Source organism: Jaculus jaculus, chromosome 8 (genome assembly GCF_020740685.1).
Source record: "Jaculus jaculus isolate mJacJac1 chromosome 8, mJacJac1.mat.Y.cur, whole genome shotgun sequence".
In the NCBI taxonomy this organism is placed as follows: domain Eukaryota; kingdom Metazoa; phylum Chordata; class Mammalia; order Rodentia; family Dipodidae; genus Jaculus; species Jaculus jaculus.
This window is the reverse complement of record NC_059109.1, coordinates 84,059,716-84,131,804: the sequence shown is the minus strand read 5'-3', so window position 1 is coordinate 84,131,804 and position 72,089 is coordinate 84,059,716. Positions and strand designations below refer to the sequence as shown.

The 72,089-nt window shown below is 41.6% G+C and overlaps 1 pseudogene; it reads left to right on the top strand.

Moving 5' to 3' along the window:
- The first annotated feature begins 43,449 nt into the window (after window positions 1-43,449).
- LOC101615846 lies at window positions 43,450-48,845 on the top strand (annotated as a pseudogene).
- Window positions 48,846-72,089: the final 23,244 nt, after the last annotated feature.

Below are 72,089 nucleotides of genomic sequence, written 5' to 3'. Positions count from 1 at the left end.
TGTTATTTAACCATGAAAATGGATAAAATTCTGTCCTTTGCAACAACATAGATAAGCTGGTGGGTATTATTTATTTTTCAAAATCTATGGGGTTTTTTGGAGACAGGCTGGTCTTGAATTCACTCTGTAGCCCAGACTAGTCTGGAACATTAGGTGGTTCTCCTGCCTCAGCCTCTTGAGTGCTAGGATTGCGGCATGTGCCACCACTCCTGACTCACTATGACTTTATTTTACATTTCTCTAATGCTTAGTAATGTCGAATATCTTTCCATGTGCTTACTTGCCATCTGTGTATCTTCAGTAAAATGTTTGCTCATGTCTTCTGACCATTTTCTAAGTTGACTGCTGTTTTTTTTTTTTTAATTTTTTTTTTGTTCATTTTTTATTTATTTATTTGAGAGCGACAGACATAGAGAGAAAGACAGATAGAGGGAGAGAGAGAATGGGCGCGCCAGGGCTTCCAGCCACTGCAAACGAACTCCAGATGCGTGCGCCCCCTTGTGCATCTGGCTAACGTGGGACCTGGGGAACCGAGCCTTGAACCGGGGTCCTTAGGCTTCACAGGCAAGCGCTTAACCGCTAAGCCATCTCTCCAGCCCTGTTTTTGTTTTTTTCCAGGTAGAGTCTCACTCTAGTCCAGGCTGACCTGGAATTTACTATGTAGTCTTAGACTGCCTCAAACTCACAGTGATCCTCTTACCTCTGCTTCCTGAGTGCTAAAATTAAAGCTCTTTGCTTTTCTAACTGCTGAGTACATATCTTTGTCAGATATGTAGTTTTTTAAGACTTTTCTCTCTTTTCTTCCATTTTATAGAACTTTCAAACTTTGAGGTCTAATTTACCATTTTTTCTTTTTTAAAAATATTTTTCATTTATTTATTTGCAAGCAGAGAGAGATAGAAGAGAGACAGACAGAATGGGCATACTTGGGCCTCCAGCTACTGTAAATGAACTCCAGAAACATGTGTCACATTGTGCATCAGGATCCACATGATTACTGGGGAATTGAACTTGGCTTTGCAGGCAAGTGCCTTCAGTACTGAGCCATCTCTCCAGCCCCCCATTTTTCTCTTATGGGTCATACTGTTGGTATCAAGTTCAAAAACGATTTATTTGGTTCTATACTGCAAAGATTTTTGTCTTGTTTCTTTCTAGAAGATTTGTGTATTTGTATGGTGCATTTAAGTCTATGACCCCTTTTTGTACATGTTGTAAAGTACAGGTTAAGGGTGAATTTTATGTTTTAGCTCTAAGTGCCATAATATATTTTGAACTGTGCTCTGTTTTAACTTTTTTAAGGTTTGCACATTATCATCCTATGTATTGAAATTAGAAATAACTTGAACAATTTTTACTTCAAAACTTTAGAGAGCTGAAACCACACATAATGCAAACACTGTTTTACTTACTAATCATGACTTACCCCATTAGGATAATTGCATTGAAATTTTCATAAAAAATGAACAATATGAGTCATGCACGGGCTCTATAGAAACCAATTTCTTTCCAATTACTACCTTAAAGTTTTTTTGAGATAAGGTCTCATAAAGCCCAGGCTATAATCAAACTCACCATGTAGCCAAGACTTGATCTAATCCTTACTGATAAGTGCTGGGATTACAGGTGTTCACTATCATGCCCAGTTAAGAAAACAACTTCATATTCTTGGTTGACTCTTCCCTTCCTCCCTCCCTTCCTTCCTTTCTTCCTTCCTTCCTTTATTTTTTAAATGACAGGGTTTTACTATGTACTCTTGGCTGGTCTATAACTCTCCAGCATCTTGCCTTAGTGCTTGGATTACAGGTGTGTACTATCACGCCCTGAAGAAACAATTTCTTTACACAGTACTGACCAATTGTTAACTTATTACCCCAGTAAGGAGAATTTTCCTTTAAAGATACATTTAGAAAATTTAAAAAATATAAATGGTAAAACAGAAAGAAAATGAACATGTATAGTATAAATAGCTTATTCACAGTTTTACTGATCATATCAAACTTCTCTTTAGGAAAAGGGTAAGTGTATCCACTATTCAATTGAATCAATATACAAATTATTTTCTGTGGTAACAGATTTTCAAACTGCAGCTTTAAAAAGTACATTTAACTACAAAAGATTAAATATGTACTTATAAGATACATTTACCCTGAAATAGTTATACATAGTGTTGACACCCATATCAACAGTACATTATGTATTGCACATATTATTTAAAGGTCATTTCTTTCCATTAATAGCGTATATCAAAACCACAATATTCATTGCTTATGTTAGGTGCAGGTTAAAATCCAGATAGCCTCCAAAATCCAAGTCTGTGTTAATGGATTTCTCAATATTGGTAAAGTAAAATATTATGCTTGAAACATATGAATACAGTTGCCAAAAGCACCAGTTTTTAAACAAACACGTCTGTCTTTATTTTGGAGCTGAGTACAGTTTGGGTCTCAGAGGAACCTGCAATGAAGAGTCCTGGGATGTTGGGCTTTTGACTGCAGATATCCCTTATCTGCTTGGTGTCAAGTCTACCCATCTATTTGGGGGGGCATTTGCTGCTAACAGACAAATCCTTGAGGTTAATGCAGCACTGTCAGCCACTAGTGCAGAAACTTGCTGGGTAAAACTGTTTCTTTTTAAATTTTATTTATTTATTTATTTGAGAGCGACAGACAGAGAGAGAAAGACAGATAGAGGGAGAGAGAGAGAATGGGCACGCCAGGGCTTCCAGCCTCTGCAAACGAACTCTAGATGCGTGCGCCCCCTTGTGCATCTGGCTAACGTGGGACCTGGGGAACCGAGCCTCGGACCGGGGTCCTCAGGCTTCACAGGCAAGCATTTAACCGCTAAGCCATCTCTCCAGCCCAATTGTTTCTTTATATGATAGTTTGCTGAAAAAAACAGTGTCCAGCCAACCAAAGTACCAACCATAGTGACTGACACAAATCCCATCTTAGTGAGAATAGGTTGCCAATATAGTCACCTTTTTCTCTTTTTCGTTTGGTTTCATTAGGCCTCTGTTTAATCTGCTGTACCTACTGAGCCACAGAAGCCTTTCTGTCCTCCCAAATAGAACAAATAGAAAAAATATATATATAACGAGTGAGAGATAATTGGCATGCCAAGGCCTCAGCCAAATCAAACTCCAGGCACTTGTGCACCTAGTGTGACCTCGTACTTGCCTCATTTTTGGGCATCTGGCTTGAGGATTCTGGAGAGAGATCAAATATTGGTCCTTAGGCTTCACAGGCAAGTGCCTTAACCTCCAAGTCATCCCTCCAGCCCGAACTTTTTTCTTAATAAGACTGACAGTGGGCCTTACATCCTTCATTCCTTCTGACTTGCACCTCAGATATATGCTCAAAATTTGGTTTAAATTTGATCTCTGGATCCCCCAAAAGAAGTTTTTTCTTTTTTTGTACATTCCTAAATCAGAAATGCTGGCTCTAGTGAATGCTGAACTTCAGCACTATCCTACAACCGGACTTCTGTTATCACAATTAAAGAAAGGACCCTGAGGTTCCTTTTGTCTAGGCTTTGCTGGCTTTGTCACAGGACCTCCGCTGTGGGAAGGGGTCTCCAGTACTAGAAGGGTCTTGGCTGACTTCCACTGGGTGGGCATAGAGGGCACAATCAGGAATCTGTGATTCCTACATGCTCTATAGCATAGCCAGGGTGCTAAAGCAGGCACAGGTCTCCCAGGCTGGGGCAGACTGGTGCCTGACTAACTCCCACTTGAGCCGGCGTTTTACTGCTGGCAGGGCAGGGCAGGCTGGTGACCAGCCTTCCTTCACACTCTGTCCTCTCAGATAGGGGACTGATCCACAGAGCCAGTGGCACACACTGGGGTAGGACAAGTCTGACACACACATGCAGTGTGGGAACTCGGGTTCCCCAAGGCTAGTGCTCGTGCTTGCAGTCACACTTGCATAGTCACCAGAGCAGTTTCAGGGCAATCCTCACAACCTGCACAGCTGGGATACAGTGGAGAGCTGGACAACCAATCATGCTGTGGAGACGCTTCTGAGCTCCACAAGTGTGGCACTGCTGCGAATGCATGTGGAAGGGTCTTTTGACCTCCAGGGGGTCTGGTGGGGAGGCACAGGGTTGTAGAAGTGTTGGTGTATGCCCACCACGATGGTACCAGGGCTGGAATATAGAGCAAGAGCTGGGGCAAGTGCATGCTGCAAGGTAGCTTCTGAACTCCACAGACCTGCATTGCTGTGACTCCAACAAAAGTCCTCAGACCTCCAACATGGACACCTGTGCTTTCATACCATCCATCAGCCCAGAACTGCTGGAATACTGTTGATCTCCACAACCTGCACCCCTGCTGATATAATGCCATCATATTCCAATCTGGTGCAGACCCCAAAGAATGCCCACTGAAGATCCTACAAGAGCCACTATTTGCATCCTAAACAAAATAAGACATCTACTCTAAAGTGGACAAACCTTAATGCAAAAAAAAAAAAAAAAAGACAAATTGAGAGATCTTCACCAAGAATTCCCAGCCTCACAACAGAAGTATACAATGAAAACATAGAAAAGACACAAGGAATAGAATCCCCAAAGAAAAACATGATAAGCTTATTATGCAAACTTAATGAGACCATAAGCAAGTGAATAGATGAACTAGAAGCAAATCATCAAAAACCCAGCTACTGCATAAGTGAAAGGCAACAGAATTATCTATGACAACAAACAACCTTTATCACTCAGCTTAACATAATTGAAGAAAACCCAAGAGATCTTAAAGTAGAGATAAACAAATTGAAGGTGAGCCAACAATCAGAGGATCTCAATAATCAGGTGGTTAAGCTCAATTAAGACATGATCAAGTGTAAGAATGAATTCTAAGAAACATCAAGAAAATCAAACCTCAACCTGATATTGGAACTCAATAAAGGGATGAATATGTTGTAGAAAAGTGCAACAGAAAACAAAAATCAAATAGAGCTTTAAAAGCCACTCTAGAAACTCTCATAGAGTAGATCGTATAGCAGACAGAAATACCTGAGCTGGAAGACAATACAGAAGAAATTGATTGGGGGTCTAAAAACTTTGATAAGTTCAAAAATACATATGAACAGAATATGGGGGAATTGTGGGATCCTCTAAAATGACCAAATATCTAGGTCATGGGTTTACCAGAAGGGGAAGAAATACAGGTCAAAGGCATACAGATCGCATTCAACAAAATTATTAAAGAAAAATTTCTGAGTCTGGCAAAAAAGAGACCAATTCAGACACAATAGCTCACAGAACACCAGACAGGAGTAAAGAAGAACCTCTTCATGACATGCCATAGTTAAAAATCTAAACAATGAAAACAAAGAGTGCTAAAAGCAGCAACAGAGAAACAACTTATTATACACATAGGCAATCCCGTCAGAATTACCCCTGATTTTTCAGTGGAAACAGTGAAAGCCAAAAGGACTTGGAAGGGAGTACTTCAAAGTCTAAAAATCTATGACTTTCAACCCAAACTACTGTACCCAGTGAAAGCATCCCTCATAATAGAAAGAGAAAGGAAAATTTTCCATGAAAAAAGCTAGCTCTATGAATATATAAACAGAAAGCCAAACCTAAAAAGAATATTTTAGAGAATCATCCACCCAAAAGATTTGAGCAACAAATCTCAAGAGCTTACAAGTGGGAGGACACAAGAACTAAAACTAGAGCAGGCACAAAAACATTCAAAACCAAGAAAGTACCAAATCCCATTAAGCCTTCAGCATGGCAGGGATTAAATAAAATATCACAGTTATAACTTTTAAATATTAATGGTTTCAAGTCACTGATCAAAAGCAACATGCTAACAGGGTGGATCAGAAAAATAGATCCTTCCATCTTCTATCTTCAAGAAATCCACCTCACCTTTAAGAATAGACCACACTCTGGGTAACAGGATGGAAAATGATTTTCCAAGCAAATAAGAAACAAGTGGGTATGACTATATTAATATATGACAAACAAACTTCAAACCAAAAATAACCATAAAGGATAAAGAAAGACACTTTTTACTAATCAAGGAAATGACCCAAAAGAGTATATCATAATCATAAATACATCTATGCCAAACAGATATGCAACACATTTTATAAAGCAAAACTTACTTGACAACAAGACAGAAATAAATCCCAATACTATTATAGTAGAGGACTTTAATACCCCACTATCATGAATAGACAGATCACCCAATCAGAAAAACAGATCTATTATTTCCCATTAAGGTTGGAAAAAAAGACAAGGGTTCCCATTCTCACCACTACTCTTCAACATAGTACTGGAAGTCATAGACCAAACAATAAATCAAGAGAAAGATATAAAAGGGATTAGAAAGGAGTAAGCTAGCCCCATTTGCAGATGACATGATCCTACATATAAGTGACATGAAAGACTCTAAAAAAACTTCTAAAGTTGACAAATTCCTTCAACAAAGTGGCAGCATAGAAAATCAACACACAAAAATCAGTAGCCTTCATATGTGCCAAAGACAAATATATGGAGAAATAAATCACTGAGTCTGTTCGGTTTTCAATAGCTACAAAAAATTAAGTACCTTGGAAATATCACTAACCAAGGAAGTGAAAGACTTATGCAACAGAAACACAACAACACTCAAAAAAGAATCTGAGTAGGAAACAATAAGATGGAAAGACCTTCTGTTTTATGGCAGATTTCCTCTGCATTGAAAGGTACAAACAAGTATTTCCACCTTTATCAACAGCCCCTGGGTCAACTCACCCCCAGCAAGTCCTCACCCCCAAGGCTGAGGGATGAGCATCCATGGGGGCAATCCTAGTATATTGAACCCCACTGAAGGGCTCTGTGGTCTCATATTCCTGGACAGGGTCAAGGAGCATCTAGAAGTGGCCACAGAGAAGTTGTCACTCAGGGTAGAATGAGACTTCTCTGTGCAGCAGCTGCTCTGGGATCCCAATGCTCTATAAGTAAGCCCTCATCCTGAAGCTGAAGGAGGAGCATCCAAGGAGTAATTTTGACACAGAAATCTCCATCAAGCTGGCTGCCTTAGGGGTCCCATGTTTCTATAAGTAATCTCTTTATGCTCTCTAAGTGTCCCCCACCAATGAACTCATTGGTCCACTGAACTAGTGTAAGTGTAATCACACTTTGGTTTGCCATCTGAGCCCTTTTTGGGGTGAAGACATGTGTCCATGTCTCCCCAGAGGAAAAGTCTTCTGTGACATTAGGTGCCCCTGAAGCCAGTCAAACCCAGGAGGTGGGAAGAGTGAGCCCAGAGGGCAAGGATCCCAGCAGGCTGCAGACAAACCTCACTCTGCTTTGGCCCTGGACAGGGTGAAACAACTTGAATGGACCACTCTGAGCACTTCAGGAATAGGGAGATCCAGGGAAGTGACATGGAAATACTCTAGGATGGTGTTGCAGTCAGGTTTGCATTGCTGGCTGAAATCACCCAACCAAGAGCAGCTTTTGAGAACAAAGGATTTATTTTGGCTTACAGACTTGAGGGGAAGCTCCATGATGGCAAGGGAAATGATGGCATGAGCAGAGGGTGGATATCACCCCTTAGTCAACATCAAGTGGACAATAGCAACAGGAGAGTGTGCCAAACACTGACAAGGGGAACCTGGCTATAAGACCCATAAGCCAGCCTCTAGTAATACACCACCTTCAGGAGGCTTTAGTTTCCAATTGCCATCAGCTGGGGAGACTAGCATTCAGAATATCTAAGTTTATGGGGGACACCTGAATCAAACCACCACAGGTGAGAAAGGAGAGTTCACAGAAAATGTCTGTAGTTTGTGGAAAGCTAGGTGCTTTAAAACTGTGCTTTAAAAGAAACAGGTGATACAGGCAATGGAATCTCTTCATGATATGGTGGACCTTGCTAATATTCTCCTATAGTATCCACTTAGGTACTAATTCCTGAGACCAACTGGTACCTTCTTAGAAATGGATAACTGGGGGCCCTCATAGTTCCTGCCTACCCTCTCTAAAAAGCTTTGTTGCATGTCATACTGCTAACCTCTGAGTATTCTACATGCTTGATAAAGTAAAGTATTTGAAAAAGGGCACTCCTAAAAGCCATGAGGCTGTTGGATAAAGAGCATAGTGCTAGGGATGGGCTACCTACCTACGAGTTGTTGAGGATGTCAAAAATGTAAAAAAAAAGAAAAGGTTATTTCCATGAGTCCATGAGTTATTAGTTGTATTCCAGAATAAAATGATAGCCCTATTGCTGATGAAATGTCATGATTTGGTTGTAGGATGTGGAGAAATCCGGCAGGGACTGAGCTGGAAGCCCCCTCCCTGCTGCTGGCTTTCACAGTGCTGGAAGGTGCTGTGCAGGCTGCTGGGGAGAATGGTCACTGGCAATCCTGCCCAGCTTTGAACCATGTGTGCTGCAATACCAACATGCCAGGCAAGATGTGCCTGCCAGGGTGATAGTGGCATGACTGTTGTGGGCACAGCCAACAGCTTTCTGATTGGATTCAAGATGCACTCCACAGGAGGAAGTTCATGTCTGGAACTGTCAAAATCCATGGCTGGGGAGGTTACAGGCCCCGGTGGGGAAGTCACTGTTACTGTTCTGTTGGATGGATGGTCCTGTCAAGTCCCTGCTAAATATCTGTGCTTGTGCCCGCAGAGAATCACTGATATTACTACTGCTGTCAGCTTTGGTCAGAGAACTTCTTGTGGTCAACAGCTGGTGCTGATGGAGAGAAACAACTGGCCAAGATCCTGAGACTAGTGACTGTTGCTGAGGTGTAGTGCTCCAGTGCTTAGTGTGCCAATGCTTAGCCATTGGACATATGTCTCGCCCTCTAGGAGGCTCAGAGAAAAGCATGAAAAAGGGGATGGAAAGAATGCAAGAGCCAGAGGAGGGGGTGAAGGGTTATATGGCAAATTTCCTCTACGTTGAAAGATGTAAATAACTATTGCCAGCATTAAAAGCAGCTGGGTCAACTCACCAGAGAATGTTTGGGGCGGGTCATCAGACCCCCACCTGAGATTTAGACACACCCCTGCACCAGTTGTATAGCGCCAGCTGTATACAGTTACACACAAGCTCTCATGACCTGAGGCAGGTGGTAGAGTATAGAGAGAGGAAAAGATCTAGGAACAATGAGCTCCACTGAGGTGGTATCTCTGGAGTTCCCATGCTCTGTAAGCAAGCCGTCACCCAAGTCTGAGGGAAGAGCATCCATGGGGGTAGTCCTGATACAATAAGTTCCATATAGTGGTTTCTTTAGTGTCTCTGTAAGTAAAACCTCACCCCAAGACTGGGGGAGTAGCATCTAATGAGTAATTTTAACACAGGAATCCATCAAAGTGACTACTAAGTGACCCCCCCCATAAGCCCATTGAGTCACTAAACTAATATTAGTGTAATTTTACTTTTGTCTGCCATCTGAGCCTTATCTGGGGTGAAGGACCAGGGAAAAAGTTTTCCATGACACTTTCCATGCTCATGGATAGGCAGAATTAACATTGTGGCAATGGCCATTCTACCAAAAGCAATATGCAGATTTAATGCAATACTAATAAAAATAATCCCAGCATCATTCTTCACAGAGATAGAAAAAATAAACCTAAAATTTATATGGAACTGCAAAAGGCCTTGGATATCCAAAAATATTCTCATTCCTCTGGAGGGATCATCATAACCAATTTAAAGTTATACTACATACAAAGCCATAGTAATAAAAACAGCATGGTACTGGCATAAAAACAGGCATTGAGAGCAATGGAACAGAAGATCCATCTCTTGGTTCAAACAACTACAGCTACCTGATCTTTGACAAAGGAGCCGATAACATACACTGGAGAAAAGATAGCATTTTCAACAAATGGTGCTGGAGAAATTGGATAGCCACATGCAGAAAAATGGAATTAGACACTCTCCTCTCACCATGCACAAAAATTAACTCCAAATGGATTAAAGACCTCAATATAAGACCTGAAACTCTCAAACAACTGATTGTATGAAAAAACAGGAAGAATTTTCCATGATGACATAAGAGTGGGGAAAGACTTCCTGAATAAGACCCCAGTAGCTCGGGAAATTAAACAATCACCAGTGGGATCTCATGAAATTCAAAAGCTATTAAACAGACAGGCATACCATAAACAGAGACAACAGACTACCTACAGAATGGGAGAAAACTTTCACCAGCTATACCACTGACAGAGGCCTAATATTTATAATCAACAAAGAACTCAAAAAGTTAATTCAATAAAAAATGAAATAATCCACTCAAAAAATGAGGCAGAGATCTGAATAGAGAATTCTCAAAGGAAGAAATTCAAATGGCCAGTACTCACTTAAAAACGTGTTCAATGTCCTTAGCATCAGAGAAATGAAAATTAAAACTACTAGGATCTACCTTATTCCAGTTAGGATGGCTATCATGAAAAACTCAAATGACAATAAATGTTGGTGAGGATGTGGGGACTGGTAGGAGTACAAACTTGTACAACCACTATGGAAATCAGCATGGAGACTTCTGAGAAGACGAAAATAGATCTACCATCTGGCCCAGCTATTGCTCTACTGGGCGTCTACTCTAAAGGCTCCATTGTTCATTTTGGACATACTTGCTCAACTATGTTTATAGCTGCTGTATTCACAATAGCTAAGAATTGGAATCAACACAGATGCCCTTCATCTGATAAGTGAATAATGAAGATGTGGTACATATACACAATGGAATTCTACTCAGCAGTAAGGAAAAATGATATAGTGAAATTTTCAGGGAAAGGGATGGACTTAGAACAGGTCATAGTAAGCAAACTCACACAAGCACAGAAAGACAAACGCTGAATGTTCTCCCTCATATATGGTTCCTAATCTGGAACAGCTTGAGTTGTAGGCACACCTGACAGGCAATTTGAGGGGCAGATAATAGGGATGGAAGATTTTCGGGGAGGGAAATGAGAAAATGGGGGGGGGGAGGCTACACAAAACTAAAGGCAAAATGAATTAGTACCATAGAAACCTTTCTCCTGGATTACAGACTAAAAATATGGGGCGGGGGAACTTATCTGGACAGCAGGTGCCTGGGAGGGTAGGATTAAGCCTAGTCCTAAAACAACTGGCTGTGGCTTGTAACTCCCAGTGCCAGAAATTAGTTACACCCCATGTTGAACTGTTGGTTGGAAAGACCTATGAAGTCCTTAAAACAAGACAGCTTTCTGTCAAAGCAGTTGATTACTCACCTGAGGTAAAAGGTCAGACTATTATTGAAGACTTCACAAGCTGCTGCAACAGAACATCGTGAGCTCATGCTAGAATCTGAAGGAAACCAGTTTCCTGATGGCTAGCATGTATAATACTGGAAAGTGCTACATGAGCTGCTGGGAGGAATAGCCACCAATGCTGTGAACAAGCAGGGGACCCTGGTATACGAAACCAATATGCCAGACAAGAGGCACACACCTGTGCAATAGTGGCACCCAGTCTGTGTGGTTAACAAATGGTTCTCATTGGCCAAGAGACCTGCTCATAGGTGGTGCTGGGATCCAATGGGAACTCCAGTGAGAAGCTCCCACTAGTCTTTAGCCAAAAGGGAGGCTATACCCATCAAAATCTGTCTTAATTAACTATGTTATCCCATTTAACCTATGCTGTTCTTACTCTCTGTTGGAGAATCTATTTTTCTTTTATAGAAAGCAGCAAAAACTGGGGACAACGAAAATCCATCTACAAGACAATAAGGGCCCTCAGTGGGATGGGAGGGAGGAGAGGAATGGTACCAATACATCATTTGTTCATACACAGTTTCTACTTAATAATTTTTTTAAAAAGGGAAAGAAAGAGATAAGGACAAAATCAATTCATATAAGCATGCCACAGGTTTGTAAAGATGAAATTTAAAGCTGATACATGTATAAGGGTATTAAAAGGAAGGTCAAAATTCAGTACAGTAATATAAAATTAAAATCTAGTGCTCCATTTAAAGCAATAAGGTTTTCTTAAGATACTGGTCTTCTAATGGTCACATTTACAGGAACTGGATTGAAGAACAAAGTTTTATCAAGATAATTACTAATAAATTTGTCAGACTTTCAAATAACTTAAAAAGTTAATTTTTATTATTATTTGTTAGATAGGGTCTCATGTGCCCCAGGTTGGCCTCAAACTCATGTAGCTGTGGATGACCCAGACCTCCTGATATCCTCCTACTTCTATCCCCCAGATGCTGGGATTACAGGCAAGTGCCCTGATGCCAGCTTATGAAAACAAACAAACAAACAAAAACTATATTTACAAAATCAGGGCTTATTTAAAATATGTTTTCATCTGAGCTTTGTCTAAATGTGACGCAAAAGTTAAAATCTATCACTTCCTCTTAAAGCCTGACGAAACCAGTGTAAACAAAAGGGAATTAGAGGACTGCCAACACATTGGTCCTTGTCTTCTAAGGTCACCCAAGGGATGGCAGGACCACTTTCAAAGGGCTCTACAACTCTGCTAAGTCACTCTCCCTTGATCAGAGGGGTCATGAGGACCCTAGATCCTGACCAGTGAACATTCTACAAGGATGAAAATTAGAAAAAATATCCCTTATACTTCCAAAACAGAATTAAAAGAGCCAAAAGTGACTCCGACCTCGTTTTAACACACCTTAACAGTAAGAAAAATATCAAATTAAAATAATTAGTAATGTTACAAAATAAAATATGACCAGATTCTGCCAAAATCCACATATTGATCTGGATTAGCCAGGAGACCTGATGTTCCTAAGGCTCTATCAAGACAGTCATTCAAGTGACCATCTTCATGCCATAGGCCAACTTCAGATAAGTAAAGTTAAAGACCCTTGATCATAGCTTCTGATTTTAGAATTATCCAAAATAGGAGGCATCTTGGTAATATTTATGCCGAGGCCTACCTGTACCCTATCAGGCAAATCATTTCCTGAGTAACAGAAAAAAATATCTTTCTAAAATGTTTTATTTTGTAAAAACTAATTTGCCTGGCTCTGAGTAAATAAAAATCCAATTTTATTTGGCAGCTTTGCTATTGTCACTAGAAAAACACCACACCATAGCTGGACTGCCACAGTCATCCTGAGGCTCAACTAATGCTGCCTGTGGCATAGCCCTGTCTTCAAAATGTGCCCTTAACACCCCACAGATACCCTCGTGGGGCATGACCCACCAACAGGCACACACTCATTAATCATGTGTTTATTTTTTTTAAAATATATTCTTTATTTGCAAGAAGGGAGAGAGACAGAAAGGAGGGGGGACATGGGCACACAAGGCCTCTGGTTTCTGCACACAAATTCTAGACACACGCTCCACTTTGTGCATCTGGCTTCATGTGGGTACTGGGGAATTGAACACAGACTGGCAGGCTTTGCAAGCAAGTGTCTTTAACCACTGAGCAATTTACCCTAGCCATGTTTGGGTGCTGTGGATGAAACTCAGGGTGAGGCAGGCCCCCTCAAGCCTTTATACTTGTACCCACTGAGCCATCTCCCCAGCCCAGGTAGTAGTTTAGTAAAGGAGAGAAATAAATGAGCCTAATGCTAGGCCACTTAAGTTTGATGTATAGGTTCTGATCTGCTTTTATGAGCATTTGTAACAGAGGCAGCTTAGTTTTCTGGGCCCCTGGTTTTTCCTGTTTTGTTTTTGTGTTGTTGCAGGGGCTCCTAGTCGTCTTTTTCTGGTTCTGCTGGCGGGATGGGAAGCGCATCTGTGGAACAGCAGGGAACGGGAAGGCACAGAGCCCAGCCGCTGCTCACCCTGCTCACCCATCAGATTGAGGCAGGCAGAAAGACAGGGAAAGTGTGGGGACATGGAAGGTTAAAGGAGCTCCTCACTTGGATGTCCAAAGCCCCTCACCAGCTCAAAATCAAGTGTTCCAGCACAATTAACATTGGAAATGCAGATTGTCAACATATAGACAATATTTATATACAGGTATTTCCAGTAAGAATGTTAAAATAGCAAAAAATTAGGCTTAAGATCTGAACGGATATTACTTCAGGTGAGGTCTTACTCCTATCCTGAGTATTTTCTGGGAATGTCTTCAACAAAACTGCTTTTTGTTTGTTTGTTTGTTTTTTGTTCACAGAGAAGCTATTCTAACGTCCTGCATCCTGTGACCTAGAGTTTTGTATTATCAAGTGTACTCCTGTCTGGCACACCTCAGGAACCACCTTGTGATCTCATTTAAATTTTCTATTAACCTTTTAAAGACTACAGACATGAGCCACCACGTGCAGCAGGGCTTTGGGAGGCAGGAATAAAATCCTGGTGCTGGTTGGCCTTTCATCTCATGGAATGAGCTCCTTGTGTCCCGCCAGCCCAGAGCAGCAGGGGCCCGGGGGCCTGTTCCGAGGACAGCGTGCCACAGTCTTCAGCTTCGCGCTCCTCGGCGAAACTTAACCGCACACACCGCATCTTGAACGCCCCGCCCCGCCTGGGCCCCGAAGCCTGGAAGGTGGAAGAGGGGGGCTGGTCTGCAGCGGCCTGACGCCGGAGTATCCATGGAGGCCGCTCGGCCAAGGACGACCTGAAGTCTCAGCGGTCCCTTCACGGTGATTAAGCAAAGGCACTGCAGTCTGCTTCGTGCTACCAGAGCAGGTGGTACCCGCAGGAACTGGTCGTGGTGCCTGGGCCACCCTTGTGCACCTCTCTTTCGAACAGCATGACGGACTTCCGGATGGAGGGTGAGGGCACCGGTTCAGATAAAGCGCTCAGCACGCGCCCTCTGGTGGCTGTTTGAAAATTTATTCTTTGACGTCCGCTTGCACATATACTTACGGGGTGCAGGGTCCAGTGGGAACCACAAGAACGAAAGAAACTGCTGCCACCAGGGGAGGCTCTGCTGTTCCCAAATGACAACTACTATTTATACGTCCCCAAAGAGTCTCGGCTTTTTTTTCTGGGAGTTGGTATGTGAAAATCTGAACAGCTGCTGCCTCTGCCTCGGGGCCCAGCTCTGCCATGCCACACCCCCTTCCCACTGGGCATCTTTGTCAAGAACCCCCCCCCCCCAATTTGCAGAAGTATGAGATTTGGGGGCTTTGGATAATAATATTCTACTTACTGCTGCTTGGGGGTGGAGTCTAACATAAGTCAACTTGAGTGTTGTCACAAGAGGGGTTGAAATCTCAACGAAGGCATTTTAGGCCCCGGTTAAATAATTTTGTTAGCACTCTCCTGGACGTGAGAGGCACCCACACAAGGTGACCGCCCTCACCACCAGGGACACATGCTAACCAGCACCAGCACGCTACCACCCCGATTCTTCTGATGGTGCCACTTGCCCAAGTATAAAATCCTGACGGTAGCCATGCTTTCGAGCCTGCCCACTCCCTCTCACCTCTCCAGAAGAGACCCAAACCTAACTTTCCAACTATCTTTTATTTTAAAATCCATACTGCTTTCTCTGAAGTTATGGGAGACAAGAATTTCCAGGTGCAAAAGACTTTCCACTTTCATGTCCCTGCATAAGCACTCGACACTCTCTCCTGCTCCCCCAAAGGTGTCCCTGCCTGGCTTCCTGCCCCTTTACTCTCTGTGGGGTCGCCTCTACCTGAGTCTTTGTCTGGCCTCCGGCTCCTCCTGCTCCACCAGGGTCTGCAGGATCCCCTGTACCCACCTCTTTGTCTGGCTCCTTATCTGCCTTTGGTTCAAGTTAGGATTTTACAAGGATTGTTACTACCCCAGCTCCCATGCCTCAGCTGTGCCCTGGTGCCAGGCATTGGAAACAGGACATTACAAACACAACCTGATTTAATTCTCATGATTGTCACCTGTGGGAAGTTCTGTTAGAGTCCCCAGTTTACAGATTGGGAAACAGAGGAACAGAGACTCAGTAACCTACCTAACATCACAGTCTGGTGGTAGTAGGGCTTGTATTTGGATCTAACATGTAGCTGATAGTTCAGTATTACACAGGAAACTGTTTTCTTGTTTTTTTGCCTATTCCCCTGTAATATTTACTTTTCTTGTTGCTGTGACCAAATACCTGACAAGAAGCAACTTAAGGAAGGAAGGATATACCTGGGCTCATAGTTTGAGGTTGGCAGGAGGGTGAGGCACCTGGACACATGTCCACCTGCAGTCAGAAAGCAGACAGTGATGAATGGTGGGACTCAGCTGCCTCCCTGCCTGTCATACAGTCCAAGTTCCCCAACCATAGAATGGTGCTGTTCATTATTAGGGTGGGTTTTCTCACTCCAGTTTACCTGAAAACCCCTCACAGACATGCCCAGAAGTTTGTTCCCATGGTTCTTCTAAATCCTGTCCAGTTGACAACTGAGATTAACCAGAATACTCCCTCTGTCTTCTCCTTGACCTTTCTTCTGACTTCCCATCTTCTTTCCACTTGCCCCTCTTTCTCTCTTGGAGACCTTCCTGGAACTTGGAGCAATTGCTCCCTTGCCTGAGTGTTCTCCCCTCAAAGCTCAGAATTCAGCTTCCCCTTGTTCTTCAGCTCTAAACATGGCTTACGCTGTAGCTTCTTCCCTATAGTCTTCCCCATGAGCCCAGCAGGACTCCAGGGAGCCCCTCACTGCTTCCATCTTTGCTCCTCTTGAAAGCCAGCTGCACATCCCTTCTCCTGATCTCTTACCTCAGTCTCCTCTCTCCCTTGCTTCCTTTTCCTTCTTTTCCCAGTGCACACTATCCACCTGTGGCTCTGGTGTTACCCTTTCTCTCCCTCATCTATGTTGACCATACCAGGCTTGGTCACTGCTGTTTTCATCTCTATAGCGGCTCTTGGCTTCAGAACCCATTTAATCTTCCACCTATTTTTCTAACCTTTCATAGTGATGCCAGGTCATGAGACAGAACTCAGACTGCATGCAGAAGAGTTGACTGTTACATGACACTAAATCCTAATGGATTTATGCCCATTTAGGCCTCACAGCACCCTTACAGGTGGCTACTATTATTTTCCAAATGTTGCAGGTGATAAAATGAAGCTCAGGTATACTTGTCACCTTAAACTAGTAGGTGACAGCACCAGTAAATCAGAGTCGGTTCATAACCACTGTTCTGCACTGTCACACATCACACTCCTCATCAAGAATGCCTGGCGACTCTATCACCTCACACAAATCGCCTCACTGGTTCCTGTAAGTTTGCCTCAACTTGCCCACCTAACAGCCCTTTCTCCAACCCTTTCTGCTTCCAAACTTCAAGCAAAATGCCATATTTGCTCCCCAGAGCACTCCCTCATGAGAGTTTCCTGCCTTTGGCTTTTGTTGACCTTGACCCTATGACATGGATGCTCATCTCCTCACTGCAGGCAAGCCTGGCTCATATTTCGAGGCCTGTCTCAAGTGTCTCTGCCTCTGTCCTGCTCATGTTGCTGGTCCTCCTGGTTGATCCCTAATGGGTGTTGAGATGCATCTGAGAATCCTCTTCGGCACCTGCCCGGGCTGTCTGTGCACCTGGAACTCAAGCAGCAGCGTCCAGTGGATGAGCCACTGACTCAGCAGAGCTGTTGTTAACAATGCTGGAACTCTGTGCTCTGTTTCTGGGAATGTAAACAGCAGAGCATCTCTGGAAACAAGGCACTTCACCTAAACATCAAACATACTTCATGAGCCAGGAATTGTCCCAACTTGGGGTATACATGCAAAAGAGTTGAAAGCAAGGACTTAGGAGGATATTTATAAAGCTATGTTCAATATCAGCATTAGTCATAATAATCAAAGATGAAAGTAACCCAAGTGTCTATCAATGTATGAATATAATAACAAAATGTGACATATAGATACACATTTATATATACCTATCATCTATCTATGTATCTACCCATTCACACAATGGAATATTAGTTAGCCTTAATGGATAAAGACAATTCTAACCCATGCTACAGTATGAAGCTGAGGACATTATGCTGAGTGCAATGAGCCTGTCACAGCACATATGTTGTATGATTCCATTCATACAAGGTGCCCGAAGGAGACACATGTAGAGAGGTACAGAAAGCAAAGATGGCCAGCATGCTCAGTGGACAGGACTACAGTGAGCTGTATAATGAGTATGGATTCAATTTTGGAGAATGGGAAAGCGCTGGAGATGGACAGTGTGACAGCAATGCATTGCTGAGCTGGGCTCTCAGATATGGTTGAGGTGGTAACTTTCACCTTATGTGTACTTTACCACAATTAGAAAAGAAAGAGAATGTTGTAAGGGAGGATAGCAGAAGAGAGGCCACCTGAGGACACGAAGTCATTGAAAACATCACAAAGTAGTTATGGAGGAGCTGGCCACACCTGTAGGTTAGGAATGGAGGTTATAGCTGGACAGATGGGTTTGGAATCTGATTTTTTCATTTGGTAGCTTTGGAACTGTGGGCAAATTTACTCATTCTATACTAGAGGGTCTCTGAAACCAGCTCCTAGCTCCCAGAAAGGGCTTGATAACTGGCATCTCTCACCCACTCAGCACCTCCTGTGCCATGGAGCTCCAGGAGTGGTTAGTAGACCACCTGCACCAGCAACACCTGGGGACTTGTTGGAACTGGAGGCTCAGGAGTTCTGCTCAGAACCCACTGAGCCAGCAATCTGTATGGGCAACTCGAGGGTGTGTGTGGTACCAAGTCTCCCTGGTGCAAGCAGGAGGAGCACTGAGCTGGTAGCATAGCTGCTGTGACAAACGTCGCTCAGCTAAAGGAAAATGAGCTGAGCCTAGTTGTGCCAATAGCTGCTTGAGTTAGACTAGTCCTCAGAGGCCAGAAGGCAGCACAGGGAGGCCATGGTCTTCCAGTCATGTGTTTGGCAGCTTCTCTGAGCAGTGGCGGCAGAGGACCAACTCACAGAGCACATTGTGCATTGATGGCAGGGACAGAGAAGTTCTTGCAATCTGACAAGTGGTCAAGTGAACCGATTGTCTCCCTGTGGGGCCTGTTCCCAGGATGGATAGCAAGGGAGGCAGGGAAAGAGATAAGGTGTCCATTCCACATTTATCTGAGATTAGTGGAGCTGAGATATGGTCTCCTCACATGGCTGAGAAGGACAGAAAGAGCAATGTGACAACCCTGTCCACAGCCAACTCAGGGAAAGATGCCACCAGAGTGCATTCTACTTTTTTTAAATTTATTTTTATTTTTTTTGTTCATTTTTATTTATTTATTTGAGAGTGACACAGAGAGAAAGAGGCAGATAGGTAAAGAGAGAGAGAGACAGAGAATGGGCGCGCCAGGGCTTCCAGCCACTGCAAACAAACTCCAGATGCATGCGCCCCCTTGTGCATCTGGCTAACGTGGGTCCTGGAGAATTGAGCCTCGAACCGGGATCCTTCGGCTTCACAGGCAATCGCTTAACCGCTAAGCCATCTCTCCAGCCCTGCATTCTACTTTTTGCGCATGTTCCCAATGAGCACCCTGTCCTCAGACCTTCCTGGAAGAATGATAGAGCCCAATAACAAATCTATCAGTTTCACACAGAAGCCTCCACATTTCACATAACATGAAACTAACTACTTTAACATGGCTTTTAGTACAGTCACTATATTGTAGAGAACCCTCCTATCAGTGGTTTTGAGACCAGCTGAGGGCAGAAGCAGGCACAGGACCAGCTGCCAAAGGAAGAGTGAGTTGTTGCCAAGTGCATGGAGGCAGGCCTCAGGGGATGGGGCAAGTAGGGCAAGGTCTAGGTTCGGAGCAGGGGGGAGGGCGGAGGAAGCACAGGTTTGGGGACGGGGGAGTTACCACCCTGCATATGAGAGATTACTGAGTGAATGGACAACCAGGGAAAGTAAAGATACTCCAGACAGAGGCCCAGAGTTCCTCACTTTTACAGGGACAAAATGGGTGGAAGTAGGAGGACGACAAACTTCCATGCAAAGCCAAAGGAAGATTGCTTTGAGATCAGGCCTTCCCTTTGTGTTGGCCTGAGAAGCAGGGCTTGGGGCTGCTAGTGCATACCTATGACTTTTTAAGGGAGGCTTCTGAGCTTTCTTGGGGAATGACATAAAACTGTCGCTGAACAGTGATTCATTTTGTGAACCCAATAGAATATGATCCTAGTGGCCCTATAGGCAGAGGAGAGGCACCTGGCTGAGGCCAGGGCTACGGAGGCTCCCCTTGGTCCTCTACTAACCACGCCCTCTGCATAGAGGAGGTGAACCAGCTCGGAGCCATCTGTGATAGATTATACCCCTTCTCTACCACCATGCTCTGGGTACCCAGAATGCTGGAGTCCTACCTCCACCACCCTAAGCTTGCTTTCAGCTGACCGCATGAAGTGCAATCCTCTCATGCACAAGCCTGGAGCTGAGGAGCCAAGGGGCATCTTTTATGGTAGAGTGTGGCTAGAGCTCACCTGTGCAGATCCCAGTGTTCGTGTCCTTCAGTTAAATGTGCTAGGGAGGCTGGACGGGGAAGAGGCCGCTAGGTGCTTCGGTTCCTGTGCTGGGGTGGAGTTCTGGCAGTGCAGCCCTCTCTCCTTACATATAGGCCATTATGCGGGTACATTTGTTAACTGAGTAAAGTAGAAGGATGTTTAAACTTAATTAGCTAGCTTGTTTTGTAGAATTCTTAAAAAGTTATTTGCAAGCAAAGAGAGAAAAAGAGAGAGAGCGAGAGACAGAGAGAGTATGGGCACACAGGGCTTCTTGTCACGGCAAACAAATTTCAGACACATGTGCCACTGTGTGCCTCTGGCTTACATTAGCACTGGGGCATCAAATCTACACCATTAGGCTTTGCAATATCTCCAGCCCCTCTTTTTGAATTAGTATCCAAAGCAATAGGTTTTACTATGGCATTTTCATACACTGTTTTGTTGATTCTCTTCCCTAATTCCTCTTCCTACCTTGTACCCATTTCACATATATTCTACTACCTTTTGTTTTATCCCTCCTGAAGTATTTATTTTTAATGATCTCCTAGCTCTGTTTATCATTTTAAAGATATAAATACATAGCAAGCAGCTCTTCCTGACTGTACTGTCTTGGGCCCTGTACATGTCAGGAACAGGCTGCCTGCAGCCTCCTCCCTAGACTGTGCTGATGGTGGACGCATGGGCTTGGATGTTGTCTTCTCCTCCATCCTGAAATGTGATGGGGAGTGCTTTTCTAGGATCAATTAATCTGGATGATGAACTCGATAAGCAACAACTGGATATACCTTTCCAGCTTTCCACATCACTCCTATCAGAGGGACAGAAGTGTAGACTTCTGTATGTGCACATTGTACATTTGTGTGCATACGACCAGTTCTCTTTACCAGCTTAGGAGCTGAGTGCTCATATCACATGCTGACAAGCACTTTCTCAGAGGTTGAGGCCTCTAGAACCTTCTAGAAACCTTCTGCTGGTCTCAGGTTTATATTCCACCTTCCAAGAAGACCTTAACCAAGCATAACATAGTAAATATCATGACAATTGCTACATCCTCTCCATCTCCACCACTGATACCTGTCCCTCACCTCCATTGCCCCTATGTCACCCATTACCACCCCCACTGCCACAGCCACCTCCAACATTACCACCCTCACCACCTCCAAAACCTCCCTCCTGGCCTCTCCCCTCCATATCATCCTTTCAAATTCCTTTCCACCAGCACTGTGCCCATGTAACCAACAAACGATTACTGTGCAGCTGTTGTGCCAGACACTATCTGTGGAGGTTTGATTCAGGTGTCCCCCATACACTTAGGTGTTCTGAATGCGAGGCTCATAGCTGATGGTGATTTAGGAAATAATGTTTCTTGGAGGCAGTGCATTGTTGAGGGCAGGCTTATGGGTATTATAGCCAGTGTCCCCTTGCCAGTGTTTGGCACACTCTCCTGTTGCTATTGTCCACCTGATGTTGGCCAGGGGATGATATCTGCCCTCTGATCATGCCATCGTTTTCCCCTGCCATGATGGAGCTTCCCCTCAAGTCTGTAAGCTAAAATAAACCATTCTTTCCCACAAACTGATCTTGGTCAAGTGATTTCTGCCGGCAATTGGAACCTGTCTGCAACACAATCCTAAGCACTTGGTGAGCATCACTGAATAAACAATGTCCTGTGCCATGTAGAGCCTACATTAAGGAGAAGACCCAACAAGCCAATGTAATAAAAATTATTTATCAATTTAGAATTTGATGCATGCTATGGATGGGAAGCAGAGTGGTAAGGAGGCTGGGAAAGGTGAGGATGGGCAAGCTGCGTTTCATATAGCAGAGTCAAGACAGGAAATGAGGGAGTTAGAGGTGTTCACTCATTTAACCTAACTGACTGCCTCTTATGTGCTTTTTATACACACAGTCCTTAATAAAAAGAACTCGGAGAGAGACTGAAATGGCAAGGAATAACTCCTTCAAGAGTGTTTTAATCTAGGCTGTGATCAGATTGACATTGCATGATGCTATGGAGAAAACCCTGCCAGGTCTCTTTTGCAATGCTGTCCTCTAGTGTTGAATCGAAGTAGTGAAGGGTTAGAAATTGAACTCACCACGGATCAGAATTACCCACCCACCCTTAGATATTAGCATACTAAATTCTCCAAAATATAGAAAAAATATTGTGATACAAACACGTTTTAGCTTTAAAAGTTAGAGGTAGCATATAATTATATACCTAGGAAATCAAATGAAAATATATTACAGATAAGACAATCAGTAAGTGGCAGGTTTAAAATAAACATTAAGACTAGAATAGCCTCTATCTACTTAGCAACAAGGTGGAAGATACAGTAGAAGAAGAATCCTTCCTCAGCATGTCAGTTAGAAAACAAAAGCTAGAGGCTTAACTTAGTCATGAAATGCAGATTAGATCCTTAGGTAAGAAAACTCAAAATCATAAAAAAACCACCAAGTAAATTTAAAATAGCTATAAGAAAAAAAAAAAGAACTTTTGGGGAAGGAAATTAGATTCATTTATTCTAAATAGCATGTAAAAAATAAATATTTTGGACTAGATTAATGATGCACGAGGTTAATAATTATGTATTTTTGTGCACATATGTGTATGCGTGTGCCCCAAAGTGTGAGTGGAAGTCAAAGGACAGCCTTGGAGAATTGTTCTTCTCTTTTTGCTTATTGGAGACAGTATCTCTCTTGTCTTGTCATTGTGGAGGCCTGACTACCTGGCCTGGGCACTTTGGGATTCTCCTGCCTCTACCTCGCATTGCTGTAGGCATGTTGGGGACATCTGACTGCCCATGGGTACCGAGGACCCAATTCTTGTTGTCAGACTTGCCAGTGAATGCTGCCAACCACTTAGCCACCTCTCCAACCCCAATAGTTATGTAGTGTATGTTTCAAAGTTACTAAGAAAGTCAATTTCAAATATTCTCACCATGAAAGTAAGCAGTGAATAGGTGACTGTATTAACTAGATTTGCTCATCCTTCAGTGCATAGGAACACTAGAGTCCACTGGCAGGGAATGATGGCTCATGCTTATAATCTCAGCATGTGGGGGAACTGAAGCAGGAAGATCATGAGTTTGATGCCAGCTCAATTACTTAGTATGGTTGTCTCAAAAACAAAAATGAAAGTCACATTGTGCCTTATAAATATGTTTAATTATAATTAAAAAGAATATCTAGGAAGTTTCTGCTAGGGAAATAATGAGAGATGATAATTTTGCATATATTAAAATATAGTATAAACTAATTAAACTGATTAGACAGATCAGCAGGATGTATTTGGAGGTGAGAATTCAGCCACTGAACCACTATGCTTTCTGGAATGTATTTGGAAAGGAAATTCAAGAAACAGACTTAAATGTGTATGGACATTGCCTATTTTATAAAGATGGAGTTTCAAGTCTGTGGAGAAAATACAGATCACTGAGCAATTTGGAAGCCTGGAAGATTATCTGGGAAAAATGAAAAGGAAATGTAGCACTTATCTTATACCAAAATAAATCTAGATGGATCAGAGTTAATAGTACCAATAACTGTGGGCTAACTCCATAGTGCATGATCCATTTACATCAACAAGGAGGAGCCATTGGGAAGGGGTAGGCCATGGATGAGCCTAAACAATGGTACCAAACTGCCTGTATTTGCTGAAAAGAAAACTAATGAATTAAATTTCAAAAAAAGACAAAAAAATATAAAAAGGAATCTACAAGGTAACCCCATATATGTGCTACAACCAAGAGAATGCTTTCATAACTTCAAAGAGACCAATGCATTTTGAAGTCTAACACAAAAACAAGGGGGGCATAAAAAATGCCTGCCAGGCAAGGTGTGCTGGCATATGTCTATAATCCCAGTACTTTGGAGGCTAAGTCAGGAGAATAGTGGATTTAAGGTAGTCCGAGCTACAGAGAGACCCCATCTCAGAAAAAAAAGAAGTCTGACAAATTCCAATTGCCACCACTGAGAAGGAAAATGGGGACTAATTATTAAAATATGAGAAAAATGTAGAAGATGACGTCACCATTCAGATTTGTGGTATCTGAACCAATTTCATATGATGCAAGGACTAGGACAAGAGAGGACCACCTCAATTGTAGGCAGAAATTGCTAGAAGGAAACTTATTAATCGCTTGTATAGGGTTGATTTATCCAAATATATTTGGTAAGGGAAGATGTGTTTGGCACCAACAAATGCATTCTTCTAGTTGGCAAATATCAGCCAGTGTTTGGTAACCAATGCCCTGTGCTACTTATTATTATAAAAGAAAACAGCCAAAGAAGAGAAACAAACTAAGTTGTTATTGAAAATCCAAGATAGGGCTGGAGAGATGGCTTAGTGGTTAAGTGATTGCCTGTCAGGCCTAAGGACCCCCATTCAAGGCTTGATTACCCAGGACCCACATTAGCCAGATGCACAAGAGGCGCACACGTCTGGAGTTCCTTTGCAGTGGCTAGAGGCCCTGGCGTGCCCATTCTCTATCCGTCTATCTGCCTGTTTCTCTCTCTGTCTGTCGCTCTCAAATAACTAAATAAATAAAAAACAATTTTTTTAAAAAAAATCCAAGATAACAAGAAGCTGTTGTCCAGAGCATTAACACAAGCAGGGATTGCAGAAAACAGAAGGCCACCAGAATACTACATCAACACACTTGCATTTAAGAGTGGCAATAAAGTGAATTACAGAACACTTTGAATAATTAAGATAGTAAGCTGTAAATGTAGATGCAGGAGAGGGTCAGAAGCCACTGAGTTTTAATTAATTTTCTCTTCCCAGGCTTTTCAAACTAAGATGAGATACCAAGGCCATTACTTGCTGGGCTTAACCAGGGAAGACTGGGCCCCAATCACTATTACCGGCCTGTCTTGTTGAGAAAGGCAGCTTAAGAAACACTGGGGATGATGACAGGGCATACATGAGGGTTGAAAGTAAATTAGGTGGTGTCTGAACCTCTATTTCTGAGTCTCTTTTACACACACACACACACACACACACACACACACACACACACACACCTCTCATCATGGAGTCCACATTGGCCTTAAACACAAGATCTTCCTGATGCAGCCTCTCTAGCACTGGGATTATTGGCATGCACCACTACACTCAGCTTTGTTTTGCCTTTCTTAAAGTTTGTTAGGTCAGCAAGAATATTCTTTCTTCATGCAAGCTTATTGAATTAGGTACCTGTCTTGTGGAACCAAGAATTCCTGATTAACAATTTGTTCACAGTGTGGTACCATAGGCTTAAGGCTTGAAGTCACTTGTGATGAAATGATTTCCATCCCTGTTCAGTGATCCTTTGTTGTTTCTGAGAAAGACTTGTGCACACTGCCGAGAGGGCTCCCAAGGCACTGTGAGGAATATAGACTTCTGCAATATCAACCTTGAGAAATCTCATGGACCAGACACAACAAAGCCAAGAGAAGACTTCCACATTGTGAGGAGACATAGTTTCCCCTCAAAGAAAACACATCCTCATTGTCCTTAGATGTCACCAAATCCAAAAGATGGACAGCAATGCTAATATCAGATCAAATGGAGTTCTAGGAGCATAGTTGCACAAAAGAGAAATGGGGAATATTTCATTCTAAAATAGTGCACCAAGAAGATTCAATACATGAGCCTGTATGCTCCTGCAAATATGGTCTCAGAAGGTGGATAAATATAGAATACCATTGCAGAAACAAATAGACAGAGCTAGAATTAAAGATTTTGGACCACGTCTCTGAGAATAGATGAAAACAATAGGTTAAATAGTTTGAAAACATGTGGAAAGCATAAGAAGTACAATCAGGATTAACAATGAATAAATGCATGGATAAACAAATGAATAAGAAAATCAAGATTAATATACCTAATTAAAGATAGGGGCGTGTAGTAGAAAGAGGGACAAGAAGAAGAAAGTGAAGAAAGAGGAGAGAGACCTTTTACTTTACAGAGAATGCACTTCTTTCCAAACAGACAAAGAACATTTCTGATGCCTCTCATAACTGACCATTTACAGAAAAATTCAACTTATCCCAAATAATGATGTTACAGATTGCATTTTTGTTTGACTTTGTTTATGTATATAAATGTTTGTGTGTGTGTGTGTGTTCATATTTGTGGGGTGCACATGTGCATGAGCATGCATGTGGAGGCTAGAGGTCGATGTCAGGGGTCATTCTCAATCGCTCTCTTCCTTAATCTTTGAGACAGGATCTCTTGCTGAAACCAGATCTCACTGATTGGGCTGGACCAGCTAAAGAATGAGCCCATGGATTCCCTATCTCCACTTCCCCAGTGCTGAGATCACAGGCATGCAGAACCATACAACTCAGGTCCTTTACTTAACAAGTTATTTCCACAGCCACTGGATATATTTTTGGCCACAACAAAATAAAATTATAATAAATCAACTATTAACAAGGGAAACAGAAATCTGAAAAACTGAGAATTAAGAAACAATCTAAGCTTTACTTGTCAAAATATGCAAGATTGAAACAAAGTGGTCCTTAGAGGTAAATTTTAATTTTGAAATGAACTTTTCAGGGATATGAAGATAGCTCAAGCTCAATGGGTAATGTGCTTGCATAATCAGGAGGTCTGAGTTCAGCAAAAGAGCCTGTCTCAAAAATTAAGGTGGAGAGTGACTGAGGAAGATACCTGATATTGACCACTGGCCTCCACATGCACCTGCACACACATGTGCACCCACACATGTATGAACACACATATATACACATAGCACACACATATGCAAGCAAAAATAAATAATAAAATAAACTTGTTAGAAAAAAGCATAAAAATTAAATCACTTCTTGGAAACTAACAAAATACAAAATAAATACTTTATGAATGAGAAAAAAGCACTCTAAACCTGTAAAAACATTTCTTAAAAATAATATTTTCAAAGTAAAAGATGTGACTCACTTAGTAGAATACTTGCCTAGTATGCACAAAGCCTTGGGTTCGATTCCCAGTACTGTATAAATTTGATAAGGTAGCACAAACCTGTAATCCCAGGACTCAGAAGATATGACAGGAGGATCAGGAATTCAAGGTCATCCTCTACTACATAATGAGTTCAAGACCAGTCTGGGATACATGAGATCCTGTCTCGAAACAGAAAAATAATTGTAAAAATAACAGAAACAGTATTTTTATTATTGACACATGTCAGTTGGAGATAAAATGATGCCTAAGGATACATTAATAGCCCAGTATGCTTTTGAAAGGAAACAATCTAAATCTGGTAACAAGAAAACAATTATAGAGCACATTTCAGCTTACCTTGAGATGACTCATACTTATGTATGAAGATGTTCATAGAACACTTAGGGGCAAAAAGTAGACTAACTCAAATGTCCACCCACAGGAGAGGGAAGGATAAATAGGCTATGGTATTGTATTAGTCAGGGTTCTCTAGAGGAACAGAATTACTAGAATGAATTATTTTGAAAAGGGAATTTATTGGATTAGTTTACAGTAGTCCAATAGCAGTTGCAGGCCCAAGAATCACCGAACCTGGTAGCTGTTCAGTCCATGTGGCTGGATGCCTCAGCAGTCCCGACCCGGCACTGCAGATGGCGCCGGAAAGCCTGGAGGCTTCCTGAGGAGCTGCTGGGTTTCGATCCACATGGGTCTTCAGTTGATGCTGGTCTTTAGTCCGTACTGGTCTTCCATCCATGCTAGAAGGTAGGGAGCAGCTCTGGCAGCCAAGTGGAAGGAAGGAAGGAAAAAAGGGAACTCTTCTACCCAGAGCTTCCTTATATCAAGTCCCTCTCTGAGCGGGGCCACCCACTCTGGGGGAAGGGCTCACCCTGGGAGAAAGACCTCCTCCTTTAGTTGATCCTTCCTAGAAGCAGCCTGTGGATTACTAAACAGATCAAGTTGACAACACCTTAACTATCACAGGTATCTTCCCATGATGGGAGCTGACCAGTGTAGAGGAGGGATGACCCCCAGGTAACCACACAGAATCCCCTCACAAACACCATGTCAGCAGAAAGCCAAGTTGTAGAAAATTTCATGTAGCATAATGTGCTCATTTCTTTAAAATTTCAGTTCAAGTAAGAACTGATCACATCATAGCAAATGTTTATATAAGTGTATGTGAATTGGACTGTGTCGCTTTTGCCATATATTATAGCATCCTTAGTGGGCTTTGATGAATTCCAGGCAGGTATTTATGTGCCCTATGTTTTAATCAGCACCAGGCGGCACATATAATGGTGGTCCCTTAAGATGTCCCCAGTGATGTCATAGTTGTTCTAATTTAAATACATACTATGAGGTTCCCACAACCCGAAAGTCACTTAACAAAGCACATTTCCAGAGCACATTCTCATGGTCAAGGAAGGCATGACTATACGTTCTATTGACCCTGATACCTAGAACTCCCACGGAGGGGTGTCTGTGTAGGAAGGATTCAGAAGTCTGGAACAGTGATTAACAAATAAAAGAAGGTGCTGTCTGTACCCACAGAGAAAACACAGTGCGAAAGCACAGGAAAGCAGAAACACTGGAGCAGCGTTCAGGGGCAGGTGTCTGCTACATATAGTGACTCATGACTCCCCACGGGGACACAGCAGCATGCAGGGGCAGGTGCCTGTTACACATAGTGACTCATGACTCCCCACGGGGACACAGCAGCATGCAGGGGCAGGTGCCTGTTACACATAGTGACTCATGACTCCACACGGGGACACAGCAGTGTGCAGGGGCAGGTGCCTGTTACACATAGTGACTCATGACTCCCCACGGGGACACAGCAGCATGCAGGGGCAGGTGCCTGTTACACATAGTGACTCATGACTCCACACGGGGACACAGCAGCATGCAGGGGCAGGTGCCTGTTACACATAGTGACTCATGACTCCACACGGGGACACAGCAGCATGCAGGGGCAGGTGCCTGTTACACACAGTGACTCATGACTCCACACGGGGACACAGCAGCATGCAGGGGCAGGTGCCTGTTACACATAGTGACTCATGACTCCACACGGGGACACAGCAGCATGCAGGGGCAGGTGCCTGTTACACATAGTGACTCATGACTCCACACGGGGACACAGCAGTGTGCAGGGGCAGGTGCCTGTTACACATAGTGACTCATGAATCCACACGGGGACACAGCAGTGTGCAGGGGCAGGTGCCTGTTACACATAGTGACTCATGACTCCCCACGGGGACACAGCAGCATGCAGGGGCAGGTGCCTGTTACACATAGTGACTCATGACTCCACACGGGGACACAGCAGTGTGCAGGTACAGTGCCTGTTACGCATAATCACTGATGACACCACACGTGGACAGAGCTGCGTGCAGAGGCAGGTGCCTGTTACACATAGTGACTCATGACACCACATGTGGACACAACAGCATACAGGGGTAGGTGTCAGCTGAACACATTGACCCATGACACCACACGTGGAGACAGCAGCGTGCTGGGACAGGTGTCAGCTACACATAGTGACTCACGACACCACTCGTGGACACAGCAGCATGCATTGGCAGGTGTCTGCTACACATAGTGACCTATGACACCACACGTGGACAGGACACAGCAGTGTTCAGGGGCAGATTTCTGCTACACATAGTGATTCATGACACCACACATGGACACGGCAGCCTGCAGGGACAGGTGCAGGCTACACATAGTGACTCATGTCACCACACGTGGACACAGCAGAGTGCAGGGGCAGGTGTCTGCTGCCCATAGTGATTCATGACACCACACATGGACCCGGCAGCATGCAGGGGCAGGTGCCTGTTACATATAGTGTCTCATGACTCCACACGTGTAGGGACAGGTGTCTGCTTCACATAGTGACTGCTGACACCACTTGAAGATGCAGCAGCATGCAGGGACAGGTTCCTGTTTCACATAGTGACTCAGGACACCACACGTGTACACAGCATTATGAAGTGGCAGTTTCCTGTTACACATAGTGATTCATGACATCCCACGTGGACACAGCAGTGTACAGGGGCAGGTGCCTGTTATGCATAGTGCCTCATGACAATACATGGGGACACACCACCATGCATGGGTAGGTGTCTGCTACACATCGTGACTCATGACACCACACGTGGACACAGCAGCGTGCAGGGACAGGTGTCTGCTATACATAGTGACTCATGTCACCATACTTGGACACAGCAGCGTGCAGGGACAGGTGTCTGCTACACATCGTGACTCATGTCACCACACGTGGACACAGCAGCGTGCAGGGACAGGTGTCTGCTACACATCGTGACTCATGACACCACACGTGGACACAGCAGTGTGCAGGGACAGGTGTCTGCTATACATAGTGACTCATGTCACCATACTTGGACACAGCAGCGTGCAGGGACAGGTGTCTGCTACACATCGTGACTCATGTCACCACACATGGACACAGCAGTGTGCAGGGACAGGTGTCTGCTATACATAGTGACTCATGTCACCATACTTGGACACAGCAGCGTGCAGGGACAGGTGTCTGCTATACATAGTGACTCATGTCACCATACTTGGAAACAGCGGTGTGCCAGGGCAGGTATCAGCTAAACATAGTGACCCAGGACACCACACTTGGACACAGCAGCATGCAGGGACAGGTGCCTGATACACATAGTGACTCATTTAAACCACACATGGGATGTAAGTGTATAATTATCTTGGTTCATAGAGGAGGAAACAAGTACCAGGTAAGTAATCCTGAAAGTCACCTCTGCCTCTGAACATTGAATTGGAAGGAAGGTGTGAAATCTCTCGTACAGATTCAAAGTGTAGGTATCACTTACATGCTCTGATTCTGACTTAATACAACATCAACAATGGCTGAGGTCCCAAAGAAGGCATAGCTGAATGCTGGTTATAGAGGATGAATACTTGGAAAGAAGATGGGGCATGTGACCCCTCAGTCACTGTCCATGCCTCTCTTTTTGCAGTGTGGTCTGCAGGAAGATTGCTGTCGGGACACCCTCGGCGGATAGTGTTTATCAGGATCAGGCTATTGCGTGGGAATGAGTTACAGGTCCATCCAAGACTCTCAGGGCTTGGATGGAGCAGAGCCAGGTGCAGTCACTAGAGGGCGCGCCAGCCTCGGCTACCAACTGTATCGCATAATACAGAGCAGGAAACCCGGTGACCTGAAGGTTCCCTTCATGAATTATAGGACGGTCTGGAGGCGGTCTTTCAGAGCCTGCCAGCATGGCCTGTTCCCCCCAGGAGCTACGTAGCCTTCCACCCCCACCCTTCGCCGTCCCCTTTCCAAGTGGTTAGATTTAGATCATATCTCTCATATAGAACAGAATGTCCCTTTCATGCCCTACTCCTGACCTCCGCATTCCAGCGTAAAATTTGACCCAGCACTTGACCTTATTGGGACTCTGAAAATATGCAAATGTGGATAAGTGAACTAAATGTGAGTGCAACTGGCATTTACATCTAGGCTTTTCTGCTGGGTTGGGTTGAGTGCCTCAACCAGGGGGTTGAGACAAAAAGTCACATTAACCACAAGGTTTGTGGAGCACTCTGTCCGTGCAACATCTGGCTCCTTCTGTGTGCAAGTACTCCTCCCCTCGATTGTCTAAAGCAAGCCCACCCTCTGATGACCTCTTCCAGGAAGATCCTGTTCACACGAGGAGTCTCTGCACCTCGGCAGACATGGTTCTTCCTGTCTGCCAACAGACTTTGCCCTGGGAGCACGTGTTGCAGGAACCACAGACCCTGACATGTGCCATCTGTGATGGTTCATCCCCTGACTTGCACTGTAAATTGGAGCCCACCAAGGCCTAAATTCAGGTCAGAGTTGGCTACAATTGAATGTGTGCAATGGTATGTAGGGAGGGCTTAGAACTGCATAGGTAGTGGAGGAAAGAATGAAAGAGTTGTATATCAGTAAGACATTAAATATGTTATGCATTACAACCATAGAAACAGGAAATGCAGGTCAATTCAGGAGATCCAGACAGAATCCATTAGAGTCAAGCCATAGATACTGAAAAGGAACTCATGGTGAACCAGGAAGGAACAGAGTGACACTCTCCAAGGCATAAGTAATGTGAAGTGTTAAGGTGATTTACCCTCTCATTTTAAACTCAGCATTTGCCATTGATTTTTCTGATTTGTAGTTCCTAGTATCAAATCATAACATTTCTTTAAAAAAATTTTTAAGGTGGCTAACGCCTTTTTGTACACTGAAACAATAAAAGCATTGCTTTAGTCCATTTGGACAGCTATAACAAAATACCACAGAGTAGCTTATAATTAACAGAAGTGCTTGCTCTTTGTACTGGTGGCTGGGAAGTGCAGGCTCCAGGGAATAGTAGCTTCAGAGTCTGGTGAGGAGGGATGGCTTCCTCTCACTTTGTTGTCACATGGTGCAAGGGCAATGATGGCTCTCTAGAGTCTTCTTTATAAGGCACTAATCCAATTCATGAGGGATCTACCCCAAAGCCCCGCTTCTTCATAAGTGTTTAGAATTTTAATACTAAATTTAGTTTTTTTAACATCTAAATTTACACACATATCTGTGTCATGTAGGAGTGGAAACTCCTGCTTTTCTTGGGACCTTCACTCTCTTATTTAGTCTCCACCTATGGAGAGGCTTGCTTTTCTCACATACTTAACTTGAGTTATACTAACAGATTGAGAACTTTATTTTATCCATCACGTTCTTGAACTCGATGATCAGGAATCCTTTCAGCAGACCTCAGTGATCCTCTGATGCCACTCCCCGAAGTAGAGATAAAGTGCTTGTAATGGCCATCAGGACCCTGCCAGATCTGTTATCTCTGCATTGGGGATTAGACTTTTCTTCATTATGAAATAAAGCTCTTTGCCCTATTTAATGCCTTGAATTCTTCGTAGCTGGAAATGAATTTTGTTATCTTGGATCTGTTTGTATTTGCCTGATAATCCCAGGTCTTCTTTTTATTTTTTTAATGTTTATTTTTAACTTTTCAATATCATTTTGTTTTAGGGTTGTCTCTTGAAAGCGCCATATAATTAAAGCTTCTATTTTAACCATATAATTTGAAAGTCCTTCTCTAAAAACCTGTTTATTCTGTTTTCCTTGTTGCCTGTGTGCAAGTTTTCTATTGAAAACTCAGATAAGCAAAGAGAACAGAAATCACTCTGTTTCCCCTACTATTTTCTGGCCCTGGCTTTGCAGCTTTCTTTTTTATTTTGTCACCTCCCCTTTACTTCCCAGTGCATTTTGCTTCTTCCTAAATTACAGATTCCGTTCTTGCTCCCCACCCTGGATGCCCCTCACATACTTATCCTTTAGGTTCTGAGGTGTAATGAGTGTAATGAGTGGGGTTTAGAAAGGCTAGGAAGGGCAGCTTGAGTAGCTCTGCTCCAGGTCCCTTTGGAACCTCTGTGTGCACATTGGTTCCCACTTCCTAGGGCTCACCCGTTCCACAGACTGAAAGAGCAGCAGGGCCAACATTAGGGCGAGAACCTAGAGAACAGATCAAGGAGGGAGCTGTGGGGATTTTACTATATGCCCATAAGTTCTTTGACAATCCTGTCTTCTAATTCTTACCTTTCATCACCTCAGTGTAATTCTAGGCATATAGATAGTTTGCATCAAGGTATATGTGATGAGGGCTGGCCTTCTTCTAGTTCCATTTCCCTCAGAACACAGCCTTCCAAGGGTTCTGCCCGGAAGTAAGGGGTTCACTCCGTGCTGACCTGGAATTTGTCTTTTCAGCCTTTTGGAACAAAAACACTTTTCAAGTGGTTCCCATCACTTTCTACACAGCTGACACTCCATTCCAGTGGAAAACCTGAGCTTTTTTCTTTCCTGGAACTTGATTCCATAGTTCTTCACTGACTTGAGAGCTCACTCACATGAGTGGGTTTAGGGCTGCTTTTTTACTTGCTCTGTGTGATGATTTGTCCAACTTACCTAGAAATGCCATGTTCCTAAGCCATATGCGCATATTGCTGTTAGTAGTTTAAGAATTTACTTCCTTTTTGGGACAGGATCTTAATATGTAGCCCAGGCTGTCCTTGTATTCTAGATCTCTTTGTCTAATTCTTCCAAGTGCTAGGATTATGTCATGTGCCACAATGCCTGGTTTTTACATAGCCATCCACAACTCTCCCCTTCCATTTCTCTTACTAGTCTCCTATGCAGTTATGCAAAGCTTTGCTTAAAGCAAGTGTTTGCAGATTATTTATCCTAGTTACTCTCCAGCTGAATAATAAGCTCTGTTACATCTTCTTGTTGCAATTTTAAATTTTCTTTGGGTCTTGGAGTGTAACTCCAATGTAACTACCATGTGCAAGACCTTGGGTTCAATCCCTTGTACCACAAAATTGTTTTTTCTCTGAAATTAGTAATTGTACCATTTAAAATCTTTTTTTTTCTTTTTCTGTGACTTGTAATTATTCTCCCCTCCATTTTTTATTTTTTGTTAAATATCTATTAAGCAGGCATGGAGAAAGGAACAGAGCTAGAAGGGTATCATATATTGAAGGTCCATTGAAGAATGTTCCAAGGAAAAGAGTGAGCTATAATGTGCTTCATGATAGCACTAAGCCAAATGAGGTGAGACTGAGCAAGGCCAGTGTCTTATTGAAAGGGAGACCATTAGCTGTTTTTAAATAGAGTGGAGGCAAGAATGAGAGGAACAGGGAGAAGCAGGTAGGATTGGAGAAAGGACTTGTGGCAGTCTGCTTCTGGGGTGGGGTGGGGATGATGCCAAGGACCCTTAGCTCCTGGAGTCCACAGTTTCGTGTAGTCCTCTCTCTTGTTGGTCCTCGGTAGTGTGTGTGAACAACAACACATGGCAGAAGAGGTGGTATGTCTCTACAGTGAGGCTGTAAAACATGTTGACTTCCATTTTGGATGCGAACTTGCCTTTCCTCTCTCTCTCTTGTCTCTATCATTTTGTGAGAAGTAAGATACCATATTGTAAGTAGTGCTATGGGTAGGTTCTCATGGTGAGGTCCCAAAGCCCCAACAAACAAGCACAACAAACTGAGGCATGCCAGGAAGCAGGTAGGTGAGTGGGCTTGGGAACAGACCCTCCAGCCTGAGGGGAAGCTCATAGGCAGCCTCCTGGGAGACTCAGTGTCCCAACCAAGGTAAGCCACTCCACACTTCCTGAACCTCAGAAACTGTGAGATAATGAATGCTTACTGTTTAAAAGTATTAATGGTAGGAATAATTTATTATGCCTAAATATATCTATTGCATGCTTTATTCCCAAAAGGAGTAAGAAATAGTTTATTCTTGAGCCAAATATGAGTGACTATGACCTGGAAACACAGGTTCATTTGCCCTGGATATTCTGATGTGGAAATGCTCTCATAAAGTTCTTTTACTTTTATAATTTGGATTTATTGTTGTTGGGGAACAATACACAGACATTTCAGTCCTTACACAATTCATAACACACATATCAAAAATCTAAAAGGCCATGCTTTTGTGCTGCTTTCTTAAAGTTACTTCATGATGTTCCAGTTTCAATCTTCTCCTTAAGAGGTTTGCACACAGAAGTCCCTTCAAATGCTGACAATGCTTACTCAATTCCCAAAGAGTCACAATTTTAATATCATATATACTACAAACTTATTTTCTACATTTCACAGCGTAATATCACAATTATCAGGAACAGTGGACTTTCACAACCAGAGATGTGACCGAGGCACACAGTGCTGATGGAGCAGTGACCAAGGAGTAGTTTCCTTTAGGAAATGGTTCTACTAAAAAACATGAACTAGGAGTAATAAAATTAATCAATCAATTCATTTATTCTTTTGTTTGTTTGTCAAATGTTATATTCGCCACACCTGACTGTAGCATGCTTTCTGCAGTGCTGGGATGACACATGATTGTAGCGTGTCTCCTGCAGCGCTGGAATGGCAGGAGTGTCACCACACATGACTAGTGTGTCCCTTTTCTCATAGATCTCATCACAGAATCCTGGAATTCTAGGTGATTTATTTTGTCTTTTAAATGGGGATTAAAACGTTTTTTCCAACTTTGAGAATTAGGTGTGAGCTCATCAGGGCAACAGTTTTACTGAAATGACTAAGAAAGGAAATTTAACCTTTAAGTTTGGTGAGTTAGAAAGTAAGAGAAATATATGTTCATGAGACCAAACTCAGACTTGGCCAGATGCCTAATGCACTCTGGTACAGCCATCACATTCGAGCTGGCGAGATTTTGGAGACTGGCTGTGTGGGTGTGTGAGAGGGAAGGTACTGCCAGAGTGGCTCAGAAGTCAGCCAGGAGCACCTCAGCCTGAGCTTAGTCCTGAGAAGGTCAGGGCAGCTGGGCTGTGAGAAGCAGCATTAATGCCTGGTAGAGATCCAGCCTGTGGAACAGAAAACAATGGCATCAGAAATGACATCAGTCCAGCAGTGTCCAGACAGCTGGCCCAGCCTGGAATTCCAGAACAGAGCTCCAAACATGTGATGTTGAGGATGTTGTGATGTTCCAACCTCATTTAAACCAAAAGAAAACTTTTTCTTACCTGGGTATGTAGATCAGTTCACACTTACTACACATGTAACTTCTGGGCTCAACAAGCATATTTTGTGGCATATTTTCAGGGAATAGGTCATCTCCCCCTCTAGCTTGAAGCTGTTTTTGACCCTTTGGAGATATCCTAAAGAACATTTATGGAAACATAAATAGTATGGACTGTATTGTCTGCAGGTCACATTAGCTCAGAGGATGGCCCTTGACATTATTCGTGAAATGCTCTTGGGTTGACAATGTTCTCTTCTTTAGGTTAGGGGACTGCTGGGTCTGTTCAAGCTGAAACTAGTTTCTGTGTTTGTAAGATTGCTTCCTGAGTGTTGGCTGTCAGCTAGGTAGTTCTCTGTTTCAAAAGACTACCTGCATTTAACATCCGATGATCTTTACTATCTTCCAATGAGCAAGGCCACACTGACTCTTAATGATTTGGTTTTTAAAATTTTATTTATTGTATGTATATATGTATGTTTGTATGTGAAAGAGAGAGAGAGAGACAGTGTGTGTGTGTGTGTGTGTGTGTGTGTGTGGTGTATGCGTGTGTGCGCCCACACTATGTCCCATGCACTCACCTGTAGCAAAATGTACTTACCTACAGAGGCCAGAGTGGAACGCAGGATGTCCCACTCCGCTGCTATTCTGCCTGTTCTTATGTGACCCAGAGTCTATTATGGATCCCAGAGCCTGCTTTCCTCTCCCTCTCTTCCTCCTCATCCACACCAGCTTCAGCAATTCTCAGGTCTCTGCTCCCCTAGAGGAATCAGATTACAGGCAAGTGTGGCCACGCCCAGCTGTTTATGTGGGTCCTGGAGATCAAACTCCAGTCATCTTTCAGGCCTCCTCAGGTCCTCATGCTTGTGCAGGAAGTGCTGCTAACTGAAGGACCAGTCGTCCATTTAACCCACACCAATCCTAATGGTTTGAATCATTTATTTTTCTAGTGGAGAACAACTCTCAGCATTTCTTTCTTTCCTTTCTCCCTTCTTTTCTCCTCCCTCCTTTCCCTTTCTTTCTCTCTCCTTCCTTATTTTCTCCTTCTTTCTTTTCCTTTCTCTCCCTCCCTCCCTTCTTCCCCTTCCCTCCCTCCTTCCTTCCTTCCTTCCTTCCTTCCTTCCTTCCTTCCTTCCTTCCTTCCTTCCTTTCTTCCTTCCTCCATCCTTTCCCTTTCTTTCTCTCCCCTTTTCTTTCTTTTTTCATTCTTACTGAAGCAGGGTCTTACTCTATCCCAGGCTGACCTGGAACTCACAGTGATCCTCCTACCTCAGCATCCTGAGCGCTGGGATTAAAGATGTGTGCAACCAGGCTTGGCAACTCTCAGCTTGTGACTGATGAGATAGCAGACACATCAATATGTGATAAAACATAGCAAAAGAGATTTTGCATATGGTTACATAGCTACAGGTGTGTTGTATCATGATAGTCACAATTCCACAGATAAAGAGATAAAAATAGAATATCTTAGTGGAATGTTTTATGATTATTTATTATTATTATTAGTTATTTATTTATTTGCAAGGAGAAAGACACACACACACACACACAGAGAGAGACTAAGCACACCAGGGCCTCTTAGTACTGCAAACAAACTCCAGATGCATGTGCCACTTTGTGCATCTAGCTTTACGTCAGTACTAGGGAAATGAAACTGGGTTGTGAAGTTTTGTTAGCAAGTGCCTTTAACTCCTGAGTCATCTCTCCAGAACACCTGACCACCTTTGCACCCTCCGAATTCTCATCCTCCATGGTAAATACACTTGCTCCTTCTTGAGTGTCTGTGTCACTTCAAATCCCAAATCTTATCTAAATCTTATCAGCCCAGAAACTCCCATTTCCTCCTCCCCCAGGTCCTTCAGGTACCACCCTCAATCCCTCCTGTGTGTGTGTGTGTGTGTGTGTGTGTGTGTGTGCGCGAGAGAGAACTTTTTACTCCATTAGATCATATAAAGGAAATTTCGTGTGTGTGTGTGAAGAGAGAGAGTGCTTTTTAGTCCATTAGATCCTTCATATAAATGAAATTGTGTGATATTTGTCTTTTTGACAATATTTGTCTTGTGACTCTCTTATTTTACTACGTAATGTCCTTCATGTTCACCCAAGTTATGATAGAATTTCCTTTTTTTTTTTTTGTTTTGTTTTTTCAAGGTAGGGTCGCTCTGGTCCAGGCTGACCTGGAATTAACTATGTAGTTTCAGGGTGACCTTGAACTCATGGAGATCTACCTACCTCTGCCTCCCGAGTGCTTGGATTAAAGGCATGCACCACCATGCCCAACTTAGAATTTCCTTCTTTTTAAAGGCTAAATGATATATATGTAGATATAGTATCACTTACATATACATATATACAAACATTATTTATTTGTCTATGATATGGATAGATATGTAGATTGTTTCACTGTCTTGACTATTATGAATAATGCATGGGAATGAAGATATTTCTTCAAAGCATTTATTTTAACTTTTGTAATCTCTGCTTCTGGTGATATTTTTGCATACTATGATAGCTCTTTTTACTTTTTATTGTTTTAAGGAACTATTATATTCATTTATTTATTTATTTATTTTTTATTATTTTTTTAAAATATTTTTTGTTCATTTTTTATTTATTTATTTGAGAGTGACAGACACAGAGAGAAAGACAGATAGAGGGAGAGAGAGAGAGAATGGGCGCTCCAGGGCTTCCAGCCTCTGCAAACGAACTCCAGACGCGTGCGCCCCCTTGTGCATCTGGCTAACGTGGGACCTGGGGAACCAAGCCTCGAACCGGCGTCCTTAGGCTTCACAGGCAAGCGCTTAACCGCTAAGCCATCTCTCCAGCCCATATTCATTTATTTTTATTTATTTGACTCTCTTCTAGATTCCAGCCAGGTTTCTGGATGTTTTGTACCAATAGCATATGGTGTCTTCTTGCCAACACTTTTTCTCTTTTCATTTTTTTCATCCATCAATTCAACAAGGTGTAAATTGTATCTTGTTTTGATTTGTATATTTCTTTGTTAGTAATGCTGGGCATATTTTTATATATGCATTTGTCCATTCATCATTGACATATCTTTTTCAGATGACTAAATCTAGAAATCTGCTTTGGCACATTATTCCACAGTTACCAATATTGAGTAGTGCATGTAACATTTGTTAAACAAATCAATATCATGTTAAGTGGTTACTGATGTTACCCTCATTGGTGGGACAAAACACCTGACCAGAAGATGTTTATTTCAGGCTTACAATCTCAAAGGGAAGCTTCATCTTGGTGGGGAAAGCAAGGGAGGGATCAACAAGAGAGTGAGTTGGTTAGCTCTGACAAGCTTGACAAAACCATCTCAAAGCACACCCCTCGTGACGCACCCCCCCTAGCAGGGCTCTAACTCCTAAAGGCTCTATCAGCTAGGGGTTAAGTATGAGGCTAAATCACAAACATATGGTGCTATGGAGGTACATTCAAACCATTACATCATTCTTAGCACAGTAAAAACAATTTTTATTTATTTGCAAGAGAGAAAGAGGCATACACACAGAGAGAATTGGGCACCATTCTCTAGCCACTGCAAACAAATTTCAGGTGCATGTGCCACCTTGTGCATCTGACTTATGCAGGTACTGGGGAATTAAACCTGGGTCCTCAGGCTTCTCAGGCAAGTGCCTTATCCACTAAGCCATCTCTCTATCCCAGATTTTATTATTTCAAATTCCCGATGATGGTGAGGTTCTGGAATATTAAAATACATCTCTCATCAGTTCTCTCCATCATGAAACTAAAGATTCAAGTTGTCTGCTGGATAACAGTTATGAAATTCTTGTCCAAAGGGGCTGATATATGGGGGAAATGGAAATAAAAAAATAAAATAATTAGTGCAAAACAGCATTAAGATTGCAGTAGGAGAATGTTGCCCAGTCTCAGAGTTGGTTCTGTTCTCTAGACTCTTGGTTCTGCCCTGAGTTACCTTTCTTTCCTTCTTTCTTTCTTTTTTTACTGAAATATAACATGTGTTTTATAAAGTTATTAAATTACCACATTTATTCATGGAAGTATGAAACCAAGAGAAGGGAAATGTATATACTGTTGTGGTCTGAGAGCCCATGTTGGAACTGAGCATGGGCCTGGAAGAAACATGAAAAGGGATTTAGAGAGGGAAGAGAAGAAAGTGAAAACTCCTGCCACATGGGTGGTAGGAGGGGGTAGAGAACCCCTGTGGGAGTAGGGGTCAAGGTCTCCCCTCTCAGCAATGAGCAGCCTGCTTCCTCTGTGTAGAATTTGGGGGATTTGGAAGTCTTTCATTTCAATCCAAAATGATCTAATTTTATCAGGTGCTTTGTGTGTGTACTGTGAATGTCATAAGTTTGTATGATTGAGCCAAACACATAGATATTTTCAAGATAGTATCTTCCTATTTTGGCTTTTACTGAGGTGGTTGAAAGATAATGCTTTTAACTCTCCTAGAGCACTTCTTGTATGAAAAGATCAGTAAAGATACCCTTAATCTCTTGGATGGACTCTGTTGTGTGGCTGAGCACAGTGATCTTTTGATCTCATTCTTTTTAACTAATGAGGTGTGGCTCTGAGGCATTAGTAGAGGGCTACACATACACACTCAGGCTTCCCACTTTCCACTGCATTTTGGACTATTAGCATGTTTTAACATTGTGAAGGCATATGAGATACCCAAATCGTCCTGGTTCATTTTGTTTAATAGGTCTTTCCTATCTTATTTCTCTTTTGCAGTTTACTATAAAGTAGCATGAAGAAATCAGGCAGCAGCCTCAAACTGCTTAAGAATCTCCTTAGCTAAACATCAGCTTGACCACCTACAAGTGATGCTTTCCATGTGACTACAGGATACAATTTTAGAATTTTGCCACTACATAACAAGCATCTCCATTATCTCTACTTCAAATAATATATTCCTCAATTCTTTCTCAGCTGTCATCATCAGAACTTTGATTAGTTTCAAAAATTAGTATACAAACTTCATTATAGTGTTTCCATAAATTTTTTCTTTAAAGATTTTTTTATTTTTATTTATTTATTTGAGAGCGACAGACAGAGAAAGAGATAGATAGAAAGAGAATGGGTGCTCCAGGGTCCCCAGCCACTGCAAATGAACTCCAGATGCATGTGCCCCCTTGTGCATCTGGCTTACATGGTCCCTGGGGAATCGAGTCTCAGACTAGAGTCCATAGGCTTCACAGGCAAGCACTTAATTGCTAAGCCATTTCTCCTGCCCAAAGGCTTTTATTTTGTTGTTTTCATAAAATTTTTTTCTTGTTGATCCTCTTCCCTAAGACCCTTGTGCACTCCTGATTCCCTTCCTCCCTCCAGTAACTCCCAATATGAACCAAAGATTAGCAGCTGTTTAGGAATCTTCCTAGCCATCAATGCCAGATTGAGACTGCTGATGGATCCAGCCACAGGGACTGAGTAGTTACTGGGTTCTTTCATGCTCAAGCCTGTAGAAAGCTATTGTTGGACTGCCCAGCTCATTTTCTTGCTGAACTTTCTACCTGCTGTGTCAGGAGGTAATGTCTAGCCTCTGCTCTACCATCCTTTTCTGCTATCCTAAAGTTTTCCCTGAAGAGTGTAAAGCAAAATAAAACCTCTCTGTCCATCAGCTGCCTTTAATCAGGTGGGTTTTTTTCCCCAGCAATGTGTAAGTAACTACAAGAGAGAGACCCCATTTGGAAGGAAATACATGGATGAGCAAAAAAGAAGACACCTGGCATTTCCCTCTGGCTTCTGCACACATGTGCCTGGGGCTCACCCATCTGTTCACACGTATGCATACACCACACATAGCATACCACACACATCCTCTACCCACAGCCACACATGCAAAAAATTTTAAAAGACAGTGTCAGACATGCTTACAAAGATGGAATCCCAGTTGACTTTCATACTCACATCCTGTTGCCTGGGAGAGAACACAGTAAATTTCATGTAAGAGCAAAGATTTACATGATATAGTTCTGAAAATTATTCAACGACCTCAAAAATCAAAGAGCAAAACAAAATGCCACCAATATCTGTGCTTGATTCTACCCACTATGCATATAAAACCTCAACTCTAGCTCCTCTTTGACCAGAACATTCTTTATGAAACTGTACAGAGGAGCAGCAGTGAAGCTCTTCTTGTTCTCATTTTTAAGGAAGTGCAATTAAGACGTCTGACTCATCCAAGCTGTTCATGGGGAGTGCTCACGAGCTCATAAATAATGGAATGAGCAGGCAGGTTCTGATCATGCCCTGGCAGCTGGTTTAGTGTCTTTCTAGATAAGAAATGAACTCAGATTCTCTAGGTTTTCAATTATTACCATTACTCATTATTGTCCAAATTACATAATATGATTCATGTCTAGAGATCAAGAGAAAAGAAGAATTTTAAGGGCAAACTATGAAAATGAGCCAAAAGGGGAAAACTTTATGGAATACGTAAGATATGAGAAACCATGGTATGGGGCAAAATGTCTTTGGAACACAGGAATTATCTTCAGTAGGCAAAAATCTACCACAAAGAGTTGAAAGTTTATGAAAGACTATTTCTCATATATGATAGTTCAGATAAGCATTCAAGAAGTATTTACTTTCCTTTAACCCCTAAGGTGGAATCTACCTCCCTACCCCCATTCACAACAAGTTTGGCTAAATGACTGGCTCAGGCTCACAGGATGTTCCTGAATATGATGTAAGTAGAAGCTTGAATTTGGCCTTGTCTTCTTGTACTTTTGCTATAGCCATGTGTTGGACATATCCTGACTCATCTGCTGTTCCAAGGAAGATGAGAAACACTTAGAACTGACATAGACCCTGACACAGCTTGAAGCTGGTCTCTGTTAAAGTCATGGTTAATCAGTTGAAATGCAGGTGTGCAGTAATAAATAATTACTGTTTTAAGCTACTGAGTTTGGGAGTGGTATTGTACAATAGACAATTTAGCTGGTCTTGGACCCTCATTTCTGGAAAGGGGCTTATAAATTTTTGTAGTTTCCATGACAAGAGTTTCTGTTATTCATGGTGGTCCACTTATGTCAAACATAAATTTATACAACTGCAACAACTCCATACAGGGATTGGCCATGCCAGAAACAACAACCTTGGGATTCACAAAGAAATTCCAATAAAACTTTAGATAACAAAGCTTCGCTGGCTGGTAGCACATATGATCATGCTGGAAGACATATATCCTGAGAACGTGGAAGCTTCATGGTTGGGATTCTGTCAGGCTTTTACCTATGGGCCTGGTGGCAATGTACATCATTTATAATAAAATGATAATCATAATCACAGTGTTTTCTGAATTCTATGAGTCAGTATTTCATTTTTTATTTGAAATAGAGAGAGAATGAACATACCATGACCTTTAGCCACTACAAATGAACTCCATATGCATGCATCATCTTGTGCATCTGGCTTATATGGGTCCTGGGAGAACTGAACCTGGGTATTTGGCTTCACATGCAAGCACCCTAACTGCTAAGTCATCTCCCCAGCCCTCAGGTCTATTTTTGAACCTAGGAGAGAGGAAACTGGTCAGAACTATAATGACCTGGCATCTCTGGTGTTTGTGGTTATTGTGTGAGATTTTTAGAAGATGGTTCCTTTAACCTTGAAAATTCAACCTAACTCTGGAGAGTTAGCATAAGAGTTATATTATATGTGATATCAACAGCTGAATGATTCACCCTGTCTACATGAAATGATGGTCAAATAAAATATGTATATTAAATTTCATTCCTTTTTATTTTTCTTTTCTTTCCAAAAAGTCCTGGGGTCTCAAGTATGCTTGGAAAGCATGCTACCACTTAGCCACATGCCCAGCCCTTGCATGTGGAAACACTTACAAACTGTCAATGTAATGGAAACTTTAGAAATTATTAGAGATTAACCATAGGTAAATGTGTCCACTTCCCCATAAGCAAGACAGGGTCTGGTGATTCCTTAATGTTTAGTTCATCTAAATCTTTGTAGTTTCATCTTTAACCCCTGACTTTTGAATTTATGGGGCTCTCTTATGGCCCTGATTAATTCTTGGTGATGGTTATATTCATACATGTATGTCATTTTCTACTGTGAAGCTGTGGTCTTCTTGAACTCAAAATCTATGTCTGACATCCTTGGGTATTCTGTGGTATGCCTAGAACAGCTCCTAATGGTTTCCTGGCATCTGATTGCACAAATTTGAGCCTAAGTCTGTTTCTCTTTTCAATTGGCTAGAAGCCATACATCAATTCATTTGTAATCCATTCATCAAATAGTTGATAGTGCCCAGAAATAGTTAATATGCCAGAAATTACAAAGTATCTGATCTAAGGAGCCTTGTGTTCTTGCCAGAAAGAAGGCATCTTGAAAATTTACAATAAATGTTTTAGCATAGCAGATTGTGTCAAGAGCTTTATGGAGTGGTTATTTTTCTTCTACAAAATTGTACAAAAAAAGCTTGATGTATCTATGGAATTTGAATGAAGACCTGAAGAAAGCAAGGGAATAAGGCATGTGGCTATTCAGAGGTAGAGAGAGCCGGGCATGGTGATAGATAGCACACTCATGTGGGATAAATGATAAAAGTTAGGCTCATTTATAAAGCAGTGGTCTTAGTTCTGGGAAGCTAAAAAGCATAACTTATTCAGTAATTAGGTCTACGAAGTGTATTCCTCAACATGAAATGCCAGGTCAAAAGTGCGCCCATTTGTAATTGTGACAGATTCAGCCTAGCTGCTCTCACCAATGTGCTTTCACACGACAGTGCATGAAAGTACTTATCCCTTAGCCCCTTGCCACAGGATGTGGAGCCACAGGCAAACCACTAAGTTCACAGTGCCTCTTTACTGACTAGGTTACGGTCAGTGTACAAGATATTCACTGTGACATTGTTTTTACAGAAAGGCCCTCAAGTAGCTCAGGGAGGTTGAGAAGCATTGTGATGGCTGCTAGCCTGCATCAGACTTCAGACCAAAGCCAGTAGAAAGAGACAGAGGGACGTGACATGTCAAGTGGAGATATGAGAAGTTCTGGTTTCTATGAGGACTAATAAACTAATACATGTAAGTTTCTGTGTCAGTGTCAGATACATAGCCTGTGCTTTGTAAATATTAGTAATTATTATTATCATATTTTAGATAGATTGTTGCTATGTAGCCCAGGCTGGTCTTAAACTCATGATTCTCCCGATACAGCTTTCGTGGTGCTGGGATTACAGGTGTATCCCACCACATCTGGCCTAAAACGTCTATGATATCTGTCAGTTGGTGAAATGGGTATTTTATTTTAGAGTTTTTTTCAGGAGCAAATATTCTTATTGTAAGTGTGGCTAAGGATTGTTTGAATTGAAAGCTTTTCCTTTGTTGTGAATAGTTGTGTAAATTCTCATACATCTTTTACTTATGTCCCACTGGCTAGGATTAGTCATGTGGCCCCATCTAGATACAAAGAGGATAAAGAGTCCAGTGGAAAGCATCTTTCGAGTGGCAGTCCACACTGTGTGTTTTTAATATATTTTTTTTTTTGTTTCCACTGGTACTTACTTACATACTCACAGCATGGCGCATTGAAGCTCCAGCTTCTGTGTGCTGGATCTTCCGTAACTGAGATAGATCCCAAAACTCTTCTACCTTTTTCAACTAACATAATTGTTTCTTTTCTCTCTTTTGTTTTGTCTTGGGGGAGGGCTCAGGTGTAGTTGTATTTTGAGACAGTCTCCTGTAACCTCAGCTGGCCTTAAACTCATTATGAAGTCATGTTAGCTGAAGCTGTCCTTAAACTCTTCATCCTCCTGCCTCTACCTCCCAAATGCTAGAATTATAGGCATGTACTGCAAACCCAGACCATATCAGTAATTTTTCTCAACAGTTATCTAATGGGATTATTATTGGTTTTATGAAGTAGGGTCTCACTTTAGTCTGGGCTGACCTGGAATTCATCCTCTTGCCTCTGCCTCCCAAATTCTGAGATTAAAGTATGGGCGACTACACCTGGCCTGATTTATAATTTTTAATTTTTGATTTATTTACTTGATACAGGAAGACAGAGAGAGAAAGAGGCAGATAGAAAGAGAGAGAGAATGGGTATACTGGGGCCTCCAGCCATTACAAACTCTAGATGCATGCACTACCTTGTGCATATGGCCTATGTGTGTACTGGGGAATCAAACCTCGAACTGGAGTCCTTAGACTTTGCAGGTAAATGCTTAACTACTAGGCAATCTTTCTAGCCCTGATTTATTGTTTTAAAATTTCAATCCAGGCGCGGCCGGCGGCGGGGTAGTTGGCGGGTGGCGGAGTCCGTGCCCGTCGCCTTGTCCACGGGGAGCGCGACTCATCCTGCAGCCGGCGGGCACCGCAGCAAATGGCACCAGCCGGCGCCCGCGCCCGCCGCCGTGGCCGCCAAGATCAGTGCTCATGGCCGGGGGCAAGCTGACACCCTCGCAGAACGCGGCCCAGAAGCTCAGGCTCCTGGTAAAGGCCTGACTAGCAACAAAAGCAAGGACGACCTGGTGGTGGCCGAAGTAGAAATCAATGATGTGGCTCTCAGTGTAGGAACTTGCTGAGCGAGGACAGACTCAAGATGAGATCAGTGGACTTAGTGGGGCTGCTGTGTCTGCTCGAGGGAGGTTCATGACAACCCAGGAGAAGGCTAAAGCGGGGCCAGGGGATCGTCCATTGTATCTTCACGTTCAGGGCCAGACACGGGAATTGGTGGACAGAGCTGTAAACCGAATCAAAGAAATCATCACCAATGGGGTTGTGAAGGCCGCCACAGGGACAAGCCCGACTTTTCATGGGGCGACAGTCACTGTCTACCACCAGCCAGCACCGATCACCGATCACCCAGCTATCTCCTGCTGTTAGCCAGAAACCTCCATTCCAGTCAGAGATGCATTATGTTCAAGATAAATTATTTGTGGGTCTAGAACATGCTGTGCCCACTTTCAATGTTAAGGGGAAGGTGGAAAGTCCTGGCTGCTCCTATTTGCAACACATTCAAATGGAAACAGGTGCCAAAGTTTTCCTGCGGGGCAAAGGTTCCAGCTGCATGGAGCCAGCCTCAGGCCCAGAAGCTGTTGAGCCCATGTGTACCAGAGCAGTCATCCCAAACCGGAAGGCCTAGCAGCTGCCAAGAAACTCTGTGAGCATCTCTTGCAAACAGTTCATGCCGAGTACGCCCGGTTTGTGAATCAGATCAGTACCGCAGTGCCTTTGCCAGGCTGCACGCAACCCTCTGCTCTAAGTAGTATCCCTCAGCCACCGTATTATCCAGCCAGTGGCTATCAGTCTGGTTACACTCTTGTTCCCCCTCCTCAGCAGCCAGTTCAACCTCCCTGTGGACTACCACGCATAGTGCCACCAGCTGTTTCACTGGCACCTGGAGTCTTGCCAGCATTACCTACTGGAGTGCCACCTGTGCCAACACAATACCCAATAACACAAGTGCAGCCTCCGGCTAGCACTGGACAGAGTCCGGTGAGTCCCTCCATGCCTGCTGCTCCCGTCAGGACCGCCTTGCCGGCGGCCCCCAGCCCCAGCCCCAAGCACAGAAGAGGCGATTCACAGAGGAGCTGCCGGTTGAACGGGAATCTGGACTTCTTGGATACCAGCATGGACCCGTTCATATGATTAATTTAGGTACAGGCTTCTCCAGTCAGAATGAGATAGAAGGCGCGGGATCGAAGCCGGCAAGTTCCTCAGGCAAAGAGCGAGAGAGGGACAGGCAGTTGATGCCTCCACCAGCCTTTCCAGTGACTGGATTAAAAACAGTCTGATGAAAGGATTGGGTCTGGGGCCTTAACAGGAAGCCATGATTATCCAGCCAAGAAGATGAAAATACAGAGAAGGGATTTGGCTTAGTGGCTTATGCTGCAGACTGGTCTGATGAAGAGGAGGAGCATGGCGGTCATAAAAATGCAAGTAGCTTCCCGCAGGGCTGGAGTCTGCGTTATCAGTACCCGTCCTCCCAGCCGCGAGCCAAACAGCAGGTGCCTTTCTGGACCCCGTAGAAAACAGTGGAACACAGCTCTGACTCTTAGCAATAATGCATGCATTTGATGTAACAAGATTCTGGGGCTTGTTCGGAGAGCCATCTTGGACCTTTGCAAAAAGTTAGAGATGCAGTGTCTCGTCTTAAAGAGATTTTAGTCTTTTAAAAACATTCTTATGAATAGAGACACCAGGCCTCTTTTTTTTTTTTTTTAATTTATTTGAGATCGACAGACATAGAGAGAAAGACAGATAGAGGGAGAGAGAGAGGATGGGCGTGCCAGGGATTCCAGCCACTGCAAACGAACTCCAGACGCGTGCGCCCCCTTGTGCATCTGGCTAACGTGGGACCTGGGGAACTGAGCCTCGAACCGGGGTCCTTAGGCTTCACAGGCAAGCGCTTAACCGCTAAGCCATCTCTCCAGCCCTTAAAAACATTCTTATTTCTGCAGTGGCATTATATCTGTTCGAATTTACTTAGAATCACAGATTTGTCTCAAGCTTTTAATGGTGAAATGTGTTTGTCCAGAGACGTGTCGGGGACAAGGTTATTCTCCTGTTTGCCTGGTCTAGCCTTTTCCCAACAAATAGCCTCAACTTTGACATAGAGAACGTTTTGTTTGCATTTTAATACTGTTGGGTCAATTTTTTTTTTTTTTTTTTTTTTTTTTTGGTTTTCCGAGGTAGGGTCTCACTGTATGTAGCCCAGGCTGACCTGGAATTCACTATGGAGTCTCAGGGTGGCCTCGATCTCACGGTGATCCTCCTACCTCTGCCTCCCGAGGGCTGGGATTAAAGGCGTGCGCCACCACGCCCTTGGGTCAATTTTGATAATAACTTGTTATATACAAAGCCTTACTGTTTATTAGTAGGGAAATGATTTCAAGGTCATCTTTTCCTTTCAGTACTTACAGTTCTAAGAACTCATCCCTGTTTCATTTTGGATTCTTTCTGCCTTGGAAAATGTTGTTTTACTAATTTAAAATTGTATACAACTGGAACATGAAGGGGAAAATGAAGTAATTTTTCTATTATGTCTTTTTATTGGAGTGATTGAACGTTGACACCTTAGGCATATTTGTCTCAGCTGTTATCACTGACCTCCTATGCTCCTGGCTTCAGCCACATCAAAGGAAACTGACTGAAAGGTGGTCAGAACTCCTCACAGAAGTGAAGCACAGTGACTTGTCAGAACTTTTCACAGAAATGAAATGTGGTGACCTGTTTCTCAGAGCAGGTTGTAGCTATATAGATGCCATGACACATTAGGATGGTGGATTTAATGACCGTGAAGCAACCTGCCCTTTTTGGCATATAGATTTGCCAAAAGAACTTTTTTTGTATCAGATACGCATGTGTGAAAGTGAAGGAGCTAGGCTGCGGCCAGGAGTGGTTTGAGAAACTGAACTGTCGTTTTTGCACATTTGAATACTTTGCAGGCTGGCTTTGTACAAACTTACTCCCTGCTTTCCTATATATTGTAAATAATTAGACAATAATTTCATTATAAATAAATGTATAAATATTCAAAAAATTTCAATCCATAGGTTTGTTTTATACTAACCTTTTCTTTTAACATGCAATCTTTAGTTTTATTTTGTTATCTTAAAAATACTCACCCCCTCCCCGAAAAAAAAAAGGAAAAGCCAGCTGTGTTGGTGCACACCTTTAATCCTAGCACTCAATAGTATGATGTAGGAGGATATTTGTGAATCTAAGGCCAGCCTGAGACTACACAGTGAATTCCAAGTCAGCCTAGGCTAGAGTGAGACCCTTCCTCAAAAAAAAAAAACAAAACAAAAGTTGATCTCAGTTGTTAAAATACTGATGGCTAGGTGCCAGGGAGATAGACAGCTTACTGCTTAGGTTTACAAAGAGACTTGCTACACCAGCATGAGGGCTTGAGAGACTGAGACTTTCTGAGTTTGATTCCACAGCACTCATGTAAACAGCTGGGTGTGGCCCCCCATGCCTGCAGCCCCAGTTCTATGGAAAGCAGAAACTGGAGAACCACTAGGGCCTGAAAACACTACAGCTCCAGGTTCAGAGAGAGTCTCTTTCAAGGAAATACATGGATGAGTGATGGAGGAGGACAATATAGATGCTCTCCTCTGACCTCCACACATGTGCACATGGCCCACGAATATCTGCACGCACATGAGCGCGCACACACACACACACACACACACACACACACACACACACACAATATTGAAACCTAATTTTTTTCTTTGGATTCTAAGTTAGCTGTGTCCCAATTATTATCATATGATCATCATTTTCTACATGTCAGCTATGAATTTGATTTTAAAAATACTTTTATTTGGCCATTCATGGTGGCACATGCCTTTAATTCTAGCACTTGGGAGGCTGACATAGGAGGATTGCTGTGAATTTTAGGTTAGCTTGAGACTACATAGTGAATTACAGGTCAGCCTGGGCTAGAGTGAAACCCTACCTAGTAAAATCCCTCTCTCTCTCTCTCTCTCTCCATATATATATATATATGCATACATATATATATAGATATATATATATATTATTTTGTGTGTGTGTGTGTGTGTGTGAGAGAGAGAGAGAGAGAGAGAGAGAGAGAGAGAGAGAGAGAGAGAGATGGTTATATGAGGGCCTCCTGTTTTGCAAGAAAACTCTAGATAAATGTGACACTTTGTGAAACTGGCTTTACATGGGTACCAGAGAATGGAATCTGGGTACTTTTAACCACTGTGCTATCTCTTTGTCCTGAATTTGATTTTTAAAATATTTATTTTTGTTTATTTTTATTTATTTATTTATTTGAGAGCAACAGACAGAGAGACAAAGAGGCAAATAGAGAGAGAATGGGCATGCCAGGGCCTCCAGCCACTGCAAACAAACTCCAGGTGCATGCACCCCTTGTACATCTGGCTTATGTGGGTCCTTGGGGATTCAAGCCTTGAACTGGGGTCCTTAGACTTCACAGACAAGTGCTTAACTGCTATGCCATCTCTCCAGCCCCCCTGAATTTGAGTTTTATCAAGCTAATAATTGTTCATTTTTTTGAGGCAGGATCTATAGCCCAGGCTGACCTAGAACTCACTCTGTAGCTCCAGCTGACCTTGAAACCTGGTGATCCTCCTACCTCACTTCAGTGCTGAGATTAAAGGCATTCCGAGTTTGAATTGTTCAGTTTTACAATCAAACTATTTCTTGATGTATTACATTGATATCACAGAATAGTGCTGTCTTGTAGTCTAACAGAGCTGTTATCATGGCTCATAGTTTACTGTAGTGTCATCATATGTGTATGGGTACCTAGAAAGAAAAGCTTATTATTTATTATTATGTGCACACATAAAATCTGTATGTATTTATATATCATCATTTTATGTACAATTAATAAGAGAGATGATGTGATGTTATCTTAAAATCTTTAAGGAGTCCCTAAGGCAAAATGGTAGGCACCAAGCAGGTCATCCTAGAAAGAACATTTACATGAGTTCTAAACTTCTTGGAGCCTGACATATACTTATTTTCCCTCATGTTAAGAGTAGATCGTATTGGTTAGATGTGGCTTTGGATCTTTCAAAGCCAAAAAAGCTTATTCACATCTCAAAGTTGAAGTATTATATAAATTCCAATAGGTTTAAGATTATATATAAGAACTATTTGTGGATGGGAAAGGGAACCAACAGTTGGGAGGAGAGAGACAACAGAGGTTAATGATGGCACAGTGAACACAAACAAATTACAATAATATACATGAATGAAAGTGACATAATAGTGCTGGGGAGTTGGTTTAGCCACTAAGGTACTTGCCTACAAAGCCTAAGGACCCAGGTTCAATTCCCAAGAACCCACATAAGCCAGATGCACATGGTGGTACATGCATCTGGAATTCATTTGTATTGGCTAGAGGCCCTTGTGTGCCCATTCTTTCTCTCTCTCACTCTCTCTTTGTGTCTCTAATAAATAAATAAAATATTAAAAAAGAAAATGCCATAATAAAACTCATTATTTTGTATGCTAATTAAACTTAAAAAATAGAAGAGTATGTCCTTGCTTAAGAGCCCTAACAAGTCTTTTGTTGAGAGGTATTTATTTAATAGATAGAAAACTGTCTCTGTGTCCCAAATAAATCAAATAACTTTTGGTAAAATTTATTCTGGACAAGGACACATTTGTACTTTCTCAAGAAGCAAGTATTGAGTAAATTTTGCACTGGGCCTGAAAGTCCTATCCTAGAAGTAGGTATATGAAATAGTCAAAACACATCTTGCATTTGCCAAATTATGTTATAAGCCCAACAGAACTTTGGCTAAAGATTCTGGATATTCTGCTGCCACTATTTTTAATCCCCAGGAGGGATATGCTAACTTGTGACTAAAAGAAACTATCCATGCATTGGCAGAACTGAAAGAATCATCTGTGAACATTGTATTGAACAGAGAGGATAAAGATTTTTCTTGATGTCCTCCATTCCAATCTTATCATAGACCAGAAGGAAGAGACATCGTCAATTATGTTAAATGTAACAGCAAAGAGCAGTCATCACTGGGCCATCAGGAGTAACCTGCCTTCAAAGACTGGCTTATAACTCATCCTCTAGGGGAAATGGTAACCTCCTTAGAGGGTTGGATGATTAGTAGCAAAGGCTAAACAAATGAGGTAGAATAGACTTAAGGTACCAAACCAGGGAATAGAACTAATGAGGTTACAATAATTTCCCCATGCTATAGTATTTTAAGGTATCTCAAATGAAGCTACCTGTTTCCAATACCAAAGTCATTCCTTAATAGATATAGATCCAAGGTAGGAAACATTGGTCGTGATATGCTTTGGATTAAGGAGGATTCTTTTCTTCTTATTTATTTATTTATTTATTTATTTATTTATTTATTTTTTGCTTGAGGTAGGGTCTCAAACTAGCCATGGCTAACTTAAAGACTCAGCCTTAGACTGACAATTCTCCTACTTCAGCCTTCTGAGTACTGAGATTATAGGCATTTACCACCACACCTCACAAAGGAGGCTTCTTGACACAAATATTTGGAATTTTGTTTGATACCTTGGGAATTTCTATATTCTAGGCCAGTGCTCCATGTCTGGATTAAATGTTATATTTCCTTTTGAATAATAATTGACAGTTCTAAATAAGAGACTAGAAATGAAAAATTAGCTTGACACTCTAGCTCCAGGCAGATCAATTTTGTGAAAATAGAAAAGGAAAAGGAGAATCTAGAAAACTGTATTATCCATATCTTGAAAGCAGTGCTAGATATACCTTATTTTTTAAAAATGCTATGGCATGGGGATTCCTGCTATCTGCAGCTGGAATCTCTAATCAGTGGGAAGTATTCAGAAACCCTATGTGTCTTCCTGGGGATGCTGGGAGATTATCAGAGGACACAGGCTGAATCAGGATATGAATGAGAAGAGGGGAATATCCTATATCTTTCTTGGAACTTCACATCCGAACATTTTGCATTTAGACGGTTCCTTCATAGTCCCACTATTTCTTTCTTAGAATGCTATCATTTACAGATTTATGAACATCATACTGATTCTTTGGGGTTACTTAATATTCTGTTCTATTGCCAAGTAATTCCTCTGCCACTAGCTCTGAACCTTTCATGAACTCACAAGGTGCTAAACAAATATGTAGAATCAGACAGTGTCAAAAGTATCTGATACTTGAGCCAACATTTCCTCTAATAATCTTTGTGTGCAGATGAGGAACTGAGCTGCTAAACAGAGAAGTAATTTTTCAGGCATAATAATACTCACAGAAGTGTGTTGACCTATATGACTCTTGGTATTTTTCTTCATACCTGTAACATTTTGGTGATGAATGGTTCTGAAACTAAAATTCAAATATGCCAAACACAGATATATATATATATATATGTTTTGGTATACTATCTTAGAGTAGTGAAGCCCATTATCTAGTAGTTATAGCCTCATAGGCTTCTGGGCAACATATAGAAGCAGTATTGGTGTAGTGTAAAAAGGAAGGAATTAATGACTACTAATGGGGTCAGGTACTGGCCAGATATGATCAACTCCAAGTAGCAGAGACAATATTAAATTGAATCAATTTGGAAAAATGTTGCATTTGATCATTTTCAAGGTAAAAAGCTATGGAGGCTATGAAGTGGTGGATAAGCCTGGGTCCATGTACTTGGGACAAATAAGGGAAGTGCTGGAAGATGATGGAGTAGTGCATGCAAAGAAACTCATCATATGTAAGGATAAGAAACCTGAGCATAGTCAGAAGTCTGGGCCCTTCAGGATGTAGCCCTTGTCAAGGAAGCAAACATCTTTGGGTGAGTCATAAGCAAAGCCCAGCAGAGTTCAAATTTAGAATGGCATTAGAGTGAAGGGTAGGACTGGAAAGATCTCAAAACCTGCAGGGTACCTAAGATTGAGACTCTGTTCAAATGAAGTTAATATCCAGTTACAGAAATATTTCATTATTATGAAATCTTTGGTGATAGAGGGTGGAGCTATGAAAATTGGCAGTACAATTGGCCAGGTATAGGGTAGATTGATGGACAAAAAAGAATGATCTCAGAGCCGGGCGTGGTGGCGCACGCCTTTAATCCCAGCACTCGGGAGGCAGAGGTAGGAGGATCTCCGAGAGTTCGAGGCCACCCTGAGACTACATAGTGAATTCCAGGTCAGCCTGAGCCAGAGTGAGACCCTACCTCGAAAAACAAAACAAAACAAAACAAACAAACAAAAAGAATGATCTCAGTCCTCCATTTCCCTACATTTTCACCTCTCACAGTGTCACTTTGCATATCCTTCCATCAAGAAGAGACATCAGTTTTTCTACCCGTTGAATCTAGGCTAGCCTGTGGGCATAAGAATGGGACAGATGGGCTGGAGAGATGGCTCAGTTTGTAAAATGCTTGCCATGGAAGCATAAGGACCTGAGTTTGGGTTCCTAGCACCCAAGCTGTAAACTGTAAAAGCTGTGAACTGTCAGGTAAACCTTTAACCCCATTGCTAGGGAAGTGGAGACAGGAGGATCCTTGAGGCTTACTGGCTAGCTAGTTAGCTGAATCAGTGAGCTCTGGGTTCCGTATGAGACTGTCAAGAAAATAAAATGGACAACTGAGGAAGATACTTGACATTGATCTCTGGCCTCTACATACATGGGCCTATACCCATATACATACATAAAAAGAAAGGAACAGAATTGTGGCACTGTGACAGTTCTTACTTATGGCTCAAAAGGACCTACAGATTTCAGTTTCCTCTCCTGGAAACCTATCTAGTTGCCACGTGGATAAATGTTTGCTAACCCATAACTTACTTATACCATTTGGAGCCCCAGGCATGTTAAAGAACCCAGAAAATATAAGCAAATACGTGTGCATCTGACTAAGGCACTGCAGAGAGCTCCTCCAAGACCAGAATCCCATCTGAGCCCAGCCCAGATAATTGGTCCAAAGACTCACAAACCAAATAAATGGGTGTTTTTTTCAATACACTAGGGTTGGATCACTTGCTACACAGTGATACTTGATATAGTGATCCTGGGGAAATAGCTCTTTGTGCCTTAGTTTCCCCTAAGCAAAATACTGATGATAATAGTGTCTGCCTCAAGGAGTTACTATGGGATATAAACAAATTATACTTAAAGGCATTGAGATGCTATTTGCAAATTACTAAGAGCTCAGTAAATGTTGTTATTGCTGTTATTAGCTTGATCATGAAGTGGGTTATGTGATATGATGTTAAGTCACAAGGGAATCTTTAAATGCACTTTCAAACACTAGCAGGGAAATGGCTTAATGAATGCATCTATAGAGAATAAGGACTAGGAAGAAAGTCAGATTGGCTTTGTTATGAGTAAACTATTCCTTTACAAGATATAGGAATCTGGGTTTTCACATTTTGAGTTAATTGGACACTGGGCTTGCCTGTATTGACTATTTCTATGTTCTCAGTATAAATGGTAGAAAATGACATTCTTTTTAAATTTTTTATTGACTTCTATACTTATAGACAATAAACCATGATATTTCCCTCCTTTCCCCCACTTTCCCCTTAATAACTCTGCTCTCCATCATATCGCCTCCCTCTCTCCATTGATATGATAGTCTCTCTTTTATTTTGATGTCATCATCTTTTTCTCCTATTATGAGAGTCTTGTGAAGGCATTGCTATGTACTGTGAGGTCATGAATATCAAGGCCAATTTCTGTCTGGACAGTTACATTGTAAGAAGTGGTACTCTTCCTTTGGCTCTTACATTCTTTTCACCACCTCTTCCTCAATGGACCCTGAACCTTGGAGGGTGCAATAGAGATGTTTCAGTGCTGGACACTCCTCTGTCACTTCTTAGCATTATGTTGCCTTTTGAGTCATCCTAGTAGTCACCACCATCTGAAAAGAGAAGCTTCTCTAACCAAAAGTGAAATTTGTATTAACATACGAATATGAACATTAAGTGTAGTGCTTTCAGGGCAGGTTGGCAAGAATAGTAGATACATTTAGCCAGACAAGAACAGGCTTTATACCCCAAGGCTAATGACCTCCCCTGCCTTAGGCTTTTGATTAGGTTTTCTGTACTAAGCATGTATTCCCTCCCATAGAGTAGTCCTCCAGTCCTATTAGAGAGCAGTTGGTTTCCCCCAGAGCAGACATGCCACTATTGCACCAATTTGGTCATTTGGCCTGACTGGCCAAACTTGAGGCTTCCAGTGTCCACTGTCTTCACTTCTGATGACTTCTGTCTCCCATAGGGCTGCCTGCAGTGCAGCTTTTTCCAGCTTTCAGTTGGCTGGTCTACAGGGAGAAGGTTTTCAGCTCAGCACCAGCTTAATTTCTCAGTGATCTTGCCACCCAGGGATGTGAAGTCTTCAGCAATAGGGTCTTACCATCTGTTACTTGTGGGAAGCCAAGAGCCTTGACACTAGACTGTAATGTTTTGGAGGCAACAGGAACCTCCCTGGCCAATAACTCACTGGGAGGTATCCCATCCGTGGCACTGAAAATTTTCTAGTAGCAATCTATAACTTCTGGATGTGCCATTATCTAAAAAGTAGGCTTTCATATGTCTTATTTGATTGCCTCACACTTCTCTTACTCAATATCTTTTCCTGGCCTCCCTTAGGCCATTCACCTCCCTGTAATCTGTTCTTCTCCTTACATATATACAATACCATCCTCTAAAGTCCTTCCTTCTCTTCCCTCTCTTAGCCTTTTACTAGCTTACTGGCTTCTGCTACCAATTTTTGGTTCCAGCTCTCACACAAATCTAAACATTTGTTGTAGGATCAACATGAGAGAGAACTTGTGACCTTTGCCTTTCTGAGCCTGGGTTACCTCACTTAGTATAATCCTTTCCAGATCCATCCATTTCCCTGCAAATTTCATAATTTTATTTTCCTTTACTGCAGAATAGAAGTCCATTGTGTAAACATACCACATCTTTCTTATCCATCCACCTGTTGAGGAACATCTAGGCATCCATTTCCAAGCTATTGTGAATACAGCAGCAATAAACATGGTTGTACAAGTATCTCTAAGGTAGTGAGAAGAGTCATTAGGACATATGCCTAGGAATGCTATAGCTGGATCATATGGTAAATCTATTTCTAGCTGTCTCAAGAGACTCCACACTGATTTCTACAATGGCTATACTAGACTACATTCCCACCAACAGTGTAGAAGGGTTCCCATTTTTCTGCATCCTCAACAACATTTATTGTCATTTGTTTTCTTGATGATAGTCATTCTGACAGAAGTGAAATGGAATCTCAAACCAGTTTTAATTTGCATTTCTCTGATTGCTAGGGATATAGAATACTTTTTTAGATGTTTATATTAATATAACACCAATTACTCAGGAAATAAAACCACTAATCAACTACTGGGATCTCATGAAATTACAAAGCTTCTGCACAACAAAGGATACTGTGAATAGAGCAAAGAGACAATCTACAGAATGGGAGAAAATCTTCTCTAGCTATACATCTGACAGAGAATTAATATCCAGAATATACAAAGAACTCAAAATCAAAACAATAAGAAATCATACAACATGATTAAGAGAGCTCTCAAAGTAAGATGATATTCTTTATAGGAATTCCACTCTTCTCTGATGTAGAAAAGCACATTTTGTAAAGGAACATCCAGGTTGTTTGGATACTCATTATTCTTGCACTATATTGAATGTGCCATCTATCTAGCACTAAATTAGGGTTTTTTTTTGGGGGGGGTATTTTCAAAGTAGTATCTCACTCTAGCTGAGACTGACCTGGAATTCGCTCTGTAGTCCCAGACTGGCCTAAACTCACAGTGATTCTCCTCCCTCAATCTCCTGAGTGCTGGACTTAAAGGTGTCCACCACCATGCCTGGCTGAATTAGTTTTAACCCAAAGCAAGAAATTAATTGTCATAGAATAGTAATTACCAAGCAGGAATGAGATTCAGAAAATTACTGTTGGATAGAATCATGACTCCATCGAATTTTAAAATTCTCTTTGGCCTCAGCTTCTGAATTATGAGCCAGCTGTAAATGGTGCTGCAGACTTTGGTGCCAGCCCTTGTCCATGTGAAATCTCATCATCTTTTGGGTAATTAATGGAGGCAACTACCACTCAGGTTTGGTTAGGTTTCCTTACTGCTTCTAGGCATTCAAATTGAGATTCTTGAACTTGAAGCTAGTCTAGCAGCCTTAACTGTATGCTTACTGTTTGTAAAGCTTCAGGCATTTGAACTTGACAGGAAGCATGGGCATCCAGCTCTAGAGGGATATTGAGGCCAGTTAGGTGGCCAAAGAAGGGGAATCAACAATAGACTCAGCAGAACCATGATGTAATTATTAGCAATTTGATTTCTACATGCACTTAGGTACATCCTATTATTTGGCCAAGTTGTATCTTTCCATTCATATGAGGCAAACTTTCAACAGGGGGATCTATATCTTTTCTGGAAGGTTTAAAGGTTCTATTGTACAAAATGTCTATATTACAAAATACCTTTTGAGGTATTTTTTCAAAAATATATGTTCCTGGATTTATGTTTGGCATATTTGCAATGGAGTTCTAGAATGAGTTTCAACTGGGTCCTCAGATGATTCTAATGTATGTTTTCTAAGGGCCACTATTTGAAGACATTGTCCCAGGTATAGATTTCTTAAAGTTCTATGTTGCCTATGAGAAATGTAGGGCAAGAGATTGTTGCTTCTGTTTTCCAGGTTCATATAATAATCACAGTAAAGTCTTGCATACTGTGGTGGTTTGATTCAGGTGTCCCCCATAAACTTAGGTGTTCTGAATGCTAGGTTCCCAGATGATGGAGATTTGGGAATTAGTGCCTCTACGAGGCAGTGTATTGTTGGGGATGGGCTTATGAGTGTTATATCCAGCTCCCCCTTGCTAGTGTTTGGCACACTCTACTGTTCCTGTTGTCCACCTGATGTTGGCCAGGGGGTGATGTCCATCCTCTGGTCATGCCATCATTTTCCCTACCATCACGGTGCTCTCCCTCAAGTGTTTAAGCCAAAATAAACCTTTTTTTCCCAAAGATGCTCTTAGTTGGATGATTTGTACCAGCAGTGTGAACCTGACTGCAACAGTAAAGTGGTACCAAGGAGTGGGATTGCTGCTAGACACCTGACTGTGTGGCTTTGACCTTTTGGAGCTGATTTTGAAGAGGAATGTGGAAGGATTTGAGACATTGGTCTAAGAGATGCCTTGCAGTGCTGTGATGGACTATTCTGGTCAGAGTTGAAAGACCTGAATGGACTTTGGACTATGGACTATGAAGTTTGGCTTATTGAGGGTGAGAAAGAGCTTTGCTTGGACTTGGCTAGCAGTTTGTGTGAGAAGCTTGCTGTTATGCCCGTGTCCTGAGAAGTTGTGCAGGGTTGCACTGTGTAGAAATAAACTGGTGTGAGCAAAGGGATATGGCACAGAAAAAAAAACACAAAAAACAAAAACAAAACAAACAAAAAACCTCTTTGGGTGAAATGCTGCCCGTTTTGCTGTTATTGAGAGATTGGGCCAGCTGACCTGCACTGGAACAATAGGAAGAATGTAGACTCTTGAAGAGGCCTGAGTGCTCAAGGAGTGTCCTATTCTTCAAAGTCTGTTTTATTCCTCCCCCAGATTAACAAATTGGCACCCTAACCTGGTATTGTGGAGTATAACAAATGCAGGAAAGAGAGGGTCATTGAGTTTGCAACAAGATCTTGTGCTTTGTAAACAGCATGGGCTGTGTGAAGCAGCTATGCTGGATGCCTGCATGGAAACCTGATGGAACCATGAGGATGAATCATGGATTGCAGTGGAGACCCAGTGGAGCTGCCAGGGCCATGAGATGGCTGCTAAGAAGAGCTGCCAGCCCCAGTGACATTTTCCAGGACTGTGAGTAGCCTAGCTTGGAGGGGTGGAATTGGAACTCCAGAGACTTGCTGCTGGTTAGAATTATCAGACTTGGAGATTTGTCTTTGACTAGAATTCTTGAACTTGAAGCTGCAGATTTTGATGTTTCCTCTGGTTGTTTTAAATCTTGTATTGGTTGAATGATTCTTTGCTATGCCCAGTGCCATCTTTTGCAGTGTGATTGTGCTATTATAGGTTTTGGGGGGCATTTTTAGGTATTATAGCTCAGTTAAAAGACCTTGGATTATGGGGATGTTTGAACATCATTAGGATTGATAAAAACTATGAAGACCCTTAAAGTCATACTGAGTGCATTGTATTTTATATCATGTATGGTTATTAGTTTTGGGGGGCCAGGGGCAGAATGTGGTGGTTTGATTCAAGTGTCCCCTATGAAATTTATGGTAATTGGAAATTAAAGCCTCCTGGAGATGGTATATTTGGAGGGGAGGGCTTATGGGCTTTATAGCCAGTTTCCCCATGTGTTTGGCACACTCTCCTGTTGCTATTGTCCACCTTATGTTGGCCAGGTGGTAATGTCCACCCTCTGCTTATATCATTGTTTTCCCTGCCATCATGGAGTTTCCCCTTCAAGCCTGTAAGCCAAAATGAACCTCTTTTTTTCCCCACAAGCTGCTCTTGGTTGGGTGATTTCTACCAGGAATGTGAACCTGACTGCAACACATACAGTGGTAGATAGCACAAGTAACTCATTGTTCCTTCTTTGATATACAAGTTTAAACTGAGCCAGATGTAATCCAGGTATGCATTAATTTATGCCATACAAGGTTAAGGATACATTAATACAAAGATAAATGGTGGTTCATCATAAAGAATATAAAATTGATACACCTATAGTAAGAATAATCAAAGAAAAATGTCACAAATGTCAATATTAGGAATTAAAAATAAGATATTATTATAGATGAAACAGATGTGTATTAATCATGCCTTGTTATTTTCTAAAGTTTTGACATATGGGGCTTTGTTGGTCCAGGAGACATTTACCTTCTTAGAGCTAGCCAGTTGTTAAAGACAGCAAAAGACCCATCTGCAAATAATCCTGTCCTATACAAATGAGCCAGTTCAATGTCATACCTCTACCCTCCTGATTTACTGATTTTTCATCTCCAAGATACCATTTCCCCACTTTAATCACCCTAGGCTGGTTATTAGGCAGCTACAGGCAACTCCTAAAGCCCGGAGCTTGCCAAAATTGTTCATGTCTGTTAATCTTAACCTACTTAGCTTGCTTTCATTAGAGTCATTTCTATGTCTGCACATCTTATAACTGATTAAAACAAATCTTGTCTGTTTGTTATAATATGTGAAAGTGATGTTTTTGTTTGTGTGTACATGGTATGTGTGCATATGTATGTGTATGCAGGTATGTATTATGTACATGTGGAGGCAAGAGGACAGCTTTGAGTGTCATCAGCAGGTATGCTGCCCAACTCTTTGAGACAGGGTATCTCATTGGCCTGGAGTGTATCCACTTGTCTCTACTATTGGGATTATTGGCATGCATCATACCATTGTGATATAAACACTTCATTGACAAAACTATATCCACAGCCAAAAAAGATTTCTTTTAAAGCCATACTTTCAACAATCTATAGAATATCCAGATAGAAAATTATCAAGGAAATAGAATACTTGATTCATACTATAGACAAAGTAGGCATAGTATACAATTACAGAATATGGTAACCAAAATTAGATGAATACATTTCTTCTTAAAACACACATGTAACATTCTTCAGGATAAAACACATGTTAAGACAAATAAAAGGAATCCCACAAAGTTTAGAAGATTTAAAAATCATATCAAGTATTTTGCATGACCACAAAGGCATGAACTAGAAATTAATAATAGAGGGGAAGTGGAAAATTCACAAGATATAGAAATTAAATAATACATTCTGAAACATCAACTGACCAAAAGGCAATAAAAGAAGAAAACAGTGTGTATCTTGAGAGAAATGAAGATGAAATAGAACATACTTCCACATATTACAAAAAACAGAAGAGCAAAGGCAGCAATGAAGGCAAACTTCATAGTTATAAATGCCTATGTGAAAAAGGAGAATAATCTCAAATGAAGAAACTAAGTACATCTCAGGGAACTAGACAAAATAACAAACTGACCCACAAGTTAGTAGAAGGAAATAAATAATAAACATTAGAAGGAAAGTAAATAAAAGAGACTAGAGAAAAATTAATAAAATTAAGAATTACTTTTTTGAAAAAAAAGAACTTACAAACTTTTAGCTGACAATTATCAGAAAGGATTCAAGACTCAGATAAGATAAAATTGGCTAAATGGGGCTGGAGAGATTGCTCGTTGGTTAAGCTGCTTGCCTGTAAAGCCTAAGGACCCAAGTTCAATTCCCCAAAATGCATGTAAACCAGATGCACATGGGGGCACATGCATCGGGAGTTTGTTTTCAGTGACTAGAAGCCCTGGTGTGACCATTCTCTCTCAGTTTTTTTTTTTCTGTTTTCCTCTCTCTCAGATAAATAAATAAATAATTCAAAAGTTGGTAAAATGGGGCTGGGGAAATGGCTTAGTGGTTAAGGCATTTTGCCTGGGAATCCTAAGGATCCTAGTTCTATTCCCCAGAACCCACATAAGCCAGATGTACAATGGGGTGCACACATTTGGAGTTAATCTGCAGTAGCTAGAGGCCCTGGTGCGCCCCTTCTCTCTCACTGCCTCTTCCTTTTTTTCTTTCAAATAAACAATAAATAAGATTTTTTTAAGTTAGTAAAATGAAGAGGCTGGGAATATGGTTTAGAGGTTCAAAGCGCTTACTTGCATTGCCTTCCCAGCCCTGGGTTACATTCTCCAGTACTGACATAGAGCCAGTTGCACAAAGTGGTGCATGCATTGAGTTCATTTGCAGTGGCAAGAGGCTCTGCTGTGCCCATACTTACTCTTTCACTCACTCTGTCTTTGCTCACATCTAAATAAATAAATAAAAGTACTTTTTAAAATTAGAAATGAGAGTGGAAGTAAAAAGATCATGGGGATATTATGGATAATTATGCATCAACACATTAGTTAACCTTGAAGACAGGAAAAAGTTCCTAAAAATGCACAAGTCATGAAGAAAATATAAATGATTTGCAGCAGTTACCTTCTTGTTTCTGGGACAAAAAAACAGAAGCAGTTCAAAGGAGGAATGGGTTTATTCAGCTTACAGTTTCATCATGGAAGGTGGGTTGGCTTGAATCAGATGTCCCCTATAAAATCATGTGTTCTGAAGCTTGGTCGCCAGCTGATGACAACTTGGGAGGTAGAACCTCTCTGGATAAGGTCTGTTACCATGGGCCCACATTGAGGTTTATTAGATTCTAGCATGCCAGTGTTGATTGAGCTCACTCTGGTGCTGCTGTTTTCCACCTGCTGTGGCAGAGGTGATGTCCAGCCTCTGCTCATGCCAAGCTTTCCTCTGCCATCATGAAGCTTCCCCTTAAGACTGTAAGCCAAAATAAAAACTTTCTTCCCAACAGCTGCTTTTGGTTAGGCACTTTGTCCCCACCCAGCAATAACAAAGCAACTACAACAGTAGGGAAAGCTTGGGTCACATCAACAGGAAGTAATCTGTGTAGCAGGCTTGGAGCTAGACTGTATCACACTACAGCCCCCACCCCCCAGAAACACTCCTCCTTTGGCAAGGCTCCACTTGCTGGGATCAAGTATGAGGCTCAATAACAAACATATGAGGCCAGGAAGAACATTTTACATTCACACTTCCCACAGATCAATAAGAAAATTGGACTGGTAATGCAAAAGCAAGCCAAAAATGCAGGAGTTGGTGGCATTGCAGGGGAATTCTAGCATTTAAAGAAGGATAAATGCCAGTTCTTCACAAACTCTTCAGAAATCGAGCAGAAAAATACACTTTCAAACTCAATTGGTGAGGTCAAAATTACCCTGATGTCAAAGTCTGACAAGAAAGTCTGCTACAAGAAAACTATAGATCAATACATCTGATGAACAGGGATGCAAAAACCCCCAGTAAAATACCAGAAAACCAATGTAACAGCATTCCCAGAGGAATAAACAGTGTGATCAAGTTTTGGTTTATCTCTGAGATGTTTCAACATTTGTTGTCAATAAATATGTTATATTTCATTAATAAAACAAAAAATAAAAATTACATGTTATCTAAATAAATTCAGAAAAAGCATGTGATAAAATTCAATACATTTTCATGATAAAACAGTAACAAACTAGGTATAGCAAGAATATACCTCAAAATCATAAAGAACATACATACCAAATTCATAGCTGACAAAAAGTTAAGGAAAAAGTTAGACTAAGAATAATACAAGGATACTTTCATTATTTCTAAAATAACAATTTTGAATTGCATGAAGTTTTAGCCAAGGCAATTAAAGAACAACAGAAAATGTAGAAAATTGGAAAGGAAGATGGAAAACTATTATGTTTGAAGATGACATGACATACATACAAAGTAAAGCCTAAGACTCCACAAAAGACCTGTTAGAAATGACAAATTCAATTAAGATTCAGGATCTAAAATCAACTTTCAAAAACCAATTATATTTCTACATACTAGCAAGAAAATATCTGTAAAGATATTTATAATAACATAAAGGATAATGTAGTTAGGAATAACTGAGGAAAGAGATGAAGGAATTGACTATAATATACTGATGAAGGAAATTTTTAAAAGATACAAATAAATGGAAGGCCACCTGTTGGTATGGGTTGAGTCTGAAATGCCTACCATAGGCTCATGATCTGAACACTTATCTCCAAACTGGTGGCATTATTTTGTGTCCTTAAGGAGGTGGTATCTAGCTGGCAGAAGTAGAGGACTAGGGGGACGCCTTTGCTGGTTATATCTTATTTCTGTCTCACACTCTGCTTCCTGGTCCACTGTGAGGTGAGCAGTCTTCACCACTTGCTTTGAATGCTATGGACTGAGCTGCACTCCCATGCCTTTCCATCCATGATGAACTGAAATCTCTGAAAATGTGAGCCAAAATTAATTTTTCTTCTTTTTAAAAATATTTATTTATTTTGAGAGAGAGAGGAAAACACAGAAAGGCAGATACAGAGAAAGAATGGGTGCGCTAGGGCCTCTAGCCACTGCAAACAAACTCCAATGCATGTACCACCTTGTGCATCTGGCTTACATGAGTACTGGGGCATTGAACTTGGAATTTTCAGGCAAGCACCTCTAAACAACCTCTCCAGCCCTATTCCTCTTTTAAGTTGTTTCTCTTACAAGTTACAATCACAGCAATGTAAAAGTACTGTTACATGCCTGTACCACCCACAATTACAGGCTAAATGCTTTTCTCCTTCCACCTTACCCCAGTAAGGATAGGAAACATTAAAAAGTCCAAATGAAAATAAATGCTGTGGAGGATGTGGAGAAATAGGAACCCTCATCCACTGTTGGTAGGCATGTAAGATGGTACAACCACTTTGGAAAGCAATATGGAGACTCCTCAAAATGTTGACTATAGAGTTACCAACAGACCCAGTTATTCCCTTACCGGGTATTTATCCAAAAAGCTCCATACCTCAGTTGAGAGAAATTTGCTCTACCATGTTTATAGCTGCTCAATTCATAATAGCTAAGAGTTGGAATCAACCCATATGTCCATCATTAGAAGAATGGATAACCAAGATGTGGTATATCTACCCAATGGAATTCTACACAGTAGTAAGGAAAAATGACACAATGAAATTTGAAGAAAAGTGGTTAAACCTGGAACAGATCATTCTCAGTGAACTCACCCAATCCCAGGAAGATAATTGTTGCATAGTTTTATTCATCTACAGCTCCTAACCTGAATCTGCCCAAGATGCTGATATACCTAATAAACATCTTGAGGACCAAACAATAGGATGAGTGGGGTGGGGGGGTAAGAGTGGGGATGGGGGACACAAAACTGGACCCAAATGGCAATGGTACCATAAAATTCTACATCCTAAAAGACAAAATGGTTGAACCTTCATCAAGTCCTTAGAGGATACCAGAATCACAAGGCCTTGGAGAGGGTATGATGCAGACTGGCCTTTTTTATCCTTCTTTTCTTTGGTACTAACCTGTAACTCCCAGTACCAGCATGTGGCTAACATCCACAATTAGCTGTTGATCAGAGATACCTACAAGTTTTCCCAAAAGAAGACAGGTTTCTGTCAGAGTACTTGATGACCCACCAAAAGTTAGTGGTAAGACCCTACTGCTGAAGACACCATATGCTGTTGGTACAGAACATGGAGTGACCTGGCTGGAATTTGGAAGAGAGTCAGTCCCTAGAGAGTTATCTTGTCTAACGCCAGAAGGTGCTACATGAGCAACTGGGGGAAAATGACCAACATCTGTCCAAGCAACTCATGGTCTAAGCTACTCAGCAGCAAACAAACTGACATGATGCTCACACAAATGCAATAGTGGCACATAGGGCCGGGCATGGTGGCACATGCCTTTAATCCCAGCACTCAGGAGGCAGAGGTAGGAGAATTGCTGTGAGTTCGAGGCCACCCTGAGACTACATAGTGAATTCCAGGTCAGCCTAAGCTAGAGTGAGACCCTACCTTGAGAAACCAAAAATAAATAAATAAATAAATAAATAAATAAATAAATAAATAAATAGTGGCACATAGGCATGGTAGGAAACCAACTGCTCTTGATTTGGCTAACTGACCTGCTCAGTGGAATTGAATCCATAGCTGGAGCTGGGAAACAAGTCAGAACCATATCAAAAAATGAGCCCACTCTCCATTATCAAGCTCCCACCAATTGTGGGCTACAAGAGGGCATATACCTACTAAATCCTCTCTGAAAAACAATGGTGATCCCATTTACCTAGCACCAAGTTCACTCTCTGTTAGAGAATTTGCTTCTCTTTTTCAGATGGATGCAGATCCTAAGGAGAGAATCAGCCCATCACACCTCAAAAGGACCCCAGCTGAAACTAAGAGTAATTGGGAAAATAAGAAAGAGTGCTGCTTTCTTCATGAACCTGGTACCAGCACAGGGTGAAGGAGATAGACACAGAGAACACTCAACTCCTACCAAATCAGATATCCAGAGACACAGAGGCTCCTCATCACTGAAGTAGTCCTAAAATGAACCCAACATGGCTCAGAGAAATTTGTGGAAAAGGGGCAGAAAGAATGTTAGAGCTACACATTGGGTCATTATGCGCAGAGACATTGCCTCTTACCATAACTGATGGCTACCCCCACAATGCACAACCCATATTCCCCAACAAGGAGGGCCTCTGTGGAGGGGGGACAGGGAGGAGGCTAACTGGGACAGGGAGCACCAACATGACTGTATACATTGTGTACATAACTAATAATAAATAAATAAATGTTAACATATTTCTTTTTGAAGTAGATAAAGCAATCTGAATATCCCTATGATACAGTGGAAAACCCAAATCAGAAAAGAGATATTGAGAAAGAACAATGATGAAGGCATCACACTCTCTGATTTCAAACTATGTTCTAAAATGACAATAGTTAATAGTTAATAGCATAATGTTGGCATAAAGCCATACATATAGACCAACAGAAAACTTAGGAATACACTCATACATGTTCACTTAGCTAACCTTGGATGTGAGTGTTAAGTATGAATAGTAGGTAAAGTACCTTCTTTAAATACAGGAAAAGGTGGATGTGCACAAATACAGAACAAGATTGGGTTTCTCTCTTATACCATTCACAAAATCAGCCAAATTTAGCTAAATGTTTATACATAGTACCTAAGACTATATAATCTCTGCAAGAAAAAATAAAGGGAATGTTTAATGGTCGACGAATTCTGATCTTGGCAATTCTTTCATAGGAGTGGTACTACAGCCATGGGTAACTGAGCGAGAGCACAAGTGGGATCATGTCACAGGAGAAGCTTCTGTGTGGCAAAGGCACCACGACAGAGTTAAGCCGTAAGACACAATGGCAGAAAAGACCTGGGAATCATATATTTGATAGGGAATAGAGTTCTAAAATATGTTAAAAATCTTCTATAACCCATCAAAGAGTTGGAATAGAAGATAGAAAAACGGTCAACAAATATGTGAACTGCTGCTTCACATTCTTATCAGGGAAATGCAAACCAATCTACAAAATCATCTCATACCTATGACTATGATATGTAAGAAGGGTTACATGTTGGCAGGGACTCAAGAAAATTGGAACTCTTATTTTTTTTATTATTATTTATTTAAAGACAGAGAGACATAGAATGGGCACACCAGGGCCTCCAGCCACTGCAAATGAAGTCCAGATGCGTGCACCCCCCTTGTGCGTCTGGATAAAGTGGGTCCTGGGGAATCGAACCTGGGTCCTTTGACTTTGCAGGCAAGCACCTTGACCGCTAAGCCATCCCTCCAGCCATGGAACTCTCATTTTTAAAATTATTTATTTTTATTTATTTTAGAGAGGAGAAGGAGAGAAAGAGAGTCTATGAATGGGCAGAGCCAGGCCTTCCTGCCACTACAAACAAGCTCCAGGTACATGCATCACTTTGTGCATCTGGCTTTAAGTGGGTACTGGGGAACTGAATTCAGGCCAATAGGCTTTGTAAGCAAGTGCCTTTAACCACCGAGCAATCTAGCCCCAACATTGAACATTGAACTCTTATATACTAGTGGTAGAAATGTGGAATGATGTAGCCACTTTGAAAAACACTATGGAGATGCCTCAAAAAATTAGACGTAGGCTATCATGTGATCCAGCAATCCAACTCTGGGGTTCAAAAGAATTGAAGTCAGGAATTGAAAGACATACCTACACTTACATGTTCACTGCAGCATTATTCGCAAATAGCCATGATATCAAAACAGTCCAAATGTTTAATAATTAAGGAATGAATAAAGAAAAAATGTCATACACATGTAATAATTCAGTCATAAAAGGGCAAATATTGCATGAACCTTATCTAGAGTGGGTAGGGAGAACAGGCAGAAGGCATAGATGGAGAAAGTTTTGTCAATGTGTACCAAGTTGTAACTAGGAATAATAAGTTATGGTGTTCTTTTGCACAATAAGGTGATTATAGATAATGATGTACTATTTATTTCAAAAAAGCTAGAACAGAGGATATTGAATATTTTCATCACAGAGACATAATACATGCTTAAGATGTGTTTACCTGTATATAGACATTACATTACATTACATTACAATGTATCCCATAAATATGCCTATTTTATGTGTCAGTTAAAAAAGAAGTATTGTGAGGAGATTCTTTGAGGTGATGGATGTATCTTATTCATCAAACTTTCATTTTAAAGTTTTTACACTAATTGATGCCTCCTTCCTGAATCAGTCATTACTATGATAACTGAGAAAACATTATAACTGTTTTCATCAGATGTTTAACTTTCATTCATTTGACAGAGACACAGAGAGAGAGAGAGAAAGGGAGGGAGGGAGGGAGAGAATGGGTGCACCAGGGCCTCCAGCCACTACAGATGAACTCTAGATGCATGTGCTACCCTGTGCATTTGGCTCATGGGGGTCCTGGGGAACTCAACCTGGTTTTTTGACTTTGCAGGCAAGCACTTTAACCACTAAGCAATCTCTCCAACCCAGTTTACTGATGTTTAAAGCCAAGCTGGATCAGTAGAGTTGTGTGGTATCCTTTGTACCTCTCTCTGTCTCTTATTCCAGTTATCATGTTTCATCATTCACAAAAGGCTCAGCTTGTTGTCTCAACAGATAGGTAAATCCCCAGAAATACTGGGAGATTTATGGCTCAGTTTGATATCAAACAACCAAATTTGTCAGTGATCATTAAGACAAACATTAAGATGCATCTAGTCTGAACTTGTCTCTGTGTCCTCAATGTTCTAACTCCAGAGAAATGACAATTGCTGGCGAAGTTTGGTGCCATTTTATGTGCCTTCTACACCTGAACTCTTAATGTGAAGGATCTTATCCTGTGTCTTCTCCTAAGGACTTATCTTTTTCTCTGTACATAGAATCCAAATCTTAACTTTGAAACCAAGTTTGGACTCTTGACTCAAGAAGCCAAATTCCTTAACAAGTTTTTCTCTGGCATCAATCCCAGGGTAAGGGTTGCTCATAAATGCCTTGATGTGTGTGTATAACTGAAAGGAACATTAGCTAATGACACCATCTGCCTTTCCTATTTTAAATCCTTGTTTGAAGGTCATCTTGTTTATGGCATTGGTCTGAGACTAAAGCCTCCTCCAGTTCAGGTCTTTTCTGAAATTGATTCATAGCTCTTCAATCTTGAAGTCAAATCTGGTTTCAGTTTTCAGTGTTGATTTTTTAAAGCAAATTTCATTTTGATAGCATAACCCAGGTAATGTTTCTTTTGGGGGGGTGTATAAAGATATTTAATTACTGCCAGGCATGGTGGCACATTATTATGCTAGCATAACTTTAATATTAAAACCTAAAAAGGAAATGACAATGTAAAGGGCATCTTTTGAACACTTATATAAATATTCTCACCAAATCATTAGTGAAATATTATGGTAAGTGAAAATAATATTATAGCCACATTGGGATTATATCTCCAGTTCTCTTCAGTTATTAGTTGTATTTACTTTTTTTTAGTTAGATATTATTAATAAAAATTATAACATTTAAAAATGTATCTCAATCATAATCAATTCCCATCATCTTCTGTTGTCCCCTGACCCTACTTCAAAAAAAAAAAAAAATCAAAGCAGAAGAGGGCCAAGTTGGGAAGAACAGGTAATGTTTTTGATTGTTGATATCAATGAGGATTTTCAGCTTCCTTCTATAAATCTGGTGAAATATGCCTATTATTTGCTGCCAGGCATGTTTTCAAGAATTGTCTTGGGCTGTGTTGGAATAGCTGTGTGTTTAGAGTTAAAGAACCTATTTTCATTTATTGTTAAAATATTAATACAGACACATTGTTATGGGCTGGAATCCGCACTTTATCCTTATTTCTTT